The sequence below is a fragment of the Sminthopsis crassicaudata genome, chromosome 3, assembly GCF_048593235.1.
Source record: "Sminthopsis crassicaudata isolate SCR6 chromosome 3, ASM4859323v1, whole genome shotgun sequence".
Lineage (NCBI taxonomy): Eukaryota > Metazoa > Chordata > Mammalia > Dasyuromorphia > Dasyuridae > Sminthopsis > Sminthopsis crassicaudata.
The window spans coordinates 620,479,672-620,551,760 of NC_133619.1; positions in this window are offsets into that span (position 1 = coordinate 620,479,672).

Here is a 72,089-nt window from a genome sequence, read left to right on the forward strand (position 1 = left end):
ATTTAAGACTGCAGAGGTGAAACAGATAAGAGAGGCTGAAGAGGTGAAATAGACAAGGGAGGCTGCAGAGGTGAAATAGACAAGGGAGGCTGCAGAGGTGAAATAGACAAGGGAGGCTGCAGAGGTGAAACAGACTAGTTAAGACTGCAGAGGTGAAACAGACAGAGGCTGCAGAGGTGAAATAGACAAGGGAGGCTGCAGAAGTGAAATAGACAAGGGAGGCTGCAGAAGTGAAATAGACAAGAGAGGCTGCAGAGGTGAAACTAACAAATCTTGGCAACAGCTTGGATAGGAGGAGTAGAGAGAGTGAGAAGTCCAGGATGACTCCTTGGTTGGGATCCTGAGGGAGGAGGAGGAGGATGGTGTTGTCCTTTATTGTAATAAGAAAAATAGGAGCGGGGAAGGGTTTAGAGGAAAAGATAATGAATTCCATTTTGGGCATATTGACTTTAAGACGTCTATTGGATACCCAATTTGAGAGTCTGAAAGAGTTGGAAATGGAAGGTCAGCTGAGAGTTTGGGGCAGGAAAGGTAAATTTGAGAATCATCAGCGTAGAGATGGTAATTAAATCCATGAGCTGATGAGAACACTGAGCATAATAATATAGAGGGAGAAGAAAACCTCCCTCACCTTCTCAACCCAAAATGTGCTTTCTTCTTAGGAAGAAAGAATGCTGCTCCAGGTGTCAAAAGAGTGCACTGAGATTCTGCAAAGTGAGCTCTGGGTCAGTCCCTGTGTGACCTTGAGTGATTTTCTTCATCTCTCCGGGCCTCAGTTTTCTGATCTGTAAAAGGAACTAAAACTACCCACTATCCCCCCACCATAGGGGTATGGTAAAGATTATACTTTGGGCGCAGAAGTGTTTTGAAAAGCACAAAGCATTCATACCAGTCGCTGTTAATTCTTAGCCTAATGCCAGGAGCTGCAGGGCACACAGATACATAAGAACAGTCCATATATTTGGGATATTTTGTTAGGGAGACACTAACACAGACAAGCCAAACAGAAAACAAATAGAAAATGGTTTATACATCCAGACTACATTTCATGGCGTAGATTCTGAGACTGGGAATGGGAGTAATCAGAAGAGGGCTAGAGAAGTTCGACTTTCTGGAGAAGCTGGGCCCGGGAAGAGGGTGGTGCAGCAGTTTGGACGGGTATAATCCAGTCGGGTCCTCCTTGAGCTCCTTGGGTCCTCAGCCCTCCGGATGAAGCTCTCTCAATACACACTAGTTAGTGCCTTTGTGGGGAAACTTCCCAGGCCCATATTCCCAGTGGGTCAGGGGAAAGTGTTTTTTCTCTGCTTTGGGGTGAGGACCCAGAGCTGGAAACCTGGAATAAGAAGATGTCATGGAGTCAGAAATCTCACATTTCTGATGTGACCCAAATCTCAGTTTCCTCATCCATAACATGTAGAAAATAATAATTCCTGTCACTTCTAGCTCATGAGGTTGTTGTGAGATTCAAAAAAAAAAAAAAGATAATGTGTATAAATGTTTAAAATACTAAGTCGATGTCAATTACTTTTCCTTTAGAGAAATAAAGTATAACGATTTGGACACAATAGAAGGCATTGAGCCCAAACCGGCCAAGGTTCCCTCTCCTGCACCTCCTATCATACGGTCATTTTGAAGACTTATTGTTGGGGAGAGGGAATTCACTGCTTCCCAAAGTAGCTGATTCCTGATGAGACACGGAACAAAGCAGTTGAATAAGTGGATGGATACATGGATGAGGGAATGAATGAAAAAACATGGGACTTAAAGCCAGAAGGTTTGATTTTATGTACTGGCTCCTCTCTTTACCACCCAGACATCTTTGAACAATGAGAGACAGAGTTGTGGAAAGGGAAGGCTTTGGAATTCAAGATCTGCTGGTTCTGCTACTAATGAATTGCACGATGATGGACAAATTACTTAATTTCTCTGGGTTTCAGTTTCATCATTTGTAAAATGGAGAATTGTACAAGATTTCCAAGATCCACTCCAAAACCAAATCGGACGCTCCTAAAGTCCCTCCACCTTTCTGAGCTCCCATTTCCTCATCTGTAAAAGGGGAATTACTGGCCCCCAGGATTGTTTAGAGGTTCGGGAAATAACCATGTTGGTGAGCCCGCTCTGTAACTTCAGGGCACACTACGAATGTAAGTTATTATTATTATCAGTTGGGGTGAGAGAAGGAGAACCCGGAGCCCTTTGGGGCCGCATTGGTGAGAGTCATAGGCCCAGCTCTTCCACTCTCCCTGAAGGTCACAGTCTCCCTCCCACCTCTGATTGTCCCTCCCGCAGAGGATAAACAGTATCCCCGTCTGCCTGTGTTCTCAATCCCTCACGCTTCACCAGAATTAAATTCATCATTCATTTTTTATGGTTTATACATTGTGTAATTTATGTTTTCAAATATATCGAGGTCACACTTTCGCAGAAAAAAAAAGTATTTCACATTGAAATTGGAGGCATGTTCTGTCCATTAAATGGAGATGTTTGGGATAATTTTAAAAGGCTAAAAGTAGTAGAAAGTAACATTAAAATAAAATTTGAGAGATGTAATTACCCCTAATCGGACCATAAAATAATCAATACCGCATTCCATTATTTCTGACTTCCCCAGTTATAGCTTTTTTTGTTAAGCTTTTGAATATTGATGAGGTGAAAGGGTCGCTGTCTTCCTGCGGAGGTCTGATGGAGGTGGAATTAAGGTGGTGTCTTCTCCGATTATTCCCGCGGAGAGGGTGAACGGGGCTCTTTTCTCAGTCTGATGTCTAACCACATCTGGGGCCAAGGGGGAGACTCAAGGCCGGGCTCCCTCTACATCATAGCCGGGAGGAGGCTGGCAGGAACTCCTGCCTGCAGAAAGCCCGCTCCTATGGGGTGGGATGACTCCGGGGTTTATGTTCCTCTGGGCCTAAACAGCTGGACCCAAGCAAGGAGGAAGAGGGTAAAGGGAAGGGCAAAGTGGCTGTCCCAGTCTAAGCCCCAGAGCAAGGTGGGGGCAGAGCCAACTCAGAAACTGTCCTCCCAAATCTGGAAGCCCGAGCATTGGCTCCAAAGGCAAAACAAAGATTATTTCCCTTGGGAAAAAGTAGTGGCAGGGAGTATGTGTATGCTAGGGGGGCAGTAGTAGCAGGACAGTCAAAAATACAATTAGGGGACGTCCCCTTGGGTGCCACAAAGCTAGGAGGGAGGGCAGTCAGTTCTTTACCTCTAAGAGTTGGGGGGAAGCTTGGATAGAGACAATAAAGCAATGAGATCCTTGGGCAAAGGAACCCCGACTGTTAGAAATTAGGTGCAAAGATGATGATTGAACTCTGCCTCTCTGCAGAGAAACTGGGTTCCCCCACCCCAGAATCACCCTGGAGCACAGTCCTATTGGCCCCAAGCTAGTTTCAACTCTGAGTTGACTCATAGAATTATAAAGATCTTAGAAATCACCCAATCTGACTCCCTCCTTTTATAGAGACCCAGGGATCAAGGAGGGACTTGCCCACAGAGGGAGGTGTGAAAGGGTGAGAGATTAAATACTTTGGGAGAAGGGCTAGTAAGCGAATAAGAAATGGGCTGCACCTGCTGCTTCTCCATCCCTTGTCCAATAACCTGCGACCTCAGACAAGGTTAACTCATCTCTCGGGGTCTTGGGGATTTCTAAGGTTCTCCCCAGGGCTGATTCTCCGAGCTCTGATACTCTCTGTTCTAGGTCCCTCCATCTCTATTCTCCGTGTTCTAGGCTGACTGAGTTGGGAAGACCAGTTCTGACGTTCCAGATCGGATAGTTCTCTTCTGCTTTTGACATCTGATGTTCTAAGTCTCCTCCCAAATTCTGTGCTTTTCAGATCAACTTAGGAGAGAGAAGTTGTTAGAGGAGGGTGATTGACTCCTGAAAAAGGGCTGAGTTACACCGGCCTTCCTATCCGCAGTGTTCTGTGCGTGAGGCCCCTGACTGATGGAGGTGTAGAATTATGCCTTCTGACCCCCCTTGGCCCCCATCACCGTGCCCCAGGCCCCCCACTGGGGGGATGCAGGCTTGCCGAGAGCTTCAGACAGGCATTTTTTCTCAGGCTCGTGACCCTGGGAGGGCCAGGCCCAGGCCTGGTGGGCGCCCCCCCCCTCTCCTCTCACAGATGTGCACAGTCTTAATATAGATCCTGCTCCCAGAGTACACAGCACCACGGTGGGCCCCCAGCGTTTACTCAGCATCAGCATATTACCCTGCTTAGAACAAAAGAGAGCTAATGAGCCCCGGCACTGTGTCATTACCATTAATAATAAAAAACAATATAATGTATTTTTAAGACTTTGCTTAATGGAAATTCAGAAACATTGAAATTCCCACATCTCCCCCCAAAGAAGCCAGTGGGGAGCAGAGGCTCTGGGCCTCAAAGACTGGGCTCCTGGAGGACTCTCCGACCACTGCCCACAGCTCTGCTCCCTCCTCCCCCACCCAACACACACACAAATATACACTCAGATACACACACAGCACCAGTGGCAAGGATAGCACAGCAGAGTGGGCCCTCTCTGACCGGCTCTTGCCTTTGCCAAGGGTCCCTAAGAGTCTCCCAGTGTCCCTAATGATCCAGGCTCTGGTTGTACCTGAAAGGGAGGTGATGGAAGATGGGGGATGGTTGTCCCCAAATCCCACAAAGAAGAATCACAGACTCTAGAACTCGAAGGAAACTCAGGAGCCACATAGTCTAACCCCCTCATGGGGAAACTGAGGTCACCCAAGGAGACAGTATAGAGGAAGAGAAGAGAGGCCGGGATCGAGCCTTGGGGTGCACTCCCCGTAAGTGGGCGTGGCACAGGTAAGGATGGAGAGGAAGCAGAGACACCTAATGTATACGGCTTTCTCAAGGAGTTTATCCATGAAGGGATGAAGAGATAATGGACGACAGAGAGGGGTGAGAGTTTTTTAAGGATGGGGAAACCTTTGTAAGCAGCAAAGATGGAGCCAATCGACAGGGACAGAATATTTTGAAGAATTTAGGGATGATAATGGGGGCTTCTGCTGCAGAAGACAGGAGGGATTTGTATATAACATGATTATTATGGAAATATTTAAAAATCATTGTGCATGTATAACTTATCAGCTTGCTGGCTGTCTTGAGGAGGGGGAGAGAGAAGAAATTTGAAACTCAAAATCTTACAAAAATGAACATTGAGAAGTATATTTAAATGTAATTTAGCTGAGGGGGGAAAAGACAGAGGGAATAGGATCCAGGAGGGGCCTAGGGGGCTTGGTTTTGGTGAGGGGAAGAGCCAGGGAGGGAGCAAGAGTTAAAAGAGGAAGATATTGGAGTGATAGGAGATGAGGAAGAGCAGAGAAGACAGAACATTTCACAAACGGTCTCAGTGTTTTTCCGTGAAGTTTGAAGAAGACGAGGGAAATGATGCCATTGAAGTATTGAAAAAAGAATAAAAGGCTCATAACAGCTACTGGGGATTAAGTAATGTAGCCCAGATCACACACACACGGTAAACAGCAGAGCTGGGATTTTAACCCAGGACCTCGCGCTCCGACGTGACAGGGGGAGGGTTCCACTTGTTATACGAGCCCACTTCTTGTCAATTAATGGAACAGAAATGTCCAAATGAGACAGGCACTTTGAGGAGGAATGAACTCATTTCTGGTGGCCAGAGAATCACAAGCTGTGGACAGGGGCTGACACAGAGGGGATTCTGGTCTGGACACGATGCTCCCAAGGCCTCCGAGGTTCTGTGGTCTTGGAGGGTTATGTGACCTGGCATAAGGACAGAACAATCATGGTTCTAAGATGTCTGGAACAACTTTGGAGAAGGGAAATGCATGTTCTGGAGCTTTCCAACTCTTCTCTAAAAGTCAGGCCATTTTCTTGAACTTCTAATGGTCTCATACCTAGGACTCTTGGGGAGCTGGCTCTCCGTATTCCACCAAGCCAGTGTCTGTATTCCCTAACCTTACCCTGCCATGGGCAACAGGAAAGCTTCCTCCCCCCTTAATTCCCCAGAGACACAACCTAGTGCAAAATAAAATGGCCTGGGTAATTAAGGCAAATAATAATCAGGCTAAAGACATCATAAAGCTATGGGGGACAAATTTCTATAAGCATCTTTCTTTTTATTCTCTCTGACCCTGACTGATAGCTGAGGGCCAAACCCTCCCCCTTCCGAACATCCTTAAACCGCAGCCTTAGTTTGTCCTGAACACTCGGGGCTGTGTCAGGTTTGCCACATTCTGGCTGTGGATGAAGAAGGCAACTAGCTTTTCTGCTCCTGAGGGACCTATACAATAGCTTTCCCCCTATTCTGTGTTCTAAGATTCCTCCCAGCTCTGACACCCTGGGTTCTAAGGGCCCTCTCAGCACTGACATCCCAGGTTCTAAGGGCCCTCCCAGCTCTGACCTCCTGGGTTCTAAGGGCCCTCCCAGCTCTGACCTCCTGGGTTCTAAGGGCCCTCCCAGCTCTGACCTCCTGGGTTCTAAGGGCCCTCCCACCTCTGACCTCCTGGGTTCTAAGGGCCCTCCCAGCTCTGACCTCCTGGGTTCTAAGGGCCCTCCCAGCTCTGACCTCCTGGGTTCTAAGGGCCCTCCCAGCTCTGACCTCCTGGGTTCTAAGGGCCCTCCCACCTCTGACCTCCTGGGTTCTAAGGGCCCTCCCAGCTCTGACCTCCTGTGTTCTAAGGGCTCTCCCAGCTCTGACCTCCTGGGTTCTAAGGGCCCTCCCGGCTCTGACCTCCTGGGTTCTAAGGGCCCTCCCAGCCCTGACCTCCTGGGTTCTAAGGGTCCTCCCAGCTCTGACATTCAGTGTTCTAAATTCCCTCTGAGCTTCGGCCTTCTGTGCACCAGGAGCCACTTAATTTCGGCTATTTTGTGAATCTCCCTCTCTGCCTGAGAATGTAATGGCTGAGAACCACACCTCATTTATATGCTTCTGGTCTAAGAAACAACCTCCTCCCTTTCTCTCTAAGTGGGCTTTGACACATCAAACAGCCTGGCAGAACACCTGTGGGGTTGTCTACCTTTGAGGGGAAGAGGGAGGAGAAATTAGAGTAAAGGAGAAAAACACTGAGTTGGTTTGGCACTTGAATCACTTGATCCAGCCTTGTAGAGACCTCTTACCCCTTTCCCTCTTCTCCACCTGGACTGGAACTGCTTTAGTTCTGAAAGTGTCAGAAAAGGTTTCATTTTAAGTCTTGGTTTCCTCGTCTATAAAATAAAGGGACAGGTGCCCACCACCATTAAAGCTTCCGTGGGTCTCTGGGTCTCTCACTGGAGTTTCTTTCTCAGCTTTTCCCCACCACTGCACTCCCCATGCTCCCTAATAGAGCCTTGCAGAAAACCACAGGCCCAGGCCAGTAAATAATTACTCTGGAAGGAGGAGACTAATGTCTACAGGGTGGCATTGGGAGCTTTAGGAGGAGGGGGAGGCTGGTCCATTAAGAACAGCAGCCTCATGCCCCAGTTCCTTAGCATTCACCATTTTACCATGCCCAGCTCCCCCCATCCTTGATTAAGAAATCATGCCCTCTTGGTTCTTCCCCAGGAGCCAAGCACCTGCTTCTAAAACGCTGGTGTACTTAGGAGAACGTGCCCAAGCCCATTCTCTGATTAGATTTAATTTGTTTCGATTGACTAACGTAAGGAGAAGGTTCTTTCTGGAAACTTCAGAAATGGAAGCGAGACCATTAGGACGTTTACATTTGCAAATACGATATTTAATTAACAATATTAATAAATTAATAGAAGAATCTTGCTGAGGTACCAGGTTCATAAAATATCTGACTGTGACGTGCTAGCGAGCGTAGCCAGCCCCAGCTGGGCTGGAGGATGCTGCAGTGAGCTAGTCTCCTAGGCAAGGGCGAGTCGGAACAATTACCAGGGATCGGAGCTGTAGAAGCTTCAGGGGTTCTGGATCTTGGTGAAAGGGAAGCCCTTGTCCAGGTATCCCATGATATCAGGTACCTAGCATCCTAGAATTAAAACTGGAAGGATTCCCAGAAGCCCCCTACTCCAATTTTGTCTGCTCTGCTCTTGCCTTTGCCAAGGGTCCCTGAGAGTCCCTTGATGCTCCTAATGAGTTGGGCTCTGGTTGTACCTAAAAGGTAAGTGATGGAAGGTAAAAGACGGTTCTCCCCACAGGTCATAAAGAAGGATCACAGACTCTAGAGCTGGAAGGACACTCAGAAGCCACACAGTTTGGTGGGGAATTGAGACGTGGATAAATGGACAGATTTGTCCGGGTTAACCACATTTACAGCAGTGGAATTCGATGCTTCTTTGAACCTCGATGAGATTGTGCTCGGAGAAGTGACTTTGTTCGGAAACTCCCAGAGCCCTAATCTGGGGTATGTGGGAGGGAGCTGGGGTTGGAGGAGAGGTATAAAAGCATAGCCTGATGCTACCAAGTTTCTTCTCCTGCCCACACAAGAGCCACATTATAGCCATTTCCCAGAACCAAGAGAGCATGATTTCTTAATCAAAGATGGAGGGGGATGGCAGAATGGAGAATGCTAAGGGATTGGGGCACAGGCTAGTGTTATTAATGGACCAATAATAATAATGGATCCTCCTCCGAAAGCACCCAATTCTACCCTGTAGCCATTAGTCTCCTCCTTTCAGAATAATTAAGGGGAAGAGGGAAGAGGAAGGAGAAATAAGAGTAAAGGAGAAAAACTTTTAAGTTGTTTTTGGAGCCTGGGCCTGTGGATTTCTGCAAGGTTCTATTAGAGACCATGGAGAATGCAGTGATGGGGAGAAGCTGAGAAGGAAAATCCAGTGAGAAATGCAGAGATTCGTGGGAGCTTTAATGGTGGTGGGCCCAAGATTTCCCAAAGACTTTGGTCAACAATGAACAATGTGGGTGCTTATCTAGTTGTACACGGACTGAACTGTCCCATTATTGACAGGGACAAAATAAGGGCGGTCCAAAGGCAGAGTTGCAAGTCTTTCCTTTGAAGATCTTGGACAAGTCCTTTCTCCAATTCTTAGGTTTTCTTATCAGTAAAAGAAAGAAGAGACTAGATTATCTCCACATTCCCCCCAGTTGTAAATCTCATGATCTCAGTTACTCAATTGATTCCATTTATTATAATAAACATTTATTAAGCACCTACTATGTACCAACCATTGGACCAAATGCTGGGAATCCAAGAGCCAAGATACTTATATCCTTATTGGGGAGAGAGCGGGCTGACATTCTAAACACGGGCCCAAGACTTTCCTTGCTAGTCTATCTTGGGTGCTTAGAAATGGACAGTTCCTAAGAGCAGAAAAGAGAGTTTCCCCCAATCCTTTAGTCCTGGCACACTTCACCCTCCCTGCATGTAGTATGTGTCTCATCTGAACTTAGAACCTTCTTCCTCCCCACCCTGCTCCCATCACCCTTCCTCCAACTGTAACCTCAGCAGTCTGCATTCAATAGGTACCTAACGAATAGCTCCTGAATTAAATGGAAGGACAGTTCACCCTCTGCTTGCTCAGTTCTCCTCTCTTAGCTGCGGACTTCCCAGCAAGGAGACAGAAATCCCAACGGCAGACTTTGGGCCAATACCCATGGTACCTTTGTGGGTTCTCACCTAGCTGGCACATCCATGTGGCTCAGCCCGATTGAGTTTCTGGATGGTGATGGGCAGACAAGACTTGGCACTGCCATGCTTTGAGACTTGTTTTCACTTCTGACCCAGGGAAAGTAGCCAGTAAAGAGACAAGATAATTCAAGTGACTGCCAACTAGGAGCCCAACTGCCTTCAGCATTCTCATCTTCATTGTCAGCATCCTCTTTGGCTAGTGGGTCAGTGACTAACATAATCCACTGAGTATTTATTAATCACCTATTGCATGTAGGATACTGGGGGTACAAAGGAAAAATTGAAATAGTTCTTGACTTCTAGGAACTGCAGGAAGAATACAAAATATTCACAGATAAGAAAGAAAGAGAGCCCCTGCCCTTGGAGTCAGGAAGCTCTCGAATGGTATTCCCCGTCAGATAAGGTGTGACTGTGGGCAAACACTTAATATCTCAGCCTCAGTTTCCCTAGCTGGAGTTAGAGTCAAAAATCCTCCCTTCTAACTCAAATCTATGATCCTATAAGTCACTTAAACTTTCTGGGCCTCAGTTTCCTTATCAGTAAAATGAGAGGATTGCTCAAAATCTTTTATTCTATGCCATTTTTCTAAGTAAATATGGAGCATTCTGGGGTAGGAGAGAGAGAGAGAGAGAGAGAGAGAGAGAGAGAGAGAGAGAGAGAGAGAGAGAGAGAGAGAGAGACAGAGAGAGAGATCCTGTGACTAGGGGAAATCAGTCTGGGCTTGGCAAATGATACAGCCGTTGGGATTTTAAGAGCCGGTGAAGGTTAAATGAAAGAACAACACCTGTTCAAAAGTGACCATGCCATCTTTATTAAGGATGATCCCCTTTGAACAAGGGACAGTCTAGGGGCCACAATGTAAGGGTGCCTCAAATAATGTACCTTCAGTAATAGCTGATGCTTCTAGATTGCTTTAAAGTTAAAGAATTCTACCCACTGGAGCTTCACAACAACCCTGTGTGGTAGGTACAATATCCCCATCTTACCAGTGAGAAAACTGGGCTGAAAGTACTTTTCCATGGTCACAAGCTAACAAGTATCAAAGGTGGGATTTGAACCCAGGGCTTCTCTTGGTCATGGCTGGCCCACTATTTAGCACACTCTCCACTCTGCTTCCCAATGCAGTTATGGATTTTAAGACATAAATGTTTGCTTTACTTGGCACTTGTCTAGAACTGAATGCCCGCTTTTCTCAGGGTTATTTTACTTGGCACTTGTCTAGAACTGAATGCCCTCTTTTCTCAGGGTTATTTTTCTCTTTAATTGTCAGAGAGGGAACATCAAAGCCTGGAACTGCTATATATGCACTATGTGATCTTGGATAAGTCATTTCCTCTCATCCATACAATGAGGAAGGAAGCTAGACTAGATTAGCTTTCAGGTCTCCCTAAGGTACTGTGCTATCCCTGCTGGGTGCTTCATTTTAGAAAGGCCATATCTAGGTGACCAGGACCGTGAAAGGCCTTGGATTCTTACATGGGAAGATTCCTTGAAAGGACTGGGCTTGTTTATGGGAAGAAGAAGGCTTAGAGGCTACATGCTAGCTTTCCTCTCCAGGCTTCACTCCTGACTCTCCAGCTTCTGTCTCCCAGGCCACAGAAACATCCTGACCCTGGCAGGTCCCTTTTCTCCCCCTCCTCTCCCTCTTTTTACCTTCTTCTTATGTGTTATTTTCACCTATTAGAATATAAGCTCCTTGATTCTTTTAGTTCACATTTGTATTCCCAGCTCTTAGCACAGTGCCTGGAACGTAACAAGCAAATCCATGCTTGCTGACGTGACTTGCTAGCCTTCTTCAAATATTTGAAAGGACATTCTGATGAAAAGGAATTGGACTTGTCCTGTTTGACCCCAGGGGCAGAGAAAGGACAAATGGGTAAAAGATCTTGACTTGATAGCAGGAAATATTTTTGCACTACCTGAGCCTTTCCAAAGTGGAATAAGTTTTCTCAGGAACAAGAGGACACCCTCTTCCTTTCTAGAGCTCTCTGAGCTGAGGCGGATGATCGTCGGTCAGAAATGGGGTCACGTCGGAGTCTATTGTTCGGGTTGAAGCCTGTTGGATGGTCTCTGAGATGCCATCTACCTTGGATATTGTGTGAAATCAATTCCCCTGACGAGACCGAGTCCTTAGCTGACAACAGGATTGTTTCTTTTTGAAAAATGCTTTGAGAAAATTAGGTGAAAGGCAGCTTTTTCCAAGAGAGTCCCTAAGGTTCACTTCCCAAGAGGAAGCTCATGTTTCTTCCAATGGTTCCTTCAGTGTGTGAAGTACAAGGAAACACAATAATTAAAGCAGACTCAATTACATTTCCAAAATCTGAGCTACGTATATGAATGAATGGAAAGGTTTGGGGTTTGCTCTCAGGAAGAGCAGGGAGAGACAGGAAGAACTCGGAAAGCACAAGGAGACACATCAGGATCACTGGCAGGTGACAGGCAGAATAGGGAGCCACTTAGGGGGGGCACAGGAAAACCAGAAGAACTGGAAAATGACCGAGGGAGGCAAACAGGAGGCAGTGACCCATAAACCCAAGGAAAAGTCAGTAAGGAGTAAAGTTGCTCATGCAGCTTTATGCAGGGTGACTTAAGTGAGTAGAGAGAAAAAGAGGATGGATGACCTTACACTGGCCCATCCAAATCTAAACTTATGACCTGCTTCCATCTTACCTAACCCTGACCTGAGTCTACACCAGGGGTTCTCAAACTATGGCCCACAGGCCAGATGCGGCCGCTGAGGACGTCGCCGGGTTATGGCAAATGGGCTGAGGGGCGGAGACAGAGTGTGAGCTCTTGTTTTTTCTACAATCCGGCCCTCCCACAGTCTGAGGGACAGGGAACTGGCCCCTATTTAAAAAGTTTGAGGACCACTGGTCTACACGGTAGCCTTCTAGTTCTTGTAACTAGGCCAGACCATTTCCCAAGGGCATGTAGAGAGGCTAGACCTGATTCATAGCTCGGGTCCCTAGCTTTTGGGGGATATCCCTTGGAGGGCGGAGCATCTCTGTTGGAGAAGAACCCAGGAAACTAGGTCTCTTTCAGAAAATAAGAGAGTGTGGCAGCCTGAATTTCTCATTGAATTATGGACCAGAAGACCTGGATTTGAATCTTGTCACTTGTCCATGGATATTAGTTCCCACCCCCCTTCAATAAAATGTGATCACAGATAAGAGGGTATCTAAGGCCAGGACGTCCAGTGGTCCAATATGGCTCAGGGCAACGTGCCCAAGACCTCTGAGAGACGGCACAGTGTTGTGGATATTGGACTGGACTAGAGATTCCACCCCACTGTGGCACCCTGATAAGTCATTTAAGAGTTTCCTCATCTGTAAAATTAGAGGGTTGGGCTCAATGGCTCTAAGATCTCTTTCAGTTCTTAAACCATGATGCTCTTCTCCTTCAGGGAAAGCCGTACCTGGGGGCCATGATCCAGCCAAGGCCCTTGTTTGTCCTTCATTCTCCAAGAAGACCATGACATCAGGGAGGGGATGCCAGGACATGAAAATGAATTGGATTTGAGGGAGGGAGGGCTGGGCAAGGTCACCAGCTTCACTTTCCCCTCCAGTGCTACCTGGGTCCAGTGGCGAAATATAGATCGAGATGACTGGCCAATGAGTCTAGCAAAAGGACTGAAAGCTGTCACCCCCCAAATAGCCCCACTGGTCAAGGTAGGAAGAGGGTTTGGTCTCCAGCCAACATCCCTATTACCCTTGACTGCCTTTATCCCTAAGGGAGCATAAGTGCTCTCCACTCATTTTCTTCCCCATGCCCATATGGTTCCCACCCTGACATATTTCCTAGGCTTCCTGGCTCTCCTCCCTTCCCCCCCAGCTCTCCCCATCCCACCTCCCCCAACTCCTGTAGGGCTGTCATTCATTAGCCAGGCCAGCCTGAGAAGGCGTTGGGAGGGGGAAGGAGGGCTTAAGAAGGGGAGTGAAGGAGGACAGTGGAAATGAGGCTGGGGGAGGGGAGACGTGTCATTAGAAGCTGTTATCAATGAGGAGAGGCTGCCCCGGCTGAGAGCCTGCATCCCTAGAGGCCAGCATGATTGGGAGCTGAGGCAGCCGCTGGAAAGCTTAGCCCGAGACCTCTGCCCGCCTCTTTATTACCTGCTTGTTAGACGGAGGCAGCGAGACCCAGAGGACAGGAGTTCATGAGGCTTCCCTGAGATCACAGCAGCTAGTGGGGGGATGTGTGTGCGAGGATGGGGAGTAGGAATGAAGCTAATTGACTCAGAAGGCTGGGGGGGGGAGTCAGGGAGTTCTCTGTCCCCCAGGAGAGGCTTTCTTCTGTCCTTCCCCTCCCAGTCCCACAGCTGACAGGTGCATCATCAATTTCATCATTATCACCTTCGTCATCATCCTCATCCTCATTCAAACAGTTAAAAGTACCTACTATGTGCCAAGCATTATGTCAAGTGCTGGGAATATTAGGGGGGAAATCACTGGGCCTTGCCCTCAAGTAGCTTATATTCTAGGGGGAGAGTAGAATATAAAAGCATGCAGAGACAATGGCTTAGTAGATGGGGCACTGGATGTAGAGCCAGGCCAAGCTGGGTTCAATTTCTGCCTCAAACCAACTCAAAACTGCCCGGTCAAATCTCTTAATCTTTTTAAGCCTCAGTTTCCTGATCTGTAAAAGGAGGGATTTTGATTGAATGACCTCTAAGATCCCACTTGGCTCTGGCTCTAAATGTATGATTCTACGATACAAAAAAAATATTTCAAGGTACAGATCAGGAGAGACAGTGATTTTCCCCTCTAATATTCCCAGCACTTGACATAACGCTTTTCACATAGTGGGTACTTTTAACTGTTTGAATAATGAGGATGAGGATGATGAAGGTGATAATAATGAAACTGATGATGCACCTGTCAGCTGCAGAGAGACAAGGTCTTCCTGTAAAAGCGGTCATCTAAGCCAGGCAGGCTCTGCTGAGACGAAGGATCCTACCTGGGGGAGGCAAGCACTGGGAATTGTACATGCCCTACATGAGGGCAAGATAATGGTCTCGACCATTGTAGACTCGGGTCTGGAAAGGGCTATCTGATCCAATCGCCTCATTTTACAGATTGGGAAACTGAGGTCCAGAAAAGGTCCAAGGTCACACAGCTGAAATTAGGTGGCAAAAGTGGGGTTTGAGCCCAGACCTCTGGTTCTAAATCTAATGCTTTTTCTATGGGATAACCCTGACAACAAGAATAATAATAGCAATATAAACGTACATTTACATTGTGAGAAACAGTGCAGCGGCACTCTAAAGGAAACAACTTTTTAAAAAATAATCTTCTTTTTTCAATTTTGCTTTATTTATTTAATTTTGGGTGAGGGGCTTGCCTAGGACCACAAGTGTCTGAGACCACATTTGGACTTTCCAGCCCTTTCCAGCTCTAATAGTCTATAATTGCATGCCCATATTTTGGCCTTCTTCTTTGGGTTTCCACTTCAAATCTCTGGCCTTTTTCTTCCGGGTTCTTTTGAGAAGAGGGCATGATTTCTTCCGGTTGACACCAGAAAGATCCAGATCTGCTTGTTGTTTCCTGGCAAGACCTGAGTTGAAATGTCACCTCAGAATCTCTGGCTTCACCCCATTTTGGCTTCCTTATCCATAAAAGGAGGGCGGTGGGCTAGTTGCCCACTGAGGCCGTTTCTGGTGTATAACATCACAAAAGGAAGAAGATGGTCCCCAACGATGGCCCGCAGCTGCTTCTCGTGAAGGCCGAGGTCAAGAATGGCCCCGTTCCTTCTCTTCCTTCTCTTCCCTGCTCGAGCCCCTAATTGTTGCCCACTTCGTCCCACCCCAACAACACCCTCCTCCATCATCCCCTCCGTGTTGGGAAGGACTCTTCCTGGGCTCTTGGTAGAATTATCATCCCCCAGAGCAGAGAGGGCCGGGACGCTGTCTCTACTTCCGCTCATCCCAAACCTTGACTTGCCTCCTGGGGAAGGAAACGCTGGGAGGATGCCCCAGCTAGTGTGCCCCTCTCCTGCCCTGGAGGAGGGGGGCGGTGGGGACAGGGACGTTTCCGGAGAGGGGGACCAGAGCCCGTGGAATCTCGGGAAGGCACCGGCGACGGCCAGAAGGGGGCGCCTTGGTCATGCATTATTCATCGGCTGCGCCAGCCTCCTCCCTCCTCCATCCCCCTCAGCCGCCCGCCTCCCCTGCCTGCCTGCGGGGCTGCCTCCCTGCCTGCCTGCCTGCCTGCCTGCCTGCCTGCCAAGCAAAGCGGGTACGAAGAGCAGTCACAATATTGTGGCAGCTCCACCGAGTGACAGTTTAAGTGAACACAGAGGGTGGTTAACCATTTGTGGGGCAGACGCTGAGCCAGGGCTGGAGAGCGGGCAGGGGGAGCGGGGCCCGAGTGCCCCTCGTGTCCCGGTGCTGATCCCACAGGCCAGGGGTCGGACGGCAGGAAGGGGGGCGCACCTCCAGAACTGCTGCGCCCTGAAAGGGGCCTGAGCAACCACCCAGACCAACCCTTCATTTTTACCTGCGGGGAAACCGAGGCCCAGGGAAGATCAAGAGCTGGGCTAAGGCCCTGCGGGCCATAAGCATCAGAAGAATGAGTGTGACCCTGGATCACTGTGATACGTCCCACTTCCCGACGCCTCTGTCACAGACTCATAGATTGAGAAGTTACATTTAACCCTTCATTTTACAGAAGAGGAAACTGAGGCACACGGACAGAAACAATGTTTTTCTCCCCAGGATCACACAGCTAGTAAGTACTTGAGGCAGAATTCGAACCCAGTTTCCACTTTAGGTCTCACCCTGGTGTTTCCAAGCCTCTCCTGCTCTAGAGCTGGCCTCCATCTTCCCAGTCCCAGCCCACCTTGCAGGGGAGCCCGCTTGGCTCCTCTCCCCCCATCATTGCTTAGTTCATTCAGGGCCCCGGGCCTTGCCAAAAAAGCACCAGTGGCCTTGGGGTTCCAGGCTGGACCCAACCAGAAGAGGAAAACGATGCTGTGCTAGGGAAAGGCGAAGCTCCTTCCTGTGGCCTGAGGGAGTGGACAGGCCCTGGCCCAGAATCGGGAACCTTCTGGAACAAGTCACCGTGTGAGCGCTCGCCGGTTATTTTCTCTCCGGGCCTCCGTAAAATGGGGTAGTAACATTCGGCCTCTTGCGGAGGGTTGCTGTGAGGGTCCAGGGGTGAGAATTTGAGCTTGGGAAGAAGTTGAGCCTCTCCTCGCACAGAACATGAGGAATGAGGGGAACCAAGGTCCCACACGCACAGGAGATTAGAAAGCACAGATAACTCGATGGTCAGGATGGGTGGAGGGAAAGGTCCGCACTGGGAGTCCCCTGCTTCTGTAACCAGAACTTTTTTAAAACCACAAATTCCTTGAAATGTGCAAAGCACCTTAGGAACATGGGAAGCTTCACGCAGCGCAGGGAGAGTTCTGCTGTTGTCAGCAAGGTCACACACACACAGAGGGAAGCTCCTCTTCCAAACCTCAGTCCCCTGGTCCCCCTCCTCACTTGCTGCCCTCTTCTCAGCTGGTGGCTGTCCCTCCCCCTGGTGCTGCTGCTGTGTCTGTGTGTGTCCGAGGGCTGCCAGAGTGAGGGGGCTCTGGTTCCTTCTCCCCCGTCATCCTCCCCTCTCCAAAGCTCCCTGGGCACCCTTGGTCTCCCAAACTCAGTCAGGGAAACCCAGAAGCAAGCCCTCTCAGGGCCTTGAAGATCCAAGACACGCAGGCTCCCAGATGCCTCACTTTCCCTCCCCTGCGTATGTAGGGGAAGGGACCGAGGGAGGGGGCGCCCCGAGGGGCGGCCGGCCGATGTGTTGGGCTCAGGGTCACCACCAGCCTCGGATTACGTTTCACTTGTACAAAGACTCGTTGACGCCTGAACACATCAATATCCTTAATGACATCGAGAGGACCTGGGCTCGCAGACAGCCAGCCTCTCTCTCCTTCCCTTATCTTCCCCTTCTCTCTCTCCTCTCCCCTCCTCCCGCTTCTCTTTTCTTCTTACCTTTTTTCTCTTCCCTCCATTTCCTTTGTCCTCTCTTCTCCTTCTCTCCTCCCCTTCTCTCCTTTCCCTTTCTTTTTTCTCTTCTTCTCTCCTCTTTTCCCTTTTCTCCTCACATCTTTTTTCCCTCTTCTGCCTCTTCTCCCCATTCTTCACCTTCTCTCTCCTTCTTTCTCCTCCTTTCCCTTCTCTTTCTCTCTTCTCTCTCTCTCTGTATCTGTATCTCTGTATCCCCATTTTCCTCTCTTCTCTCTCTGTCTCGCCCCACTCTCTCCTCTCATCCTCTTCTTTCTCTCTCTCCCTCTCTCCTTCCCCTCTTCCCTTTCTCTCTCTCTCTCTCTCTCTCTCTCTCTCTTCCTCTCTCTCTCTCTCTCTCTCTCTCTCTCTCTCTCTCTCTCTCCTCTCTCTCTCTCTCTCTCCTCTCTCTCTCTCTCTCTCTCTCTCTCTCTCTCTCTCTCTCTCTCTCTCTCTTCTCTCTCTCTCTCTTCCTTTCTCTCCCCCTCTCTCCCTCTTTCTCTTTTCTTCTTTCTCTTCCTCTGGTCTCTTTCTCTCTTCCCTTTTCCTTTTCCCCCTCTCTTTTCTGTCTCCCTGGACACTACATTTTAATAGAGAGAGAGAGAGAGAGAGAATGCTGGCCCATCGCCTCCAGCAAAATGGACACCTCCCCCCACACATACTGGTACCCACCAGGGGCTGGGGGCTGCTGTTCCAGAAGCTCAGAGAGCTTTCCCTCCTAGGGAGGCCCTATTTCCCCTCCAGAGAGATGAACGGGGTTTCATTCCCTACTTGAATTAGAAGGGCTTGGCAAGTGCTACACTGAGAAATTCAAATCTCATGTTTGGGGATGGGGGTGGCCAAGATTTCCTTAGATTTTTGTTGTGTATTTTTTTTACATATCTATCTTTCTATCTATATAATTTTGCATTTCTCCCCTTCCCCTTTCGCGTCTTTGGCTCCCAGATGTGTCCCACATTGAAGAATTATCTCTCCTCCCCAGAGTAAAATAAATGCAATCAATATGAGTATTGCTCTCAGGGCCTTGAAATATTACATTAATGTTCCATGTGGTGACATTTTAGCTGGAATTTCAAATACATTATGATGGTTCAAATTAATATTTATCAGATCAGCTTTTATATTTTGCAAAAGAGAGGGAGAGAGAGAGAGAGAGAGAGAGAGAGAGAGAGAGAGAGAGAGAGAGAGAGAGAGAAGGAAAGACAGAGAGGGAGAAGAGAGCATTATTAAAATACAGAATGCAGATCAAGTCTAAAATCGATGGTCCATTTTCCCAGCACTTTTAAGGGGCTGTGTTCAGCTTTCTGGGTTTGGTTGGAAATTTATTGGTGTTCTAGGCAAATCTATCCGTTTCCCTCTGTCCCTTTCTCTCCTTCTCCCCTCCTTGCTCCCTTTCTCCCCAACCCAGGCCCCGGGTTCCCCTTGGCTTCCCCCCCACCCCCATTCTTTCTCTCTTTATTATCCTGAAATGTAAATTACGACATTAGCCTGGTCCTTATTTTTTTTCAAACTCTCCCATGATTAAATCTGCTGCGCGCCATCCTTGTCCTTTCTATAAATTAAATCATCTTTGCTTTCCACCTTTAGCCACTGCCAGCCACCAGCCTCTGATTGCCAGCAATAAAAGCCCCCTGCCGGATGAGCTTCCTGTCCTCTGCCTGAGCCCCCCAGCCCCTGGGCCGGACCCTCCCTCAGTGACTGAGAGTTGGGAGGCTTTGTGAGCAGCCTGGGAGGGGAAGGGAGGAGGGAGGGGGAGGGAAGAGAGGGGGAAGGGGGGGCAGGGCTTGCCTCCTGTTTTCACTGTTTCTCTATAAACAAGGAATTTGCAGAAGGGGGGGCTGGGGGTTGGCAATCTTACATTCCACTTTGTGTCAGTCATTTCCAAACAGATTACTCTGTGAAGTGGAAAATCCAGCCAGGCAGATAATGTTTAATACAGCTTTCTTTCTTTCTTTCTTTTTTCTTTCTTTCTTTGATCTTTTTCTTTCTTTCTTTCTTTCTTTCCTTTCTTTCTTTCTTTCTTTCTTTCTTTCTTTCTTTCTTTCTTTCTTTCTTTCTTTCTTTCTTTCTTTTTCTTTCTTTCCTTTTTCTTTTTCTTTCTTTCTTTCTTTCTTTCTTCTTTCTTTCTTTCTTTCTTTCTTTCTTTCTTTCTTTCTTTCTTTCTTTCTTTCTTTCTTCTCTGTCTTTTTCTTTCTTTCTTTTTTCTTTCTTTCATTCTGTTTCAGTCTCCTTCTCTTTTACATTCTTTCCTCTCTTTGCCTTTTTTTCTTTCCTAAGTCACTTCCCCTCTTGCAGTCTCAATTTCTTTCTTTGTAAAATGAGGGAATTGGATTAGATTGAATTAGAGGATCTTTAAGGTTATTTCCATCTTTAGCTTTTCTGACATTCTGGGTTTCTAAAGTCCTTCCTGCTCTGACATCCTATCTTCAAGTCCTTCCCTGCTCTGACATCCTATCATCTGAGGTACATTCTGTGTTCTAATTCCCTTTTTCAGATCTCACATTCTAGTGTCCCTTCCTGCTCTGATGTTCCATGTTCTGAGGTTTGTTTTTTTTTTTAATTCTGACATTGTCTCTTTTAAATTTCTTCTTAATTCTGATATTCTGTTTTCTATGATTTTTGTTTCCAAGCCACCTCTCCCTCCATCACCAAACTCTCTCCCTCCTGTCTCTCTCTCTCTCTCTCTCTCTCTCTCTCTCTCTCTCTCTCTCTCTCTCTCTCTCTCTCTCTGCTCTCTCTCTCTCTCCTCTCTCTCTCTCTCCTGTCTCTCTCTCTCTCTCCTGTCTCTTCTCTCTGTCTCTCTCTCTTTCTCTCTCTCTCTCTGTCCTCTCTCTCTTTCTCTCTCTCTCTATGTCTCTCTCTCTCTGTCTCTCTCTGTCTCTCTCTGTCTCTGTCTCTCTCTGTCTCTCTCTCTGTCTCTCTCTCCCTCTGTCTCTCTCTGTCTCTCTCTCTGTCTCTCTGTCTCTGTCCTCTGTCTCTGTCTCTGTCCTCTCTCTCTCTGTCTCTGTCTCTCTGTCTCTCTCTCCTCTCTCTCTCTCTCTCTCTCTCTCTCTCTCTCTCTCTCTCTGTCTCTGTCCTCTGTCTCTGTCTCTGTCTCTCTCTGTCTCTCTCTCCTGTCTCTCTCTCTCTCTCTCTCTCTCTCTCTCTCTCTCTCTCTCTCTCTCTCTCTGCCTGTCTCTCTCTGTCTCTGTCTCTCTCTGTCTCTCTCTCTCTGTCTCTGTTTCTCTCTCTCTCTCCCTGTCTCTCTCTCTCTCTGTCTCTGTCTCTCTCTCTCTGTCTCTCTCTCTCTGTCTCTGTCTCTCTGTCTCTGTCTCTGTCTTCTCTCGTCTGTCTCTCTCTGTCTCTCTCTCTGTCTCTGTTTCTCTCTCTCTCTCCCTGTCTCTCTGTCTCTGTCTCTGTCTCTCTCTGTCTGTCTCTGTCTGTCTCTCTCTCTCTGTCTCTCTGTCCTCTCTTCTCTCTCTCTGTCTCTCCTCTCTCTCTGTCTCTCTCTGTCTCTCTCTCTCTCTCTCTCTCCTCTCTCTCTCTCTCTCTCTCTCTCTCTCTCTCTCTCTCTCTCTCTGTCTGCCTGTCTCTCTCTCTTTCTGTGTTGGGGTATTCCTAGCGCACAGAACTTCCCCCAAGGTTTTCTGGCAGGGACTCGGGTGCCTCCCTCTGTCGTCCTCCTCCCTCTCCTCCCAGTCCCATCCCACACCACCTGCCCCTCCGCCTCCCCTCCCCCATAATTCTCCTTGACCCTCCCTCCCTTCTCCCACAAAGCCCTTGAAGGGTTAATTATGCCTGTCTCGGGCTCTGAAACTTTCGCCTCCTTTTTTTTCTCCTTTTCTCCCACTCCCCTCTTCAGTGCAGGAGAAGGTGCTGTCATTGTTAGGGGCCAGACTGTCCCTTCTCCCGGACATACATGAACACATGCACCCAGGCTCCCGGGAGCACACACACACACACACACACACACACTGGGGGGATCTACATAAAGCAAACTGCCCTCGGCTGCTGATCTGGGCAAAAGAACGACAGGAAACTTAAAAAAGAAAAGGAGGAGGGATCGATTATTCGACCTGTACTTGAACCCGACTGAAAGAGATAAAGCAGAATTTTCAATAGGTCCCCTGCCCTTTTCACCAGGAGGGAAAGAGGAGAAGAAAAACAAGAGATATTTATATGACAGCAGCTGCTGAAAATAGCATTTCAGAGCCATAAAAAAAAAAAAAGGCAAAAGAAATTCAATGGCAGAAAAGCCAAGAAACTCCTTTCGCCTGCTCCCCAACCGGCCGGGCTGCCAGGCTCCGCCTGAAATGCATGCATGCGTCCTATAGATCTGTTAGAAATTATAGTTGTCATTGAGAGGGAATTTATGCTCCTATTGATCTGCAAAAGGAAAATATTAAATGGTTCGGTTTTGATCTCTCGGTGACCCCAAGGTCAAGGGTAGTCTCAGATTAGTATTCATGGAATTCATCACTAACTTGTATCCTGCGTCTAGTTTATGCAAACATGGTGAACACAAGTGCCTCGGCTAGCACAAAGGCAAACTGCCCCCCCCCCCGCCCCACCCCTCCCGGAGACACACACAGATGTGCACACAACACACGTACACACCGACAGCCGCGCGACAGCCCAGGGGAAGGACGGACACCCGGACGGACAAACGGAGCTCCCAAAGAGGAGATCCACAGGTGCCCCCCTCGCGCCCCCCTCCCCATGCCCCCGGAACTCAGAAGGAGAGCCCAGTGGTACCCTGCACTCAGTAGGTGTCTTATGAACCTCCGCCGAACGGATTTGAACAATACAAAAAGAAAATAAAAGGACCAGTGAAACAGACAGATGAAACACACAAGCACTCACCAAAGGGACGGTCGGTGGAAGAATTGCTCAGGCGGAGATCTTAGGCTTCCCTTCTGAGCCCAGGTAGAGCATCCCTCGCCGGGAGGGCTTCCCTGAGCCGCCAGAGCCATCTTGCCCTCCCATTACCTTCTGTGTAGGTGCTTCTTTCCCAAATATTTGCAAATACCTACACATGGAGGCAATGTGCCTGCACCATGGTGTCAGGGTGTGTTTACAAATGTTTGCCAGTGACACACAGATACACGCATATATGTTGTCACTGATGGAAATATTTGCAGAGGACATATATAGACAACATGTATTATACATGCATATCAAACACACCTACAAATATAAGAATAATAAATATTTATAAAAGCCATTAGGGAGAGTATTCGCACATGCATGTTGTTTATGTGTGTTCACATATATTTACACAAGACAACATGTTGTCTCTACATGTATGCATTTACAAATATTAGAAATTATATCTATGTATGTTGTGTATATCTACAAAGAATTGCAAAATAAATACATATATGCTCATACATATCAGCAATACATGTGTGTATATGTATGGATTTATTTGTACATCTTTATATGTATATGTTTACAAATATTTGCAAAATAAATACACATATACTCATGCATATAAGCAGTTCACATGTGTATTTGTATGTATGTGTTTATTCATACACCTGTATATTTACAAATATTTGCAAAATAAATACACATATACACATGCATATAAGCAATATACATGTGTATATGCATGTATGTATGTGTTTATTTGTACATCTTTATATGTATATATTTACAAATATTTACAAAATAAATACACATATACACATGCATATAAGCAGTACACATGTGTATCTGTATGTATATGTTTATTCAGACATCTGTATATTTACAAATATTTGCAAAATAAATACACACATATATACATGCATATAAGCAATGCCCTGTGCGTGTTTATTCATACATCTGTATGTGTATATTTGCAAATATTTGCAAAAGAAATGCATATACACACATGCATATATGCAATATATGTGGGTATATGTATGTATCTGTTCATACATCTGTATATGTATATATTTACAAATATTTGCAAAAGAAATACACCTATACACATGCATATAAGCAATGCACTGTGCATATGTATGTATGTGTTTATTCTTACAACTGTCTAGGTATATATTTGCAAAAGAAATATATATTGCAAAATCATATATAGCTGTATATCTGTCTATCCATCCGTCCATGTGTTGTCTCCCCCAAGAGAACGTCACTTACTGTTCTCATCTTTTTATTCCCAGGGCCTGGCACATAGTGGATACTAAGTAAGTGCTCAGTGATTGAGGACCAGAAATCCGTGGCACTCACCAGAGGAAGAACAGACAGATGGGGAGGCAGCTAGAGCTCCACACAGGAAAAACTCGCCATTGATCAGGAGAGAAGGGGCAGGAACAGGCTGACAGTGCTTAGCCCAGTGCACACAGTGGGTGCTTAACAAATGCACGCTGGCTCAGTTGGACAAAGGAAGGGCATTGCAACTACAAGAAAGGACAGGGCGGCCCTGGCAGGAGAGGGAGCTCCAGCAGCCAGATGGAAGCTGGGGCACTCTAGGCCCAGAGAAGGCTGCTTCCCCACCCTCAGCAAATGCACTCTGTGGAAGCACATGGGAGAGACAGCTGGGCAGCAGCAGGGAGAACGCCGGATTTGGTGTTCCAAGATCTGGATTTGAGTCCTGATTCTGCCACAACTACCCCTGTGGGCAAGCAGTCTGGGCTATCTGGGCCTCAGTTTCCTCATCTGTAAAATGAGGCAGTTGAATAACATCCTCTCTAGGGCTTCTAAGGAAGAGACTGGTACCCTATCCCTTACCCCAAGGGGAGTGGGGGGTGTACAGAGTAGAAGGAAGACCCTAACACAAAGGGATGGTTTTCCCAGGGAATGGCCAGCTTGGGCGGCCCCCTCCTCCCACCCCCAGGAACACGTAGGTGATCCTGTCTCAGGGGATGCTCAAGGGTCCCAAAGGCAGCCTCCTTTTGGGAGGAAAGTGAGAATTGGCTCATTAAGCCCTCCTGAACCCACATGCTCCCCTCTCTTCCTCCCACTCGACTTCATCTCTCCCCCTCCCCCAACCTTTCCACTCCTCCACTACTCCCAGCAATCACTGGAGCCATATTCAAATGTGTGTGCAAAAGGGCACGCCAGCGGGCACCTAGAGACGCGCTCCAAACACACCCTCCCAGCTCAGCATTCAGCACACAAGTGCGCTCTTAGCTGAGCTTGTCCCCAATGGTGGGAACGTTGGTCTGGTAGCAGTCACTTGCCAACAGGCTAAAAATAACTGTCAGTGTGTGTGACGGTGCAATGGCAAGAATGCTGGTCCTTTGCTGAGCCGGCGGCTCGGGGAGTGGGGAATCTGGGCTCCTGAATTAGGGGGCCCACATGGGGAGCCCAGAGGAAGGAGGGAGGATCTGAACCTGTGCGAGAGCTGGTGGAGACCCCAGCCTCCCAGTCTCAGGGGGCTGCCCGAGGCAGGGTCCAGAGCTGGTGAGGGGGCAGATGGAGCTGGAGGGGAGAAAGAAAAAAGAAAAAATTGGCCGAAGCCAGCCAGAGCCCGAGAAGCCAGGCCTGCTAACTAAGCCCGGTGTTCGGCCTATTAATCATGTTTCATTTATATTAGTTTGACTCGATCTACTGTATATTTGAAATGGATTTAATTTTAGATCATGCAATATGGACTGAGGCCAGTTTGGGGTATAAGGTACATTATGCATATTTTCCATAAGCAGGATATACATTATCCAGGGACAGATATATGAGACCAGGCAGGAGCTCCTGGCAGGGCTGCCCAGGGACAGGAGCTGCTGTTTCTCTCCCTTCCTTTCTCTCTGGCTCTCTCCCTCCTTCCTCTAAAAGGGGGTCCAGTCCTTGGGGGAGATGTGCTGCCCGCACCCCAGAGAAGGGGGATAACCTTCTCTCCATTCCACGAACCCCAATAGATCATTGCTTCGCCGTGGGCTGAGATGAGGGGGGTGTAGAGAAAAAAAAAGAATCGAGGGGAAGGGAAGAGGCTGACCCCATTTTAGGTGATGGGACTTGGGGGGGAAACTTGCAGATTTGTGCCCCCAATAGTGAGACAGTCTCTAGAAAAGCAGATGGAAAAGGAGAGAATTTCACAGAATCAAAGAATCTGGGAGTTGAAAAGACACCCCAGTAGCTAAAAAGCAATCCCCCACCAAGAACACCCCAAACTCATGGTTGTCCAATCTCTGGGGGAAATCTTCCAGTGAGGAATTCATCACTTCTGAGAGGATCCATTCTACTTTGGGATGCCTTTAATGCTTAGGAAGTTCACCCTCCCATCAATTTTCCTCTTGAAAATTCCCCTTTATTGTTCCAGGTTCCAAACAAATCAAAACAAATCAATCAAAACAAATCAAGTGATGGATCAGGAATTGCTTGAAAACATGCTTCAGGTTCTCTTCCTAACTAAGGCTAAACACTCCCAGTCTTTGAGCTGATCCTCAGATAATTTACTTAACCACTCTTCCCCATCCTGCCTGGTGTCCTTATTAGAAATAAACACAAAACTCCAGGACAGGACTCACACCTTCTTATTCCTGAAAGTTATGCTTCTCTTAAAGCAGCCCAAGAAGATGGCAGAATAAAAGGAATGTACCCAACCTCTCCCAAAAAATGCTCCAAATTCCTTTTTAATTTTAATTTTTTTATTTTTACAAAAATTTTATGCATTGATAATTTTCCAGCATTGGCAATTGCAAAACCTTTTGTTTCAATTTTTCCTCCTTCCTCCCACCCCTTTCCCCAGATGGCAGGTTAACCAATACATGTTAAATATGTTAAAGTATAAGTTAAATACAATATACGTATACATGTCCAAACAGTTATTTTGCTGTACAAAAAGAATCAGACTTTGAAATAGTGTACAATTAGCCTGTGAAGGAAGTAAAAAATGTAGGCAGACAAAAATAGAGGGACTGGGAATTCATGGTCAACTCCCAGAGTTCTTTCACTGGGTGTAGCTGGTTCAGTTCATTACTGCTCTATTGGAACTGATCAAATTCCATTAAATAATGACTTTAAAGCAGCCCAAACTCACAGTGGCTTTTGGAGTTGACCTATCCTATTGCTGACTCATACTGAGTTTTCCCTCCGTGATTTTTTACACAATCCAACCATACCTCTGCCATCTTGTACCTGAGACATTGATTTTTTTGAACCCAAGTGTAAGACTTTATATTCACCCCTGTTAAATGTCAACTTATTTGATTTAGTCCATTGTTTGAACACAGAAAGATCTTTGGAGATTCTGACTGTCGTCCAATGTGTAAACCATTCCTCCAAACTGGTGATATTTGGAAAACAAAGTGTTTAGCTAGGTAATCAATGAATCAGCAATCAGTGAATAAACAATGGTTAGAGGCCTGTTAGTGTTTCTAAGATCCTGATGTTGGGATAGATTGAAGGCAAAAAGAAAAGAGAAGGACAGAGGATGGATGGATAACGTCATGGAACCAAGGAACATAATTTTGGACAGAGTTCCAGAGATAGCAAAGGATAGAAGGGGCCTGGCATGTTATGGTCCATGGGATCACCAAGGGATGGACATGACTGAACAATAAAATTCTGCATGGGTTTAGGGAGAGATGCTTCCTATTTTAAGGGAGGTTACAGTCAAGGTAAGAAGTCTCTGGCTGGATCTGTAGCTTCCTCAAGCAGCAGGACTCAAGTCAGCTTGACCATCTCAGCTCAATGGCCTTTGGAAAGAGCCCTAGATTTGGGGCCCAAAGACCTGGTATGGAATCCTTGCTCCACTGCTTATATGCTCTATGAATTTGAGCGGATTAATTAACCTCTTTTATTCTCAGCTGTCTTCCTCTGTAATGTTTATTCCACAAGGTAGGGAGGCAGCAAATAATTAGTAATAGTACCAGGCCTTCTGGAAGCAGAAAGACCCACGTTCAAAAATTCTTTCTGACATGGGCAAATAACATCAGTGCACAAAGGCAACTATCCAGACTAAAAGTGGTGGATATGCTTTAGAAGAAGGGATTCCCACCCAGGGAATTCTTAACAGTAATGAAATAATAGATTTGGGAAAAAAAAGAAAGGAAAGAAGGAAGGAAGGAAGGAAGGAAGGGAAGAAAGAGGGAAGGAAAGAAAAGGGGAAGAAAGAAGCAAGGAACTACAGAGAAGGAAGAAACAAGAAAGAAAAAAGAGAGAAGAAAGAGAAAAAGAAAGAGAGAAGACAGAGGAAAGAAAGAGAAAGAAAGGAAAGGAAAGAAAGAAAGGGAAAAGGATTTAGATGCTCACAAAGGTATTTTCCTTATCATAGACAGCATCCAGCCTCCAGCCTCCAGCCTGAAAGGCATTTCTGTCCTTAACTTTGTGCAAGGAATTTGGGATGCTTTATTGACCTCCTCCCTATATTCCACACACCCCCTCTCCCCAGCTTCCTAGAAATCATTATGGGATTTTAGATCTGGAAGAGGTTCTATAGAGTCTAATCTGTCATTGGGCAAAGGAGGAAACTGATGTCTCAGGTCATCCCAATCATCTCACAGTGACAGAACTAGAACCAGAAAACCCTGAGGGCCCCTTGACTCCAGGGAGGCTCTTTCCACAAAAAACGATGTCTTATTGGACAAAACAGAAAGACTGAGAAAATGTTTGGGAGGATTTGAACTGATTGATTTCCAATCTTCAATTCTTCATTCTTCAATTCTTCATTTCTAATTCTAATTCTTCAATTCTAATGTGTGTTCAAAAAGCCCTCCCAGCCCTGACATTTTGGGTTCTAAGGGCCCTCCCAGCCCTGACATTCCCTGTTCTAAGGGCCCTCCTAGTTTTGACATTCTATATTCTAAGAACCCTCCCAGCTCTGACATTCTATGTTTTAAGGGTCCATCTACCTCTGTTATTCTATGTTCTAAGGTTCTTTACAGCTCTGACATTATGTTCTAAGGTTTCTTTTAGGTCTGACATTTTATATTTTAAATCCTTACTAGTGCTGTTATTCTGTCTTTTTTGATCTCTCCTAGATTTGACAGTGTTCTAAAATCTTTTCCAGCTCTGACATTCTATGCTCCAATGTTCCAACTCTAACAACTTATGGTCTGTGCAGTCAGAGGGAGGTACAAGGAGGACCCAGAAAGAGGTCCTAGGGATCACTGAAAAAACAAAATTGTATAGGAAACTGGGACTGCCTATTATATACATTTGATTTTTAAAAGAAGTATATATTAAATTTAACACGGTAGCAACAGCATTGCTTTATTTGTTCCCTTCTGAATTTCCTTCTCTTCTCTTCTGTATATTTTTTTTAAAAATATTTCACAGATGATCTTTTCTATCTTCTCTTTTTTTGAGGGTATCATTAATCCTTTCTTCTCCTCATTGCTTCTTGTAACTACTCCCCCCCAGAAAGCTTTAGCTTGTAAGTAAAAGCAAGCAGAAGAAATCCACACAGTGCTCATAAAGAGCCTGTGCTCTACTAGAGAATTGGTCCTCAAGAGATAAATCTTTTTTTTTTAACACAGCAACTTATAGACTTAAAGCAGGTACCTCCATTAACGAAACAGCTGCCAGACCAGTGAAGTAATAAGGATAGTAATGATGATGATGATGAAGAAAAAAAGCAGAAGAGGAGGAGGAGGAAAAAGAAGAGAAGAAGAAAAGCTAGCATTTATATGGTGCTTTTTTACATATATTATTACATTTGATCCTTGGGATTTCTTCTTAAAGATTGGTAACTCACAGATGATGTCCCTCTAATTCCAATCCAATAAGCATTTATTAAATGCCTACTGTGTTCCAGGTGCTACACTGGATGCTAAGGATATAAAGACAAAAATGAAAGTCTCTGGTCCCAGGGAGCTTACATTCTATTGGGGAAGACACAAGTCTGTGTATATAGTATATACAAAGCCATAGCTTCTAGGGATGGAATATTCTCAAAAGGCATGGAGAAGATGATGGTACTTTGCTGGAAACCATGGAGTCTCAGAGGTAGGTGGTGAGCAGGAAATGGGGAGAGCAGTTGTAAAGATTTGCCCATAGAAGATGGTTTGTGATGGAAGAGGAAGTGCAGGTGGCTTGTTTGATTGGAACTGAGTCTCTGAAGAGGAATAAAGTGAAATAAAATAGGTGGAAGTCAGATGGTGGATGACTTTAAGGACAAGAATTTCCTGAGATCACATATCCAGGCTCCAACATGAAAATGGTGCACCATGCTGCTTCCTTGTCCCTTTTCCCCTTTTCTTCCTCCACATCCTCTTTCCTAAAAGTTTTAGAATCTTAGAAATATGTAGTAGAAAGAGCTTTTGGTTGGAATCAAAGAGGCTGAGTTCAAATGCTGAGCTCTGTTAGTTACTACTGTACTTTGCCATCTTGGGCCTGTGTCCTTTGCAAAATGAGGAGGTGGGGCTAGATGACCTCCAATGCTTCCTTTAAATCTTCTCATCTAGTCCAACTCTCTGCCCCACTTCTGTCCCTCCCTCTCCCCAGAACTTTTGTGTCTCTGTCTCTGACTCTTATCTAGCAGTGAAAGAAACGGAAACTCATGGAAAAGTAAAAATTACCCAAAGTGGAAGGAGTAGTAATCGAGAGAGCTCAACATTCAAAGAGCTTGATCCAAATCCAATCCAGTCCCAAACTATTACAGATTTATGAAACACCTGCTATGTACAAGGTCATTCAGTAAAATCAGGAAGTCATGAGTTCAAATCCAGCCTCAGACACTTACTAGGTATGTTTCTCTAGGCAAATCATTTAGCCCAGTCTTCTTCAGCTTTTTTTTTTTTTTTAATCTGTAAAATGGACTAGAGAATGAAATGGCAAACCATTTCAGTTTCTCTGCCAAGAAAACCCTAAATAGAATCATGAAGACTTGGACATGACTGGAAAAAAAAAAAGATTAAGCAACAATGTGCTAGGCTCTGTGGGAAGCATCAGAGATACAAAGAGAAAATTTTTCAAATTCCTGCCCACTAATTCAATTCAAAAATATTTATTAATACCTACTCTCTAAGAGATCAAAAACAAAACAAAATCCAAAAGTCCCTGCATTCAAAGACCTTACATTCTTATTTTAAAATACTTTGTATTGATGTTTTTTGGGTTTTTTTTTGCATTACCACACTTTCCTTACTATCTTCCCTAACCATTTCCCAGAGAGCCATCTCTGGGAAATTATATTTTTAATAATTAGGATAAATAGAACAAATTATATTTTTAAAGTTTTCATCTGTTTATTAATATGACTATGAAGAAAATTTCTAATTCAAGTTCATTATGAAATGAGAATAATTATGGAAAGCAAAATTTTAAAAAAATTCTTAATACCATATCTAAGGATAAATATATACTAATAATATCACAAAACATCATTATTATAATTTAAAACATTTTAGCATTATAGATTGAACTTTCTTCTCTTTCTTTAAATCTTCATATCTGAACAGATTGGTAGATGCAGAAAGCTTTATCCTCATCTTGATGAATTTGAAAGCTCACATTCTTTCACAATGAGGTAAGTATAATTGGATGGCCTGAGACACTATCTAAAATCAGTAACAAACAATATTTTCTTTTTTTTTCCTCAATAGTATTTTCTTTTTGAAATTACGTGTAAAGATAGTTTTCAACATTCATTTTTTTTCTTAAGATTTTGAGTTCCACAGAAGATCGCTGTACACTTCAACAACGATACTGTATGAAGATGTATTCTGATGGAAGTGGAAATCTTCAACAAGAGAAGATCCAACTCACTTCCAGTTGATCAATGATGGACAGAAACAACTACACCCAGAGAAGGAACCTGGGAAGTGAATGTAAATTGTTAGCACTACTGTCTATCTACCCAGGTTACTTACACCTTCGGAATCTAATACTTAATGTGCAACAAGAAAATGGTATTTACACACATATATTGTATCTAGGTTATATTGTAACACATGTAAAATGTATGGGATTGTCTGTCATCAAGGGGAGGGAGTAGAGGGAGGGAAGGGATAATTTGGAAAAATGAATACAAGGGATAATATTATAAAAAATTACTCATGCATATATACTATGAAAAAAATTATAAATAAAAAAAATAAAAATGGAAAAAAAAAAAGAAATTTTTTTTCTCTCTCTTTCTTACCCCCCCCCCCAAAAGAGCTAGCAATATGATATAGGTTAATACACATACAATCATTATTTTTTTATTTTTAAAATTTAAAAAGTTTTTTTTCTGGTTATACATGTATATTAACTTTTTGAATACATATTTCTTTATAAATCACATTGAAAAAGAAAAACCAAAACAAAAGGGAAAAACCATAAGAGAGAAGGAAAAAAAAAAACAGAAAAAAGAAGTGAACATAGCATGTGTTGATTTACATTAAGTCTCCTTAGTTCTTTTTCTGGATGCAGATGGCATTTTCTGTCCAAAGTCTATTGAGATTGTTTTGGATCATGAACTACTAAGAAGAGCCAAGTCTTTCATATGATAATTGTACATTCTTGCTGCTATTGCATACAATGTATTCCTGGGTCTGCTTGTTTTATTCTGTATCAGTATATGTAAATCTTTCCAGACCTTTCTAAAATCAACTTGCTTATCATTTTTTATAGAACAATAATATTCACCTAGGATATACTATAAGATATTTAATATGTATGGGAATGCCTGCCATCTAGGGGAGGGGGTGGAGGGAAGGTGGGGAAAAACTCGGAACAGAAGGGAGTACAAGGGATAATGTTGTAAAAAAAAAATTACCTATGCATATGTACTGTCAAAGAAAATGTTATAATTATAAAAATTAATAAAAAAAATAGTTAAAAAAAGAACAATAATATTTCATTACCTTCATATACCACAGCTTATCCAGCCATTCTTAGTCGGGACTTATGGGCATCTATTCATTTTCCAATTCTTTGTTTCCACAAAATGAGCAGCTACAAACATTTTTGCACATGTGGATCCTTTCCCCTCCTTTATGATTTCCTTGGGATACAGACCCAGTAGTGGCACTGCTGGGTCAAAGCTATGCACAGTTTGAGAGATCTTTGGCCATAGTTCCAGATTGCTTTCCAGAAAGGTTGGATCATTTCACAGCTCCACTAACAATGAATTAGTGCCCAATTTTCCCACATCCCCTCCAACATTTATCATTCTCTTTTCCTATCATCTTAGCCAATCTGAAAGGTAGGAAGCAGTACTTCTGAGTTGTTTTAATTTGCATTTTTCTAATTAATAGTGATTTAAAGCATTTTTTTCATATGACTATAAATCACTTTAATTTCTTCATTTGAAAATTATCTGTTTATATTCACTGACCATTTATCAATCGGGGAATTACTTGAATTCTTACAAATTTGACTCTGTTTTCTGTATATTTTTTAAAATAAGGCCTTTATCAGAAACACTGACTCTAAAAAATATTTCCCAGCTTTTTTCTTCTCTTTTCATCTTTGCTGCATTGGTTTTGTTTGTGCAAAAACCTTTTAATTTAATTATTAGAATTATCCATTTTGCATATAGTAATGTTTTCTAGTTTCTTTAGTTTAAAAAAAATCCACCTTTCTCCAAAGATCTGAGAAATAAACTATCTCTTCTCTCCTAATTTTCTTATAGTATCACCTTTTATGTCTAAATCATGAACCCATTTTGTCCTTATCTTGGTATAGGGTATGAGAGGTTGTTCTATGCCTACTTTCTGCCATACTGTTTTCCAGTTTTCCCAACAATTTTTACCAAATGGTGAATTCTTATCTCAATCTTTGGATTTATCAAACAGTAGATTATTGTAGTCATTGACTTTTGTATCCTGTGTAATTAATCTATTCTGCTGATGTACTTCTTTGTTTCTTAAACCAGTACCAAATGGCTTTAAAATACAGTTTTAGGTCTGATTCAACTAGGCCATTGTCCTTTACATTTTTTTCATTAATTTCCTTGATATTCTTGGCTTTTTGTTCTTCCAGATGAATTTTGTTATTATTTTCTCTAGTTCTATAAAATAAATTTTATGTAGTTTGGTTGGTATGGCACTGAATAAGTAGATTAATTGAGGTAGAATTGTCATTTTTATTATATTAGCTCAGCCTACTCATGAGCAAATTTTTCCAAATGTTTAGATCTAACTTTATTTATGTGAAATGTGTTTTACAGTTGTGTTCATATAGTTCTTGGGTTTATCTTGGCAGGTAGACTCCTAAATATTTTATATTGTCTACAGTTATTTTAAATGAGATTTCTCTTTCTATCTCTTGCTGCTAGGCTTTGTTGATAATATATAGAACAAATAATATTTTCAAAAAGAGAAAAAAATCAGCATAACTCATAAATACATAAAAATTATGAAAATATATGCAACATGTGACATTTGTGGCCCTCCCACCTCTGTGAAGGGATAGAGTAGGGGATTTCTTCTTCTCTTTCTTCTTTGGAGTCATGTACATAGTTCTTGATAATTTGGCAAGACATGGAGTTATTTTTTTGAGGGGGTTCTTTCCATTTCCATTGTGTAGTCATTGTGTATATTATTTTCTTGGCTCTGCTTACTCCACTCTGCATTAGTTCATGTAGCTTTTTCCATGCTTCTCTGTAATGGTCAATTCATCATTTCTTACAGCAGAATCATATTCCATTATATTCACGTATCAGAATTTGTTTAGCTATTCCTTAATTGATGGACATCTACTTTGTTTCTAATTCTTTGCTCACATTCATGCACACACACACATACACAATGCTGCTCTGATATATGTGTGTATGTATACACAGAAAGACACACGTATGATTATGAACTTTCTTTTATCGATGGCTCCTTTGGGATATAAACCTAGTACTGGAATTTTGGGTCAAAGGGCAAGGGATATATTTAGTCACTTTGCATAATTCCAAGCTACTTTCTAAAATGCTGATTCATAGCTCCACCAATAGTACTCCAATAGACTTTTTTTTTAACCACATTTCCTCCAACATGGATTATTCCCATCTTTTATCCTATTATTTTATGCAGGATATTTGCAGGTCTAACTGAGTGTATGCCCATCAGTTGGGGAATGGATGAATAAGTTATAGTATATAAATGTTCTGTAAGAAACAATCAGGAGGAAGATTTCAGAAAGGCCTAGAAAGACTTACATGAACTGATGTTGAGTGAAGTGAGCAGAACCAAGAGAACACTGTACATAGCAACAATAGCATGGGATGATCGATTCTGATAGATGTAGCTCTTTTCAACAATGAGATGATTCAGGCTAGTTTCAATGGTCTTGTGATGGAAAAAACCATCTGCTCCAGAAAGGACTGTGGGAATTGAGTGTGAATCACAACATATTTTAATTTTTTTGGTTATTGTTTGCTTGCATTTTGTTTTCTTTCTCATTTTTCCTCTTTTTTATCTGACTTTTCTTGTGCGCCATGATAATTGTGGAAATATATATAGAAGAATTGCACATGTTTAACATATTGGATTTCTTGCCATGTAGGGGAGGGAGTCAGGGGAAGGAAAGGAGAAAAAGTTTTGGAACACCAGGTTTTACAAGGGTGAATGTTGAAAACTATCTATGAATGTGTTTTTTTTCAATCTATCAACAATTTTTTTTAGTTAAAGCTTTTTATTTTTAAAATATATGCATGGATAATTTTCAACATTCACCTTTGCAAAACTTTTCCCTCCCTCTCTACACTCCCTTTCTTAGACAGCAAGTCATCCAATACATATTAAATATGTACAATTCTTCTATACAAAATTCCACAAATATCATTATGCATGTGTTTTGAAAATAAAAAATTTATTAAAATTAAATTTAAAAATCTCCCCTACTGCTTCCCACCCTTCAGGAGGAGCAGGACATTGATCTCTACCAACAAGGGGAGAGCCCCAAATCAATGGAGGGACTGGAGTTACATTCTTATTTGCATTCTTCTTATTCTTAGTCATTGGGGCAGTCTTTCATGTGGTTGTTAATAGTTTGCAATTCTTTTGAGAACTTCCTGTTCATATCTTTTGACGTCTTATCTTCAGAAGAATGGCCTTTGGCCTTATATTTATGCTTACATTCTCATAAATATACTCTTTATGCTACTCAACATATAATGTTGATATAATGGAAACCGCAACGGCTTTCAAGTCAGAGAAGCTGGGTTCAAATTCAGATTTAATTGTTTAATGTCTATGAATTTCAGTTTCCCCATCTCTAAATGGCTCATGAGCTAGGTCTCTTCTAAATCTAGGTTCCCAGTTTCAGATTGCTATTTTTCTCTTTTGGGGTCCCTGTGGGAATGTGGTTGCTGTTTCCAGGTGGATTTTTTCATGCTGCTCATTGAAAGAGCTGAGTGCTTGGCATCCAAAATCATCTCCTGTGCCCTTGCTGGCTGCATGCCCCAGGCTGCCAACTCTTGATTCACAGATACAGTGCAATGCACATTTCATTAACATCCTATAGGAAGCAGCTCCATCATTTGCTCTGCAGCACCTACACCACACAATCACAAGTGTCCCCAAAGGGAAATATTAAGGCCATGCTCCATCATGGGGCTGTCCCATTCCTGTTCCAAAGGGAGGGATGAAATAGAAACTTTGACCCTTGGTGTATACATATGTACTTAAGATGTCTGTTAATGACCATCGAGACATTGTTCACAGGCCGTTAGAGCTGGGAGGGACTTTAGAATATAGAATATCAGAATGGCTATTCAGAATGAAAAGGGCCTTAAAATATAAGATGGTAGAGCTGATGGACCTGAGAACATAGATTGTTAAACTGGGAGGGGGAGTCTTAGAAAATAGAATGTTAGAATAACTTAGCATGTAGAATATTTAGACTTCAAAGGGCTCTTAGAACATAATAAATTAGAAGATAGACTCTCAGAACTGGTAGAGACTTTGGAACCCAGAATTTTAGAAATGGAAGAGCCTTAAAACATAGACTTGTCTATCATAGAATTTTGGAACTTGAAAGGATCTCAGAACATAGGAGATTCAAATATAAAATATCAGAACTGGAAGAGACCTTAGGAAACAGTTTCAAAGATGAAAGGAATCTTATTATACTGAAGAATGTCAGAGCTGGGAGGATCGTTAGAACATAAAATATTAGAAAATGAGAAGGTCTTAGAATGTAAAATATTAAAACAAAGATTATTATAATTGTAAGGGATCATAGAACACAGGTTGTCAAAGCTGGGAAGGGACTTAGGACACAGGATGTCAGAGCTGAGAGGGGCTTTAGAGATCACCTAGTCCAATGGTTTCAAACTCAAATAGACATTTTGTTCAGTCATGTCTGTCTCTTTATGACCCCATTTGGGGTTTTCTGGGCAGAGATACTGCAGTGATTTGCCATTTTCTTTTCCAGCTCATTTTACAGATGCAGAAACTGAGGCAGACACGGTGAAATGACTTACCGAGGGTCATGCAGCTAGGAAGTGCCTCTATTGGGGGGTCCACTGCAGCTCAGAACTCGAGCCCAAGGTATCCTCCAGCTTCAGTGTCCCCAGTAGTAGGAATTATGGCAATGGGCCACAACTCTGGACCACAGCTTAAAATTTTATTGAATTTCTCAGAGGAGTGCAGGATCACAGAGTTACTCAGAAGTACAATTTCTACCTAAGTCCTCCTCCTGTTAAGACCAGACCTCAACCCATTGTGCTGTGCAGACTGCAAAGCTATTATTAGCACTGAACTTATCTTAGAGTGAATAAATGGAAACTTCTTCCCCCACAGTCCTCCTGTGATGATGATGGCTCATCAGGAAGAGGAGCTGTCTCGGGGTTCTTAAGGTGCAGGAACAATATGTCACATCAAACGTTCCACAATTGAGTTCAAATCCCAGATCTGACACTTATTTTGTAGCCATCTCTCTTCCCGACCCTCAATTTTCTCTACTGTGAAATGGGGATAATAATATCTATTTACCTCCTAGGGCTTCTTGAGAAGATCATTCTCTGTAACCTTTAAAGTGGTTTACAAATGTGCATTATTAGTCTAGATGGCCGTGCCTTAAGAACACAACATCCTTCGACAAAATAAACCATCTCCAGCCTAGTTGATTCTCACTAATAAGTCCCATTGGGAGCCATTCTAGTTGAGGGGCTCTTACCCTGAGTATCCCAATTTTTTTTTGTTTGTTTGTTTTTTTTTAAACATTGGGTCTCCTTTTATTCCCCAGATTGGAAAACAATGCAGGAGTCAAGGGAATTTTGATCTGCATTATTTCTGACCCGGCTCATTTATTCCTTTGTGCCCATCCCCTCCTTGTTTTCTTGTAGACCACTATATTATATTGAGGCAGCTAGCTTGCAAGTGGTTAGGGTTACTGGACTGGAGTCAGAAAAATCTGAATTACAATCTGGCCTCAAATATTTCCTAGCTGCCCGACCCTTAACCTCTCCTAAATTTAGTTTTCTTATATGTAAAATGGGAATGATAACAACACCCATATTCCAGGGCAGTTGTGAGGGTCAAATAAGATAATTGTGAAGTGTTTGGCACATGCCCCAAACACAGTAAGTGCCTAATAAATGAGACAACTGAGTAATGCAGTGGATAGTGCTGGGCCAGGAGTCAGGGAGACTTATCATCACTTGAACTTTATTTGAACTGAATTCAGATCTGGTCTCAGACACTAACTGTATGACCTTGGGCAAACCACTTTATCATTCTTACCTCAGTTTCCTCATCTGTAAAGTGAGCTGGAGAAGGAAATGGCAAACCACTCAAGTATATTTGTCAGGAAAACCCCAAATAGTGTGATAGTCAGACATGACTGAGAAATCACTAAACAAAAATATTTGCTGATTGATACCAGTATTATTATTATTATATTAATGTCTAGATCCTCTATTGGTTTAGCTCACTATGCTAAGCTCAAGAGATTCACCATCCTTAGTCTCCCTCCCCAGAGTCTGGGATTCCAAGAGTGTGCCATCATGCTTGGCTGAAATTTTTTTTAATATTTGATCAAAGAGAACTTTGTGCACAGCAACAAGATTATATGATGATCAATTCTGATGGATGTGGCTCTTTTCAACAGCGAGGTGATTCAGGCCAGTTCCAATGATCTGTGGGGATTGAGCATGGATCACAACATACTATTTTTACTTTTTTGTTGTTATTTGCATTTTGTTTTATCATTTTTTTCTTTTTCTGCTCTGATTTTTTTGATCTGATTTTTCTTGTGCAGCATGATAATTGTGGAAATATGTGTAGAAGAATCGCACATGTTTAACATATATTGAATTACTTGATATCTAGGAGAGTGGGGAAGGGAAAGGAGGGAGAAAAAATTTTGGAACGCGAGGATTTTCAAGGGCAAATGTTGAAAACTATGCATATGTTTTGAAAATAAAAAGCTTTAAAAATTAAAATTAAAAAATATTTGGTTAACAGTCCATATAATACTGTGTGGGCTATAGTCATCACTTCCACCCTGTGGGAATTAGAGGCACAATGTCCCCACAATCTGGAAAATTTATGTAAAAATTTTTGGTCTTACCTTGGTACCAGAGAAGTCTGAATTATCATGGTATTAAAAGATAAAATCTGATGACATTATACAATATTATATGTGTTTTTATGCATTTCTAAGTTTCTAGATCTTTTTCTATATCATCTACAGACTTTCATGTGTTGTTTAAGGCTTCTGCAAAATTCCCCCAAAATTCCCATTGAATTTCTCATGCCAACACACAACATATTGAAACCATGATGGGGAAAGTCATGATGTGGAAGGAATTACCATACTTTATTCATCTAAAAACACTACTTAGAAGAGAGGGCTCATAGACTGTAACACAGTGGCTACCAAAGGGATCCAGGACATAAAAAGGTTAAGTATTCTGTGTCTAGTGGGTAGATTGTAGTATCAGGAGTTAGAAAGATCTGGCTTCCAATTCCATCTTTGAGATTTATTAACCACACCATCCTATCAAATTCCTTGTTTCCCTGAGTCCCAGTATCACTATCTGAAAATAATCTTAGAAGGTTGTTGTGAGGTTTAAGTGAGGTTATGTATTTAAAGTTTTTTGAAAATCTTAAAGCATTACATATCACTATTATTTAAAAATTTTATTCATGTCTTATTTTCACATCATCTTTATTTCTCTACCCAACAAATTTTTTCTTGCACCAAAGAATTTTAAAAGAAAGAAAAAAAATCAGTAAAATTAGCCAACCAATCAGCTAAGTCAGTCCTGTATGCCCTATTCTACAGCCATAGTCCTCCACCTTTGTAAAAATGGAAAGCTAACCATTATTTAATCCTTTTTAAAATGGATGCTCAGCACAAAAAGATGCTATTAATGTTATCAATAAATCACAATTATTTGGCATTTATGTTTACCAAGAGCTTTTATAGCCAGGATTTCATTTGATTCTCATGGGAACACTGTGAGGTCAGTTATTAAAGTATCATCCCCATTTTGCAGATGAGAGAACTTAGGCTACAACATGTAACTTGCCTCAAAGTCGCACAAATAGTAAGACAGCAAACTGGGACTTGATCCCAGAGCCCTCCTGATTTCAAGCCAGGAGAAAGGTGAGCTTGCACACATAGGGTTGGGTACCTATGGCAACGATAGTGATACAGAAGGAATCTCAGTTCCTCCTCTCCCTAAAGCCTTAGATCTGGAGCAGCTCAGCAGTTAGTGGCCATCTAGAAACCACAGTGCTCACGTGGCTTCCTCAAGACTGAGTCAAGGCCACACTAATCTTTTTTGGGACAGGATTACTGCCCGGCAGGTGAAGGAATTCTGCCGATAGAGTAACCTGCATATTAGCAAGGGATTTGACCACATATCTCAAACTCTTAAAATGGAAAAGATGAAGGGATGTGGGCTAGATTATAGTGCAGAAGAACTGTGTGAATTTGTATATGGGTATGCATGCACATGGGTGTACATGTGTGCATATGTATGTGTTTGTGTATATATACATGTGTTTCATATATATATATGCATGTCCACATGTATATTGGGCATGTGTCTGTGCACATATGCACACATTGCATTGTTTATATGTATATTGTGTTGTACATGTATTTACTTCGATGTGTCCATGTGTGTTGTGTTGCTGTTATTTGTGTATGTATACTGTTGTGATGCATGTGCAAGTATGTGTACACTTGTAAATTCTTATGTGTTATATATGCATGCATTGTGTGTGCATTGTACATGTGTGTATGCGCATATGTGTAGGTATGTGTTTGTGTGTTGTATATTGGGCAAGTGTGCATGTATGTGTACACAATTTTGTGTTTTTCTATGCAGCATATACATGTGTGAATATATCATGTGTGCTTGCACATGTTTATTGTGCCTCTGTGTGTGTATGTATTCTATAGATATATATGTGATATATAGATATATATTTGTATATATAATATATATGAAATATAGATAATTATATAGATATATTTGATATATTATATAGATATAATGTGTGTAGGTATATTGTGGGTGTGTATATATATATATTTGTGTGTGTGTGTGTGTGTGTGTGTGTATAAGGACAGAAGAAGAGTGGAAGTATCAGCTGAAGAGCAACTTTTAGTGCCGGAGAACTCTGTGGGCCGATCCCTCACTGTTTCCAGGAGTGACAAGCAGAAATTCGGCTCCTCTTAAAAATTCTTTGCAATGAGCTTGAGGGAGAAAATAGATATGACGTGAGGAATATGCCTCACATTTCATGGAAGAGGTGATCTGGGAAGAAAACTGAGCATATGTTTGTGTGCCTGAGGTTGGTTGTGGGGGGGGGGGGAAGCACATGGCAGAGGGAGACCAAGACTTGAGACAGACTGAAAGAAACAGAGACAGAGGCTGAAACAGATGAGAGACAAACTGATTCAGAGATAGAGACCTGGGGGGGGGAGACAACAAATCAGGAAAGGTAGTCACTGACAGAGACACACAGAGAGACAAAGAGATAGGAGAGAGACAGAGAGACAGACAGGAAAGATGGAGACAGACTGGGACACAGAGACACAAAGAGACACAGAGAGAGAGACAGGAGAGATGGAGACAGACAGAGACAGATTGAAAGAGACACAGAGACACAAAGAGACAGAGAGAAACAGGAGAGATGGAGACAGAGACAGAGAAAGAGGAGATAGACAGGAAAGATAGAGAGACAGACAGGAAAGATGGAGACAGACTGAGACACAGAGACACAAAGAGACACAGAGAGAGACAGGAGAGATAGAGATAGACTGAGACACAGAGACACAAAGAGACACAGAGAGAGATACAGGAGAGATGGAGACAGACAGAGACAGAGAAAGACAGGAGATAGACATGAGAGATAGAGAGACAGAGACAGAGAGAGATGGACAAAGAGAGAGAGGAATGTCATTTTGGTACCTCGCCCCGGGTCACCCAATTCTCAGGAAAGGTGTCCCTTTGCATTGAAAACTAAAGTAGGGGTGTTCTATATGAACATGAGTCTTCGTGTGTATAGGAGTACTTCTCAGTGCCCACCCCAGTGCACCGTGCAAGTGGGAGTGGGAGTGGGAGTGTGTTGTAGGATGAGGTCATTCTTTCCTTGCGGGACTTCTCGGTGGACCCCAAGGGCTGCCCACAGGGACTGAGAAGAAGGCCGGGGCTCCGAGCAGGTCAGCCGGAGAGAGGGAGCTGCAAATTGCCCACTTTGAGCCGCTGGTTCATTTGACACTTGCTCACGCCGAGACCACCTGTTCTGCTATCAGTCACCAGAGGAAAATAGAGCTTTCCTGAAATGGGGATTTCAACAGCGAGATGGTGGGTGGGGGGCGGGGGAAGGCTCCCGGCTCGCTGCTGCCTTCCAGACCCCCTCCCCTCCCCGCAGAGTGCCCCTCCCGAGAGAAGGGGGGCAGTCTCTAGTGGGAGTGCTCCCCCAGCCTCATAACGGAAGGACGCCATAATCCAGGACACACTCGATGGAAATTCGGGGGAGCAGTTCCCGAGGGGAGCTTGGGGGACAGTTGAAGCTCTTGGGGTGCCAGCAGAAGGGCACGAAGAGGCCCCACCCACCAGGGGGAGCACTGCGGCAACAGCCCCTTCCACGCGGGGGGCGAGGTGTGGGAGGGGTGCTCCGGGCTGAGGCGCCTGGGCTGGGGGCAGGGCGCTGGCAGCGGGCAGGGCCGAAGCCTTGGCGAGGGCGGCCGGCGCCTGGGGCGGGCCGTGCCATCCCTGGCCGTGCCCGCCTCGGGCTTGTTAATTTCCTCGTTTTGCCCCGTTATGGCTCCCCCAGTTGCCACAGCTTTCATAAACAAGCATTTCGGTGACCTTCACCTTGCGGACAGCGGCCGCTCAGCCCTGCAGGAATCCCGAGCTCCGAACGTTTATAAATAAGCCTTCTATCAAGTTCCACAACAGGTGTGCCTCCCTCCCCCTGCCCCCTCCCCGGCCTGTCCTAAAACCCAACAGTTTCATCAAGCAAAGAGAGGCCGCCTGCCGCCCGCCCCCGGCTGCCTTAAAGGGGTCGCCTGCGGGCCAGGGCTCCCTGCGCCTGTCCGCCTGGAGGGCTGCCACTGGACGCGGCTCCACCTCCGCCTCCTCCCTCTGCCTCCCTGCACCGAGGCCACGGGGCCCTGAGGAGGATTACCCCGAAACCCCTTTCCCCAAGGCCTTGCCCTCCAGAGGCTCGGAGCCAGGAGAGGGGAGAGGAAGCTGTCAGCCAACCCCCTCCCTGTCCGCCCCCCGCAGCCCAGCCTCGGGAGCCCTCCCCCCATCTCCCCCCAGCACCCAATCCTGTTCTGCAAACCAACTCACTGACCCTCAATATTCTTTCAATAAATATAGACAATTGCATCTTAATGTTGGGCCTGGAGGAGACCTCAAGGCCGTCAGGTCTAACCTTATTCCCAGGAGGGATTGTTTCATTCTTTGTATTTGCACCTCCGGCACTTGGCACACAGTGGGCACTTAATAAATGCCTGTAGATTGGTTGGTCCATGGAGTCCAGGCTTATTTTACAGTCAAAGTAAGTAAAGGATAGAAAAGTGAAATTATTCCACTCCCAGAATCACATGGCTGACTGATGGAGGCTGTCACCTAGGGTGGGTCCAAGCGGGTCTATGGATTCAGCCAGTAAGTTAGGTGCCTACTATGTGCAATCAACCAACCAAGCATTTATTATGAGCCTGCTTGGGATAATTAATGGATTACTCTACAAAGGTGCTCCTCCTACCTGTCTGACTGCTCTTTCTCATTCTCCTTTGCTGGATCTTCCTAGGCTCCATGAATAGGGGATGCTCCCCGAGAGTCTGTCCTGAGCTCTCTTCCCTTCTCCCTGAATACTATTCTCTCTTGGTGATTTTATCAGTTTCTATGGAGCCTGTGATCCTCTCTGTGCAAATGATTCCCAGATCTAAGAACCCTTTCTTCCGCCTGAGCTACAGTTAACAATTGTCTTTTAGATACCACAAATGATATCTTGTGCTGGTGGTGATGATTGGTGAGTTGTTTCAGTCACATGGCCCCATTTGGGATTTTCTTATGAAAAATACTGGAGGGATTTGCCATTTCCTTCAACTCGTTTTGCAGATGAGGAAACTGAGTCAGTGTTAAGTGACTTGCCCAGAGTCATGAAATTGGTAAGTGTCTGATACTGGATTTGAACTCAATTCCCCCTAACTCCAGAGCCTTTGTTCTATATACTATGGCACTGGCCCAGGAGCCAGGAGCAACTGAATTCACCTATCCTACAAGACATCACAAATTAACATGTCCCATACAGACCTCATTACTCTTCCTCCCAACCTTCCCCTTCCCCAACTTTCTTATTCTCTTTACTCTTCCTCCCAACCTTCCCCTTCCCCAACTTTCTTATTCTCTTTACTCTTCCTCCCAACCTTCCCCTTCCCCAACTTTCTTACTCTCTTTACTCTTTCTCCCAACCTTCCCCTTCCCCAACTTTCTTACTCTCTTTACTCTTTCTCCCAACCTTCCCCTTCCCAACTTTCTTATTCTCTTTACTCTTCCTCCCAACCTTCCCCTTCCCCAACTTTCTTACTCTCTTTACTCTTTCTCCCAACCTTCCCCTTCCCCAACTTTCTTACTCTCTTTACTCTTTCTCCCAACCTTCCCCTTCCCAACTTTCTTATTCTCTTTACTTTTCCTCCCAACCTTCCCCTTCCCAACTTTTTTATTCTCTTTACTCTTCCTCCCAACCTTCCCCTTCCCCAACTTTCTTATTCTCCTTGAGGGAGGGCACCATCACTCTCTCCCAGTCATTCAGGCTCACGGATTCCATGTTATTTTCAACTCATCTCTAGCAGTTACCTTATCTATCCAATTGATTGTCAGGCCTTGTCATTTCCATGCTCCCAGCATCTCCTATCTATTCCTCCGCCACCATCACTCTGGGGCAGATCCACATCACCCATCACTGGGCTGCTGTAATAGCTTGTTGGTTGGCTCTCCAGATAGATTGGTGCTAGTGACACAAAGAAACACATTTGGTGCAAATTAAGACAACTCTGAGGTATCATTACACACCTGTCAGATTGGCTAAGATGACAGGAACAAATAAAGATGAATGTTGGAGGGGCTGTGGGAAAACTGGGACACTGATGCATTGTTGGTGGAGTTGTGAAAGAATCCAGCCATTCTGGAGAGCAATCTGGAATTATGCCCAAAAAGTTATCAAAATGTGCATACCCTTTGACCCAGCCATACTACTACTGGGCTTATACCCCAAGGAACTACTAAAGAAGGGAAAGGGACCTGTATGTGCCAAAATGTTTGTGGCAGCCCTTTTCATAGTGGCTAGAAGCTGGAAGATGAAAGGATGTCCATCAATTGGAGAATGGTTGGGTAAACTATGGTATATGAATGTTATGGAATATTATTGTTCTATAAGAAATGACCAACAGGAGAAATACAGAGAGGCTTGGAGAGACTTACATCAACTGATGCTAAGTGAAACGAGCAGAACCAGAAGATCATTATACACTTCAACAATGATACTGTATGAGGATGTATGCTGATGGAAGTGGATTTCTTCAACATAGAGAAGAGCTAATCCAATTCCAATTGATTAATGATGGACAGAACCAGCTACATCCAGAAAAGGAACACTGGGAAATGAATGTAAACTGTTATTTTTACCTTCTGAATCCAATTCTTCCTGTGCAACAAAAAATTCGGGTCTACACACATATATTGTATCTAGAATATACTGTAATATATTTAACATATATAAGACTGCTTGCCATCAGGGGGAGGGGGTTGGGGGAGGAAGGGAAAAAATCTGAATAGAAGTAAGTGCAAGGGATAATGTTGTAAAAAATTACCCATGCATATGTACTGTCAAAAAAATTTTATAATTATAAAATGAAATAAAAATTTAAAAAAAAAAAAAAAAGAAACACATTTGGGATGGGGAAGAGAAACCATCCCTGACCTCAGGGAATTTACATTCTAATGGAGGAGAGTTCATCATATATAACATATACAAGATCTCCTAAAGAGGAGAGAGTAGAACTTTGACTTATAAAGTATGGTCTTTGGCACTGAATTCTAAGCAAGTCATTTAGCACTCCTAGCTCTCCTAACTTTCTGTCATAGAAACTCTTTCATCCTGGAAGCTCACTCCAGTCCCATGACCCTTCTCTCAGACAGCCTGTTTCCTCTCCAAATCTCCATTTTAAGGAAGATCCAGGGCCAGCCAAGTCTTCATTCTTTCCAGGTTGCATTCTTTCCCAAGACTCCACGTTGAACACCTTTATCTCTTCCCATAACCCCCATTCTTTGGCTTTTTTAATGTTGTCTTTTCCTTTTAGAATGTAAGCTCCTTGAGGGCAGAGACTGTCTTTCTGCTTGTATTGTACTCAATGCTTAGCACAGTGCTTGACTTATAGCAATACTTGACCAATGCTTCGCCCCCCCCAGGCTGGGGTTAAGTGACTTGCCCAGGGTCACATACCTAGGAAGTGTTAAGTGTCTGAGACCAAATTTGAACTGAGGTCCTCCTAAATTTAGGGCTGGTGCTCTATCCACTTCGCCACCTTGCTGCCTCCTATAGCAATACTTAATAATAAAAATTTTGTTGGCTCAACTCAATATCCTTCCCCATATCCAATCTGTTGCTAAGCTTGTTGATTTTACCTGCTGCAGCATCTCTTGTATACTCCCTTCTCTCCTCTGACTTTGCCCCCAGCCCTCATTACTCCATTACTATAGTAACCCACTGGTGGCTTTCCCCTTTCCAGGCCATCCTCAACTCAACTGTCAAAGGGATCTTTTTAAAATGGCAAATAAAGCCATGTCATTCTCTTAGTCAATAAATTTCAATAAATAATCTCCTTGCTCAATCACCTCCAGGGTCTGGACATTTTTACTGGCTATTTCCTAGGCCTGAAAGGTTCCCCTTCCTTGTTTCCTCCTGACTTCTCAAATCTCAGCTAAAATTCCATCTTCTACAAAAAAGCTTTCCTGTTCCCCTTTCATCCTAGTGCTTTCCCTCCCTTAATTATTTCAATTTTCCCTCCATAGACCTTGATTACAGCAGAAGCACCTCGATTGCTTTTTATCTTTCTTTGTGACTATGTCTCTAGCATCATGCTTTATAAGCATTAGATGCTCAATAAATGCTTGTTGACTGATTTGACTTGACTCAACCCACAATATCCAAAGCATTCCAAATTTATTGATTACAGAGAGTCATTGAGCTACAATTTTCATGTTGAACGTTTCCTACATTGCTTAATATCCCTGCTCTCCAAAAAAAAAAGAAAATAAACAAAGGGGTTGGATACCCTCAAAAGGAAGGGAACATATCTTTGCAATCTGATCAGCTTAATGCCCAATCCTAACCTAAATCTGTAGAAATGCAAGTATCCTTGACGGGACTGAGGGGAGGTGATAATGGCGGTGGAGGAAGATGATGCTATTGGTAATGACAGTGAACATACCTACCACAGGGAAAGAGAGTCTAGGCTAGGTCTTGTGAAAGACGCAAAGGCAGGTACAATCTGATCCTAGTAAAGTCAAGTCAATAAGCATTTATTAAACACCTACTATGTGCCAGATGCTATGTCTAAAAAAAAAAGTCAGTCCCTGCTCTCCAAGAATTCATAATCTGATGAGGGAAGATAACATACAAACAATTATATTCAAACAAGATATAGATGGAAGATATTGAGGGAATTAAAATTGAGATTAAGAAAGACTTCTTGGAAAAGATTGAGAGTTAGCATGGTGTACTTCCTAGTGTGGGATGGAGAGCCTTGCTACTACTGAATATCTGGGCAACCTTGGGCCAGCTAGTTACTCCTCTGGTCTCAGTCACCTTTTCTGTGGAGGGCCAAGTCTAACCTAATTTCTTTTCAATTCTAAATTCTATCAACATGGGGATGTTATAATAGTATATCCATATATACTATACAAATTATTGTATATAATATATAAATAGTCCATAATTTGCTTTGAGATTTATCAATAACTTTTTTAATAATAGCCTCAGGAGACAGGTGGTGTAATCATTATTATACTCATTCTGCAGGGGAAACTGAGGCTCAGGTAGTGACACAGTCAGAGCTAATATCCAGATTCTTTGATTCTAAGACTGAAAGACTAGATTCTTGAATGTGCATCATGGGGCTTGTCATAACGGTGATAGGAATGATGATAGGAGATTGTATCTCATACAGTATCATATGAGAAGGAAACCAGGGCTGTCTGGTCAGCCCCATCAGTTAGGAAACTGAGGCTCAACATAATTAGGATGAGACAGAATGAGGATTTGGACCCAAGTTTTCTGAATTCAAAACCAGGGTTCTTTTCCGCATAACATATTGTCTAGGGGCAGTGAGGTGATACAGTACAGAGAATGTTTGACCTGCAGTCAGAAAGGCCTGAGTTCAAATTTGCCCTCATATACTCACTAGCTGAATGATCCTTGGTAAGTCACTGAATCCCATTTGCCTCAGTTTCCTCATCTGTAAAATAAGCTTGAGAGGAAATGGAAAACCACTCCAGGATTTTTGTCAAGAAAATCCCCAAAAGAGGTCATGAAGAGTCAGAAAAGCCTGAAAATGACTAGAACATACTGTCTAGGAAAGCAGGGAGTGATGAAGTCCAGGAGCTCTTTGTATCAGAGGGATCTAGGGATCTGGAAGAGGTGAGATGCATGAGGAGCCCTCTGGGATAGTGGATGGTGTGTGGACACCACAGAAAAGTTGAGCCCTAATGCAAGGCTTAGCAGAGAAATTCCAGAAATCCCAAAACCACATGCCAGGAAGCCTTCACCATTTTTGTCACAGACCCCTTTTGCAGCCCAGTGAAAAGTGGCCTCAGATTAATAGTCTGATATGCACAAAAATAAAGTATGTACGATTGCCAAGGAAATCAATTGTAATAAAGCACAATTTTCAAAATATATTTTTTTAATTCCAAGTTCATGAATCCTCTGAATTCTGTCCATGGATCTCAGGTTAAAAACCCTTGCCTTTTGAAGACATCAGGGAAAGAGACCAGGGGAGGAGTGGTAGGGAAGCCTGCAGATTCTCTACCTCAGTTCCTCAGGACCCCAGAGCAAAGCACCTTGACCAGTGACCCTTGATCCAGAGTTCCTACAGAACTGGTGCCGTAATACCCTTGACCCATTCCCCAGGTTGGCCAGGGACCAATTAGGCAAAGGCCAGTGGTCTCCCAGTTAGGTTGGTGATTACAACTGGGCCCAATTCTGACAATCAAACTAGGGAGAGGGCCTGGGAAAAACTGTTCAAACCCGAAGGGGGAAAGAGACGGGCACTGTCCCTCCTCCCCTGGGTCTCCAGTCCCATTTCTGCCTGCATTCTGGGAAGATTGGGGTCTGAGAACATCACCAGTCTTGTTGCCCTGTGGAAAACAATAACAGCTTTTTGGCTTCTGGTGAGCGGCGTCCCTTTTTAATGCATTTGTCGTCCCTGGGGGCTGTGTCTAATTACTCACTGGGCATGATGCAGCAGGCCAAACCATAAAGAAGCCAAGCTCCAGGGGGATCAGGATGTCAGGGTGGGGGAGGAGGGGAAGAGGGGCGATCTGTACTTTGCTGCATGGGAGGAGTCTCTGCAGGGGCCCAGCCCTTGGCCTTCTGGAACCAGAGGTGAGAGTTGATGGACATCAGAATTATCAGGGCAGGGATCATAGGAACCAGAACCAAAAGATGCTATAAATTCTAGTCCAAACCTCAGTTAATGGAGGAGCTAATTGTAGTCTGTGAAAAGGAAAGTTATTCATGTAAAGTCAAGATAGCACTAAGTGCCTATGCAGGGATCAAATCTGAGTCCTGGACACATAGATGGAGAATTGGAAGTAACTCTGCCATTTTACAGATGAGAAAACTGAGGCCCAGAGAAATTAAATGATTTGCCCAGATTCACATTGGTAAAAAGAGTCAGAGTCAAGATTTGAACTGCCCTCTTATTTGCAAAGTCAGTCTTCTTTCCCGGGCCCTACAGTCTCCCCACTTCCTTCTGGCCATTTAGCTGCTGAAATTAATGGCCACCCCAAGGTGGGACCCTTCTGGTTGATCTTGGACAAACCAATTACCTCCATGATTCTCAGTCTTTCCGTCTGCAAAATGGCAATCCTATTAAAAACCCTGCCCCCTGCGTGTCTCACCTGGGTGTTTGCAGAACAAATGAGAACATTGCCATGAAAGCACTTTAAGGTCTTTAAGGAAAGCTTTGTAAATATGAGTAATAATTACTGCCATCATCACCCACATCAGCATCATCCTCATTACTCGGGGAGTTTCTTAGATGCTCCCTCCCTTCTGACTGGCTTTTCTGTTAGTCTTTCTGCCTGAAGGAAGAAGATACAAGAACTCTGTAGGATTTTAGACCTCTTCACATGGGAACAATGTCCTTCCTGGAGCTGGCCAAGACGATTCATTGTCCCTCAGAGTCACACCGCAGGCCGGTGTGCCGGCTGTCAACTCCCTGCCGGCCTCTTCCCTTCCCAATGGTTCACAGAACAAAGCCCCTCCCTGAGCCCTCCAGAAATAGACCCACTGCCCAGGAGGAGAGAGCCCACTCCCCCCAAATCCCCAGTCCTATAGACCCCCCATTTTAGACCAAATCTGTGATTTCATTTATGCAGCACACGCCCAATGAGAAGCTATGCCTTTGGAGAGTGAAATCTTAGAGGGGGGCATGAGAAGATGCTCGAGAAAAAAGGAGAAAAGAGAAAAGTATTTAACCCCATTTTTTGCCTGCTTCTGGGAAGACTGAGGTCTGAGAACATTTTCCTGGAGAGAGGGACTTGCAATCAGTTGATCTATGCCTGTGTCTCTATCAGTCTCCATCTATGTCCATCTACATCGAGGCAACTATAGTATATCTTCATTTACATTTCTGTCTATTTCTATGCCTACGTTTATTTCTATCTTTATGTTTACATCTTTATGGCTACTTCTTATCTATGTCTATGTCTACATTTATATCTAAATCAATAACTACATCTACACCTATGCCTGTCATTGATGTTTATGTCTGCAACTATGTCTCTGACTACATCTACATCAATATCTGTGTCTATATCTTTTTCTACATTTATGTTTGTATCTATATTTCTATGTCTTTTTCTGTCTTTCTACTTCTCTATGTCTACATTTATGTCTAAATCAATATCTACACCTATGCCTATGTCTTCATCTACATTGATGTTTATATATATATATATGTAAATTTTTATCTATATTTATGTTTATGTCTACTTTTGTTATGTCTATGTCTATGTCTACTTCTATATCTATGTCTACATCTACATTTATGTCTGTCTATTTCTTTGTCTGTCTACTCCTTCACATCCACTTCTACATCTATGTCTATGTCTATAAGTCTAAATCTATATCTTCTTCTATGTCTATGTCTTCATCTACATTTATATCTACATCTATATCTTTGCTTCCATTTATGTCTATGTCTATGACTACATCTCCATCAATATCTGTTTTTATCTATATCTATTTCTACATTTATATCTATGTCTATGTCTACTTCTATACCTATGTCTCTATCTCTATCTACATTTATGTCTATGTTCATGTCTGCTTCTATGTCAGTAAATACATCTATATCTTGCCTATATTTATGTCTATGACTACATCTACATCTATATTTTTATTCACACCTATATTTATATCTACATCTACATTTATGTCTATTTCTGTGTCTACAGCTGGGTCTGTTTTCGTCTATCTCTTCCTGTCTACTTCTATATCTACATCTGTAAGATGTCCATGTGGATACATTTATATCTGGTTTTATGTCTACCTCTATATCTGTGACTGCCTACACAGAGATAGATAGGGCTAGGACGGTAGTTTATCTCTGCAGATATATGTGCATCTTTTTGGTCTGGACCTGTGATTTCACTGACCCAGGGAATTTCTAAAACTTACAGATTTTGAGAGTTGCCAGAGCACTGGGAGGTTAGGTGACTTGCACACCCATAGTCACACTGCAGGTACATAGTAGGGATAGGATTTGAACCTAGTCTTCCTAGATCTGTGCTGAGTGCTGGGGAATACCAACAGAAAAAGCAAGACAGTCTTTATTCTCAGGGACCTTATATTCTAACAGAGGGCGGTTAAATGATTTTCCCAGGATCCCACTCTAAGTTCACTATTATTTTTCCCCAACTCTGTTATCCTCTCACGAGCTCTTCCATGATCATCCTGCTCTCAAGAAATCCTCCAATTTAGCCACAACTCACATTTCTAGGGGCTGACGTTCCAGGGAAGGGGAAGCTTTATTGAGTGACTAATGGAGGCAGACAACCGGGGCCTTCCCCTACTAGTCCAAAGACCAGTGTCTCCCCTGCTCCCATCTACTAACATGGCCAATTGGCTTTCCATTAGTAGGTAAGCTCCTTGAGGACAGGGTATGTCTCTCATTTGTCTTTACATTTCTAGGCTTTAGCACAGATTTGTGCTAAATTTGGTACTTCATATATTTGGTACCTAATAAATGTTTGCTAGTCCATTGATTCTTTTTTAAAATAAATTTTATCAATGTTATTTTTACATCACCTAAATTTTTCCCCTTTAAAGAGAGCATTCCATATAAAATTATTTTTTTATAAAAAGCAAGAAATCTGGTTGGTTGATTTTTTTTCTTATTTGGAAGATTTAAAAGTTGAGAAGACTTCATTGTTACACACACACACACTTTCCTCCATTATACAGATAAATTAACCCCAGCTCCAGCCTCCCTCCTTTCTTTTCCTTCTGCTGACCTACTCTGTTGCTAGTGCAAGTGGTGTGAGACTGTCCTTGTCCAGACACTCAGGATCGTAAGGTCCAGAAGGAGGAACTAAGCAGGCCTCGTGACCCTGGAGGGCTTGGGATCTCCCTTGTCTCCCTTCTGGGGCTACTACTCCCTGCCCCAGGAGGCGTCTGTGCTTGGCCAATGTTGAGAAAGGAGGAGACCCAGGGCCTGCCAGAGTGAAGTGGAGTGAGGATCGAGGGTCAGGAGGGCAGATGACACCCACAGAACTTTAAGAAGAAAACCAAAAAGCCAAACCCAACAATCCTGTCCCAGAAGCAGATTAAAATGATACCATTTTTGACAAAGTAGCTGAAATATAATAAGTCACTGTTGAAAAATGCCCCCATTCAAAGCATTGCCGGGCAGATTAGTTGGCATTCCTTCCCCTCCATTGAGTGGAGTCGCGAGCTAATAAATATTTCAGAATTGCCTACATTCAATCCAGCCCTTGTCCCGGTTGACGTCTGTTCTCTCAGCTTTCAGAAGGAGACAGGTGCAGAAGGATGAAAAGGGATTTAATTACTAAACATCCCCAACTCCTGATATCCAAACACATGCCGTACTGTACACACACCTAGTGCACACTGTCACGCACACACTGTACACACACATACACACACACACACACACAGACTCACACCTCCTAAGGGGCACACATAACACCCATGACCCAATAGAAGTGGGGGAGGGTGCCTGACTCGGGAACTGTATGTACCCTGTGCACATACAGTGGGGATTGTGCTGCCAAACTAGACACAGCTGATAGTCCCATAAGTCCTGGGTTCAAACTGGAGTAGATAATCTCCAGAGTCCGATGCTCCTTCATCTATCACTATGTTCAATCAGTTGATTTTTTTTGAATCCCACTCTTCATGACTCCATTTACTATTGTCTTGGCCAAGATACCGGATTTCCTTTTCAGGCTTATTTTTAACAGATGGTGAAACTGAGGCAAACAGAGATTAAGTGACTTTCCCAGGTTCACAAACTAGGAAGTATCTTGAGGTCAGATTGAACTCACAAAGATAAGGGTTTGTTTTTTTTTTTTAATTCTAGACCTGGCCATCTATCCCCTTTGACACCTAGCTGCCCGTGGTCTATGACTTTGTTACCTCCAGCCAATCCCTTCTTATTTCTAGACCTCAATTTCCACATCTGTAAAAGTAATAGGGCTAGTTCAAGGACCTCTGAAGCAACTAAGTGTGCAGCAGATAAAGTTCCTGGAGTTAGGAAAACCTGAATTCAAGTCCAGCCTCTGATGTTTACTAGTTCTGAGATCCAGGGCAAATTACTTAATTTCTGTCTGTTTCCATTTCCAGCATCTCCTTGCAGGGCTATTGTAAGGATCAAAAGAGACAATATTTGTAAAATGCTTAGTACAGTGCTTGGCACATAATAGGTGCTTTATAAATGCTTATTCCTTCTTTCTAGCTCTGGAACTTATAATCATCTTACTTAGATACTTCTAGTCAGGTTTTGTTCACAACTTGTGAATATACCTCCCCATAACTTCACCGAACCATGGCCAATTTTTCTTACAGCAAGGTTAACTGGTTAATTCAATAATCATTTATTATATACCTACTGTATACCCGAAAGGAAAGTGATTAAAATGTCCATATCCTTTGACTCACAGATTCCACTGCTGGTCATATATTCAAAGATCAAAGATAAAAAGATTTACACCGAAGTAGCAGAATTTCCTGTGATAGTAAAGGATTAGACATATGGTTGATGTCCATCATTAGGAGGTGGCTAAACATATTATGGGTAATGGAATATTACTTTGCTGTAAAAGAAATGATGAATCTGAGAAATTTAGAGACATATGGGAAGACTTATATGAACTGACGCGACAGGAAATCAGAGAACCAAGTTGACAATATATGCAATGATAGCAAAAAACATCATTGAAAAGAACAAAACAATGAAATCGGATGCTAGGTGATAATGGTGATCAAATTATGTCACTAAGAGAAGTTGAGAAAATGCAGGAGAGGCGGGAGTCAATCAATCAATCAACATTTATTAGGTACCTTCTATGTATCAGGCTCTATGCTGTGTGCCAGAATATTGTAAATACTATCAGTCTTGGTCTTTACTAAATTGCTTTCTCTTCTTTCCCCCCTTTTAAAAAGGTCCATTAACTTGGTTTTTTGAAACTATTTCAATAACTATTTTAATATAATTGTTTTCCATTGTAATCCTATATATTATATTTTATGCATTTAAAAATATTCTGAGAGCAATTGTTTAGTAATAGTGATCTTTCTAAGGCACAGATCTAACCGTGTCACACATCCCTACTCAATAAATTTTAGCAGTTTTGTACTGCCCCCATGATCAAATATAAAATCCTCTCTTCAGCTTTTAAAGCCTCTCTTAGCCTTAGACTCTTTCCTCCATTCCCTTCTTCTTACACCTCACTCCCTTTCGGCTATTCCTTTCAGCAGACACTCCATCTCCTCACTGCTTCAATGCCCTGTGCCTGGAATTCTCTCGCTCCTCACCTCTGTCTTCTGGCTTGAATGCATTCCAGTGTAGTTAAATATCATTCCTTCTGCAAGAAGCTAAATACCGATGCCTTTCCTCAGATATGATATCCAATTATACTGTATATCTCTTATCTATACAAAGTTTTTGCATGTTCTTTCCCAGGGGATTGTGGGCTTCCTAGGGAGCAAAGATTGTTTATGCTTTTTCTTTGTAGTACAGGTAGGAGCTTCATAAATGTGCTTGATGACTTGACTTGAGTAGGAGTTCTTAAGTTTTCCCAGATCACCAAAGGCTTCCTCCACACATATAACAGGTTAAAAATCTCTGTTGTCTGGATGACTCACTGGGGGTGGAGAGGTAGTGTGCTTAGTCAGTCGGTCAGTCAACAAGTAATTATTAAGTGCTTACTATATGCTATCCAGTATGCTGGGAGTACAAAGGAGTACCCTCAAGGAGCTAACATTCTAATGGGAAGAAAACATGCAGATAACTAGGTACATATTGGGGACTGCACCTGGGAAGGTCTCCTGCAAAAGCTTCAGAATTGAACGTGATGGAAAAATAAAATCAATAAAAACAAATAACAATAATAAAGTATGGCAGTCTTAGAGAAAGAGGTTAGACTTGAAGTCTAGGATGTGGGCTTCACCCAATATCTGTGTGACTTTAAGCAAGTCTAGAATCTCTCAGACCCTCCTTCACACTGGTGATTCTCATAAATATGCCAATCCCTGAATAATCCTGGACAAGTTCCACAATTTCTTTGGGCCTCTGTTTCCTCATTCATAAAGGAGGAGTTTGGACTTCATGGCCTCTAAGATTCCTTCCTCTTCCTTGCATCATCACTTAGCACTTAGTAAAGGCTTGTTGGTTGAATGATGGATCTGTAAAATGGACATAATCTAGAAAGAGCTGTACCATCCATCTTGTAGTATCATTGTAAGGACAGTACTTTGAAAACCTGAAAGCAGTGTAGACTGTTTTGTGAGATTCTCCTACAAGGCATTTACTGAGGAACCAGAGGAGAGACATAGAATAAAAGGCATTTTCCCTCCCCTCAAAGAGCTAACATTTTCCTGGAGAAGATATAAAGTGCTCACAGAAAAGTAAATGTAAGTATATAGTATATATGAATAAAAATTGGCATAAATATCATATTAAAATATAAACATATTAACCTATTGAGATACATGTAAATTATATATTATGCAAATTATTTATATACATATGGGGTTTCCCAAAAATCTTAGTGTTGTTTAAAGTTATTTAAAGCTTTTAAATTATCAAGGTATAAAACTGAATTAAGACTTTTGGGACACCCAGGATACAGATATTTTTGACTAGACTCGTGATTTTATTGCAGTTGGAACTTTCTCTGAAGATCCCTCTACTAATGGCTGGCATCTTTTCTGCAGATTTTAGTTTAGTTTTAGTGAGTACCCAGCATCCCAAAGTTAGTATGTGTCAGAGGGAGGATGGGAACCTGAAGCTTCCTGCCTGTCAGGCCAGTTTCTATCCATTACATAATTCTGTCACAAATATGGGATGTGCATGTCTGTATATCTTTATATATTTGTGTATATGTGTGCACTCACATGTATATATACATATGTGTATAAGGTTGTATATACATATATGTGCATGCATAGACACACATGTATATATGAGCACATGTGTGTAACATAAATATACAGGTATGTGTGAACATGCAATGTATGTGTGTGCACAATATAATACATGGATGCATATACAGATAAACATGTGTGTCTGTGGGTATATGTGCACATGTGTGCATGCGTGTATATGCACATGGGTAAATAGCCAGGTAGCACTATGGCTAGAAAGCCTGGCTGGAATCAGGAAAAATCTGATTTCAAACCCAGCCTCAGACTGGCTGTACAATCCTGCTTGCCTCAGTTTCCTCAATCTGTAAAATGAGCTACAAAAGGAAATGGCAAACCACTACAGTAATGCTGCCAAGAAAACCCAAATGGGGTCACAAAAAAGTGGAAACACTGAAAAATGACCTAAGAACATCAGCTGCTCTTAGAAGGGGGCTTGGCACATAGTAGGCTCTTTCTAAATGCTTACTGATTAATTAGCCAAATGAGGGGGATGGGCTCTGTGGGTTCCAAGGATTCGTCCTGCTCTAAGGCTCCATGAGCCTTTGCACTCATCCTGCTTGTTTATCTTGATTTGTGTAGGTTTCTTATGCTCTTTGCTACCTAAAGGACAGCATTAAACTAGGTCTTATTCCATCTTTGTGTTTCCCAGAAACTAGTCCAGAGTCTTGTACATGGAACATTCAAATGTTCAGTCCAAGTCAACCAGCATGGGTTAAGCCCTCCCCCTTCTCCCCGTCTCCTCCATCTGTCCGGCACTTGCTAGGTGCTTGGGTTAAAAAGACAAAAATGAAGTCGTTCCTGCCCTCAGGGAGCTTTCATTCTTATGGGAGGAAACAATATCCACATGGATGAATAAATGTTAAGTAAAATCAGAGTAATTTCATGGGTGGATGGAGATGGTGAGGGCCGGACGCTAATAATTGGAAGCACCTTGAGCTGAACATGGAGTAAAAATCAAATTTTACTTAGTGAAAGGATTCTGACATCTTTGCAGAGATAGCTTAGAAGCTAAACCTTAGGGTGCTGGGGGCAGCTAGGTGGCACAGTGGATAGAGCACCAGCCCTGAATTCAGGAAGACTTGAGTTCAAATCTGGTCTCAGACACTTAACCCTTCCTAGCTGTGTGACCCTGAGCAAGTCACTTAACCCCAGCCTCAAAAAATAAATAAATTAATTAATTAATTAATTAACCTTAGGGTGCTGTCTAAGGCTCAGAGTTTGTGATTTGCCTCAGAAGTAAATATCAGAGATGAGATCTGAACCCAGAACTCTGGCTCGATGCACTGTTCCATTCTGCCTCTTACCTCTGGTAGACCTTATTATTAATAATAATAATCCTTTTAATATTAACCCCTAAATAGAGAGGTTGTATGTGTATTGTTTCTTGGGGTGAGTGGAGGTGAATGAGGGGGAGTTCTAGGATTCTCCAGTGGCAGATTTGGGTGCCAGCCAGCTCAAGGAGCTGCTCAAGCTTAAGGGTAAAGCAAAGGTCATCAGGGGAGGAGGCCAAACGGACACCCTTGATGTGCCACAGCTCAGGGCTGGCATCTTATGGGCAAATAAGACTGGTTCAAAGGCATCCCCCCCCAAGTACTGTGGAGCATCTGGGACAGGGCAGCTTCCAGGATAATATATCACTTAGGAACCGATAATTGTAGGGTAGAGAATTAGATAATGAGAGTGCCAGAAAAAAAGGGGATGCTCCCATTCCCAGGCAGACAGGCCTAGTGAATAGAAACAAGAGTTCTTGGGAGCATCCTTTTGTTCCCACTAATGAATCGGGAAGATGGGGGAAGGAGGCGAGCCAAGGAAGGAGGAGGCTGGTGGGAGGACAGGGAAAGGGAGGTTTACTGTAGCATCATCAGGAGACAGTCTCCCTCCCTTCTAGCTCATTCCTCTCTGCAGACAGATCTGCTGTAGACATCCTTGTTATTCTGGGCCCCAGAAATATATGTCTTGGGGATGTATCTATGTCGAGGTGACAGGAGTGAGGAAGCTGACTTCCCCAAGCAGCAGAGCTCAATGTAATTCAACCATACCCCTATGCGTATAGACCAACCAGCCAGTTCCTGCCTGCTTTCTAAATAACAAGTACACGGAGAAGTCCAGGTAAAGCACATGCAAAAGTATTTTGGTACCAAGAACACTCAACCATGCTCATTTCTCTCTCCATTTGAGTCAGTATTTGAAGACCCAGACTGGGTTTGAGGAGCCCCCAGCCTGGAATGCTAAGTCCCACTAGCCAGGCTCCCATCATCCTGGCTTTTTTACACCTTCAAGGGTACTCCTTCCTCCCTTTTCAACTCCCCTTATGGGTTGTTTTGTCTCACAAAAAATAAGCTTCTTTTAAGTGTTTTGTCTCACAATAAAATAAGCTCCTTTAGGGTAAGGTTTGTTTTGTATTTGTATTCCCACCACTTAGCACTTTTTGGTGTTGTTTGTGGCTGACTCTTTGTGGCCCCTTTGGGAGTTTTAATTGGCAGAGATAGCGGTATACTTTACAATTTCCCTATCCAGCTCATTTTACAGATGAGGAAACTGAGGCACACAGAGTGAAGTGACATATCCAGGGTCACACAGCTAGTAAGTTCCTGAGGTTGGATTTGAACACAGAACCTCCTGATTCCAGTCCTAAATACCCATTCTTAGAAATTGGAAAATGAGCAAATGTCCATCAGCTGGGGAATGGCTGAGCAAATGATGGTATATGAATATAATGGAATACTATTGTGCTACAAGAAATGATGAGCAGGTAGATTTCAGAAAAGTCTGAAAAGACTTACATAAACTGATGTTAACTGAAGTGAGCAGAACCAGGAAAACATGGTATACAATAACAGCAACATTGTACAATGATCAACTTTGTTAGACTTAGCTCTTCTCAGCAATAAAGTGATCCAAGACAATTCCAACAGAGTTGGATAGAAAATCCCATCTGCATCCAGGGAAAGAACTATGGAGATTGAATCTTTCTCGTGGTTTTCCCCCTTTGTTTTGATTTTTCTTTCACAGCATGACTAATATGGAAATATGTTTAAAAGGAGTGTACATATATAATCTATATCAGATTGCTTGCTGTGTTGAGGAGGGAGGAGGGAAAGAAAAAATATTGGAACTCAAAATCTTACAAAAGGGAATATTGGCGGAGTTATGAATTGATCCAGCCATTCTGGAGAACAATTTGGAAACTATGCCCAAAGGGTTATGTGTAAACCATCTGATCCAGCAGTGTCACTACTAAGTCTGGATCCCAGAGACCATAAAAAAAGAGGAAAGGACCCACTTGTAGCAGCTCTTTTTGTAGGGGCAAGAAACTGGAAACTGAGTGGATGCCCATCAGTTGGAGAATGGCTGACTGATATATGAATGATATGGAATATTATTGTTCTATAAGAAATGATGAACAGACTGATTTCAGAAAAGCCTGGAAAGTCATATATGAACTGATGCTGAGTGAAGTAAGCAGAACTAGGAACACAGCAACAGCAATACTGTATGATGGACCACCTGATTGACTTAACTCTTCTCAGCAATTCAGTAATCCAAGGCAATTCCAATAAACTTTGGATGGAAACTGCCATCTGCATCCAGAGAGAAAACTAAAGACTGATTGCAAATTGAAACATTATTTTCATTTTTTTCTTTTTTTTCTTTCTTATAGTTTTTCCCTTTTGTTCTTTTTTTCTTTCCCAATGTGATTCATACAGAAATACATTAAAATGAATTTATATGCATAACTTATATTAGATTGCTTGCTAGCATGGGAAGGAGGAAGGTAAGAAAAGGAGGAAGGAAAAAATTGAAATTCAAAATCTTATAAAAATAAAAACTGAAAACATCTTTACATGTCATTTGGAAAAATAATATATTATTAAAATAAAATTAAGGAAAAAAGAAAGTGAAAAGAGAAAAAACCAAAAGTGAATGTTGAAAACTATCTTTACATTGGAAAAAATAAAATACTATTAAGTGAAAAAAAAGTACTCTGTGCTTTTTAGAATATCAGTGAAGTAATTCTATTACCAGGTTGTCATTGCGTTAATTAATATTACAGATACTAACAATGCTCTTCCACATACAAGATATGAGGATACACTCACCAGAACAAATTTTGAGACTAGATTAAATGAATCCATCCTATCAAACATCTGTTCTCATAGCAACTGAAATCCATAAAGAAGTCCCCTTTTTATGGGAAACTGGGGCTCAGAGAAGTGAGTAAAGCCAAAAATTAGAGCAATTAGATCACCAAACCTAACTTCCAGAAATAGTGGGGGATAGAAGGGGCTGATACACTGTGTTCCATGGGTTCACAAAGAACCATACATGACTGAACAACAACAATCCTCTTAATTCTGTATATAAGAATCCCAGTTCTACAGAGCAGAACATCGTAAACTTTTTCTACTTTTGACCCCTTTTTGCCTGAGAAATTTTCAAGTGATGTATATTGTTACATAAAAGTATATTGTTTTAGAATATAAAAATATAAAATATAGAGATTTTTACACAACATACATAGGTATATAAAATTTTTGGAATATAAAATATTAAATATAGAAATTCTATACAACTTATATAGGTATATAAAATTTCAGAATATAGAAATTTTATGCAACATATATAATTATATAAAAATCTTATAATATAGAAATATATTAGAATATAGACATTTTAATGCAATATATAGTTATATAACATTTTTAGAATATAGAAATGTATTAGAATATAGACTTTTTTTTTATTCTTGATAGTTTTTGTTCACTTTTCTTTTTTTTTTTTCCCCCCTGAGGCTGGGGTTAAGTGACTTGCCCAGGGTCACACAGCTAGGAAATGTTAAGTGTCTGAGACCAGATTTGAACTGACATTTTAATGCACTATATAGTTATGTAACATTTTTAGAATTTGGAAATATATTATATATTAGAATTTAGAAAGTTTTACTCAATGTATATAGACACTTAAAATAGTATATGAAGCAAACATTTACTGATAATAAATCATAATTTGGTGACCACATTCAGTTATGAAGCTCCATCCTGGGTCATGACCCATAGTTTAAGAAACTTTGATATAGAACAGGGATCAGCAAGCTACAGCCTGCCAGAGATTTGGTCCATCACCTGCTTTTATAAAGCCTGTGAGCTAAAAAAGGTTTTTACATTTTTGTTGGCTATACAAAAACAGACAGTGGGTTAGATTTGGCCCACGGGCTGTAGTTCACTTAACCCTGCTATTAAATGATGGAGAAAAGGTTGGGAAGCTAAGTCTTCTTTATCCCAATCTGGAGTTTTTTTCCCACCAGAAACTCATCTAAATCTATAGAAAAAGAAAACAGAACAGGCTTCCTTTAAAATTGGGAAAACATCCTCTAGATCTTTTCTCCATACAAGGAAATGAGGATTTATTTAAGGGAAGAGACAAGTGAAAATATTCTCACAAAATGTGAAATTTTGAATGATTCAAGTTGGTACTTGGATATGGGACTAGCCCTTCTTGGATCCCTGTATGATCTCCTCTTGGTTGCTGAAGCTCCAGAATTTGGCAATTACACTTCTGGGAGAGTAAACTTGAGCCTCCTCTTGTCAGTATTCCCTGGATTCTATCAGTTTGGATTTTCTTATTTTTAATTTCTAAGAATGTTTCTTTTGTGATTTCCCAAATTATTGTATTAAAACTTTTTGTTACTCTCCACTACTTCTACCTCTTATAGAATTTAAGTTCCTGAATGGCAGTACCATTTTGTTATAGTTTTTGTATCTCAGTGCCTAACATGGTATCTCACATATTTTGTTATGGTCCTTGTATCCTAGTGCCTAACACAGTATTTCTCATATAGTAATTACTTAATAAATGTACATTGAATTGAATTTCCTTACAATTAGTAGAATGTGCATGTTATTGTCACTGCCTTTTCTCCACTAACATCTTCCTTTAACATCTCATTATATAGTCTGAGAGATGACTCTGAATTTTCTTTTTTTTTTTTTAATTTTTTTTATTATATATATATATATATATTTTTATAATATTATCCCTTGTATTCATTTTTCCAAATTACCCCCCCTCCCTCTATTCCCTCCCCCCGATGACAGGCAATCCCATACATTTTACATGTGTTACAATATAGTCTAGGTACAATACATGTGTGTGAATATCATTTTCTTGTTGCACAATAAACATTAGAATCCGAAGGTACATGCAACCTGGGCAGACAGATATTAGTGCTAACAATTTACATTCACTTCCCAGGGTTTCTTCTCTGGGTGTAGCTACCTCTGTCCATCATTGATCAACTGGAAGTGAGTTGGATCTTCTTTATGTTGAAGATTTCCACTTCCATCAGAATACATCCTCATACAGTATTGTTGTTGAAGTGTACAGTGATCTTCTGGTTCTGCTCATTTCACTCAGCATCAGTTGATTTAAGTCTCTCCAAGCCTCTCTGTATTCCTCCTGCTGGTCATTTCTTACAGAGCAATAATATTCCATAACCTTCATATACCACAATTTACCCAACCATTCTCCAACTGATGGACATCTATTCATCTTCCAGTTTCTAGCTACTACAAAAAGAGCTGCCACAAACATTTTGGCACATACAGGTCCCTTTCCGCTCTTTAGTATTTCTTTGGGATATAATGATGACTCTGAATTTTCAAAGACTATGTCAACTGAATATAGACACTAGAAGATTCTACCATACTAGAAAGGCTTTTTGAGTATGGACCTTACAATAGATTATGTATCTGCTGTCCAAGCACTAACTTAACTGAGGTCAGAGAGTCCCATCACCAGGCTGACCAGAGGGTAATGAGTTTTTCTTTTTAATCTACAATTCTTTAATACTATATCAAAGGGGAATTGTGATCACCATTAGTGAAAGTAAAACTCACTAATAAAATAAAAGATCCTTAAAGTATTTAAAAACAGAATGATATAGTAGAAAAAAAGTGCTTGGCCTGGCATCAAAAGAAATCTGGATTAAAATACTGTCTCAGAAATTTACTATATGAACACAAGTTAATTAACTTCATAGCTTCTATTTGTATTTATTTTATACTTAAATTTATTTATACTTATACTAAAAAGGAGATAATATTACCTAAAGTATCTACCACCCAGGGATGTTGTTGTTTTTTTAAATGGCAATACTACCCATGGCTGTTTTAAGGATATACACACACAAATATGTACACACATACATATATATGTATATATATATATATATATATATATGCACACATACACAAATTTAGTGCTTTCTAAAGTTTAAATCACTATATAAATGTCAGTTTCTGAAAGATAAAAATGGCACTGCAAATAATACGCTGAGCTTAGGGTAAGGAAAACAGATAATGCTTCAAAGTTAGCAATACATTTCACAAATATTTTTATTTAATCCTCACAACAATCTTGAGGAGTAGATGCTATTATTATCCCCATCTTATAGTTGAGGAAACTGAGGCAGAGAGATGAATGACTTGCCCTACCATAGCTAGTTAATGTCTAAGGCCATATTTAAACTTATTCTTCTTGATGTCAGGTCCAATATTCTCTCCACTATGTCACCCCCAGCCTTTAGAAAGAAAATCTAATTTTAAATCCTGCCTTTGAAGCTTACTGGTCATGTGACTGGACAATCCCTCTTGATTCTCAGCTTCCTCATCTGAAAAATGGGGATAAAAATATTGGATAACTTTGCTTCCCAGGATCATTATGAGGTTCGAGTGAGATAACATATGCAAAGTCTTTCATTCTTTTTATGGAACTATATAAATTATCTTTTTAGACCAAAAGCTCCTTGAGGGTAGAGGCTATCTGTTCCTCCCAGTACCTGGCACATAGTAGGGACTTAATGTTTATTGATTAACTACTTGAGTTATTATTTTAGAGAATTTCAAGATCCAGCTGGTACTTTGTATATATTTTATATTTATTTTTCTCTGAATATGTTGTTTTTCTCCTCAACAGAGAGCATGGAAGAGTTTGTCTCTCAGGACTACACTGTGGCTGGCACATAGTAGGCTTTAAAAGGTTGTTGTTGTTTTTCTTGTCCTATCAAACTGAAAAGGCTTTCAGTAATCCCTTGACCCCTCTCCCCTTGATCCCTTATGTCTGAGGTCCAGATTAGCTAAATCCAGAGAAGCTTGCCCTCACAGAGCTATTTTTGACACTGAGATCAATGAAGCTCCTACTAAGGCACAGGGATTATTATTGGTACCTGAGGTAGAGGGAATATCCACACTAGTGAAATTCCACAAAGGTCTTACAAATGAATGAAGTCGTGAAAGAGCAAATGAAAAAGCATTGATTATGCACTTACCATGTGCCAGCCACCATGCTAAGCACTAGAGATACAAAAGGCAAGATAACCCCTGCCCGCATAGAGCTTATATTCTAATAGGGGAAGACACATAAAGGGGGACTTTGATCAAAGAAGTCCCTGTATTACTAAGTAGAGCTACAGGACAATTAATGTGACTTTTTCATTCACAAAGGAAGGCAGCCATAGTACAAAGAGAGCCTGACCTGGATTCAGGAGTACTCATCTTTGGGAGCTGTCTGAACCTGGACCAAGTCACTTCACCCTGTTTGCCTCAGTTTCCTGATCTGTAAAATGGGCTAGAGTGTCTCTGCCAAGAAAATCCCAAGTGGGGGTCACAAAGAATCAAACAATTCCGTTTCAGATTCCTGTTCTCAAATATATAGGTGGAAGGGAGGGAAAGAGAGAGGTAGGACACATGCCTTAACCTGTTTGCTTCATTTGCTTCATCTGTAAAATGGGAATAATACTAGCACCTACATGACAAAGTTATTGGGAGGATCAAATGGGATGATAATTATCAAGTGCTTAGCACAGCGTTTATCATGGAGTAAGCACTGTGCAAATGTTAATTATTAAGATTGAAAGAGATGTAAGATAGGTAAAATCTCAGTTTCCTCATCTGTAAAATGGGGCTAGTAATAGCACCTATTTGACAGAGTTGTTATGAAGGTCAAAAGAGATGATATATGTGATTTGTAAACCTTGTAAATGAGAGTATTGCATGAAGGTGAGTGGAAAAGTTCTGTCATGGATCCTGGTTGACTGAGTTTTCACCAATCAGAAATCCAGTGTCCCAGGATGGAAGATGGAAAGCTGGGTTGGGGATAGAGGCTGGAATACGACAAGACAATGATGGCCAGAAAGCAGTGCTGTGGGTCTTGGTTAGAAGATGACAGGGTTTTTTTTTTTTGTTTGTTTGTTTGTTTTTGTTTTGTTTTGTTTTGTTTTTTTAAATCAATGCAGCACTGAACCAGAAAAACTTTTTGAAAGAGTTTGCTTGGCCCAGGTCATCAGCATTTTAAGCACTCAGCTGGGTGAGGGGTCAGATGTAAAATATTCAGTGGTTCCAGTCTATTGTTGTCTATTCCAGATAAAGTAGATAAAGTGGAGACAGAGTACGATCTGAAGTCAGAGCTGTTGGAAAATACCAGAAGTGTCTCTGAAGCTGGGAAGAAAAGTCCTTTTTTGGGCAGGGGCTCTCTTTTGGGTTTCATGGTGGCCAGTCAGCTAGACTAGGTGCAAGAGCAATGCTAACTTAAGGGCAGGCTAGTAAGAACAAAAGAAACATTTATTTATTCAACAAACATTTGACAACAAGCACAATGTATTTATTTTGTGTGGATCATTGTGCTGGGATTTGGGGAAGATACAAAGTTTATAGGACTTGAGTTCAAATTCCACCTCAGACATTTTTGTGACGTTGAACAAGTCACTTCAGTTTCCTCATTTGTAAAATGGGGGAAAAATTAGGATTATTGTAGGGATCAAATGAAACAATAGATGTAAAGTACTTTGTAAAACCTAGATCACTATGTAAATGCTAGCTTGCTAACTGGTGAGCTAGCTAAAGATAGTAGTAAAAATAGTAGTTGGAGTAGCAGTAATAGTAGTAGTAGTAATGCTAGAATAATAATAATAGTAGAATAGTAGTAGCAATAATACTAGTAATGGTAGAGTAGTAGTAGCAATTATAATAGTACTAGCAGTAGTAACAATAGTAGTAGTAGCAACAGTAGTTGCAAAAATGGGTGTGGTAGCAACAATAGTAGAACTATTAATAGTAATCATAATACTGGTAGTAATAGTAGCAGTAACAATAATAGTAGTCACAATTATAGTAGTAGAAGTATCTGCTGCTGAAGGATAAGACACAAAAACAGATAACCAAAATATGGTGTACCATATGATCAATGTATTAATGATAATGGCATTTGTTATTATTTATATTATTTATTATAAAGTTTGAAAAGTATTTTACCTACATTATTCCATTTGAGACTCTCAGTCACTCTCTGAGTTAGGTACTACAGTATTATCATGCTCATTTTAAATAATCATATGATTTTTGTTAATTTAGTTATTGGGTATAGTCAATTATGTTAATAGTTTTCCTAATATTGAACAAGCCCTTCATTCCTGGTATAAATCCTACTTGATCATGGTGTATTACTCTGGGGATAACTTGCCGTAACCTCTTTCCTAATATTTTGCTCAAGATTTTTGCACCAATATTCATTAGGGAAATTGGTCTATAATTTTCTTTCTCTGTTTTGGCCCTTCTTGGTTTAGGTATCAGCACTGTATCTGTGTCATAAAAGGAATGATAGGACTCTCTTTCTCTCATACTCATTTTAGAGATGAGGCAACTGTGATTTGCAATCTTTAAAGAATTTGTCCAGGGTCACAGCCAGTGCCAGAAGTGGGATATGAGCCATTCTGATCATCCTGATTTTACCTCTATCACTCTAGTTACTCTGCCTATTACTTCTTCAAGACAAGATTATCTGACAAATTCTTTTTTTCCAAAATAAATACTTTTCCAGAATTTCATGAGTCTTGGAAATTCCTTCCATCTTAGGTTTGATAAATCCTAGAGACTTGGCTGCTTGTTTCTCAGGATCTCAGAATCAAAAATTTCAAATTGAAAGAGGCCTTGGAAGCCATTGAATCCAATGTCTTCATTTACAGGTGGGGAAACTGAGGCAGAGAGAAGGGATCACATAAATTGCAAATGGCAGAGGTGGGATCTGAACCCAGTTCTTGACTCTGAATCCAGTGCACCACTCAGTGTACATAAAATCTCAGAACACAGAACAAAGTGCTGGGGCCAAGAGGAGTAGAATAAAGCAGGGAAGCCTTCCTGGAGGAGACAGCAAGGACAGATTGGAATTTAAAAAGCAAATACAGGGAGGGAAAATAGCTCATAAAACAGAAACGGTGGGAGCAAATGTTTGGATGTGAGAGAACACCAGGTGTATTTGGGGGATAGCAGGATCAATTTCCTCACAGGTAGGGCTATCCAGAGGTCATAGTAGGTGACTTCTAGAGTCCCTCTAGCTCCAGATCAAATCCTTGTTCAGATGCTACATTCTATATGAGGTCTTTCTGGATCTACTTACCCAGTGTCTCTCCCCACCCCTCACCACATCACTCAGTCAGCATGAATTATTAAGCACCTACTATGTGCCAGGCACTTGTGCTAAGTGCTGGAGATGCAGTTAAAAATACGGTCCCTGCCTTCAAGGAGCCTTCAAGGAACCAATCTTCTAAGATAAAGGCAGTGTAAATGTGTTCTCAGGGGGAAGGCACTGATGGTAGTGGAGGACCAAGAAAACCCTCTTATCTTTAGGATTGGAGTTACATCATGAAAGAAGCCAGTAAGTAGGAGAGAGTCCCCAATAAAGGGCTAATAATACCTTTTATTTGTTTTGCATATTCTTTTTCCCATATATGGCTTTTCCTAGAATAAACTATAAGCTGCTTGAGATCAGGAACTGTTTCTTTAATCCATATGGTAGCACAATGGGGTCAGACTCGAGGTCCCTTCTAGATAGAGCCTTAACTAATTTTTTTTCCACCCGAGTCAAAAACTATTTTATTTTCCACCCAATCAAAAATGGTGTGTGCAGCTTGTGGGGGCATTTCAAGGATGATATAATTCCCAGGAAAATTTCACTCAGGGATGGGAGAGCAATCAGTTCAGGGGATTAGTGACCGCCTTCCTTTGTCCCAAGGGAAGAGGACCTGGAAAGGAGCCCCAGAATGGTAGGACCCTAGGAATGAGATAATTGTTCTGTTAGCTGTGGGATCGAGGCAGGTGGAACGGAAGGCGGTGGTTCAGGGAGAAAACCCCTTCCCCTCAAATTTCAGCGCCCTGGGACAGTGCTCTCTCAGCCTCTTGCCACTGACATCTTGGCTTCTAGTTTTAACTATTTAGTTTTTAAATTTAATTTAACGATTAGTTTTAACTAATAGTTTTAGCTTCTAGAACTCTGACATATCCCTCCACACAAATACTTTCCTCTCTTTTATCCCCATGGCTTACACATGTATGTACCCCCTTCTTCCTTGGACTCTGCAGTCTGGGCCAGCCCTGAGTAAAGGGCCAGGCGAGTACTTAGGCCGGAACCTGCTGACAGTAGGACACACCCGGTCCTCAGAACTTCTCCCTCCATTATGATCTTCCTGCCCATTTGTGGATATCTTTGTGCTGCCTTCTATTCCTGAAGTGCCTTGCACTTTATACCCATTATGGGCCATCTGCCCAACCCTGTTACATGGATGGAGCCATTGAGGCCCCAGAATGGACAGGCCCATAGCCAAAGGCCCAAACACAGCTGTTTCACAGAATTACAGAACGTGGTGCTAGAAGGGACCGCTCTTTCCCAGGCGTCCAATTCATGCTTCAAAAAGAATCCCCCTCATAGACAGTGTCATCCACCCGTCAATTCGGAATCCTCAGCTTTTCTATGTCTCTCCTTATTAGAATGTAATCTCTGAGAGCAGGGCCTGCTTTTTTGTTTTGTTTTGTTTGTTTTGTTTGTTTTTTTGTTTTGTTTTGCCTAGTCCCAGTGCTTAGCGCAGTGTCTGGAACATAGGAGATGATAACTAAGTGCCTCTCGATTTGACAAGACTCAGTTTACCTATTTGAAACTTGTACCCATTGCTCTTTTGTTCTACAGCCAAGTAGATCCAGCCTAATCCCTCTTCCATGTGACAGAATTCAAAAGAATTAAATTCCCCAGATGGTAATCAAGGAGACTAACATGATAGCCTCAGATTCCGAAAGAACTGACTTCAGATTCTGCCTCAGTGTCCTAGGAAACGACGGTCACAAACTGGTTGTTCCTTCTGTAATGAGATCACAGGTTCAACGACAAACCTGGGACCCCAAGGTCGAGAGAGCACAGTCTGCTCTGGAGGCCCCCTCCTTTCTGAATTTCCTGACTGACCTCCTGTTTGTAGAGCATTTGGTACAGTGTTTAGCACATATTAGGGGCTCTGTAAATGCTAGCTATCATTATTATCATTTTATCTTTAAAGCATGTTGGAGGTAGGTGATATTATTTCCCCCATCGTACAGATGAGGAAACTGAGGCAGGCTCAGGTGTAATAACAGGATCACAAACCGGTAAATATCTGAGGTTGGTCGCACCCTATCCACTGCACTACCTGGCTGCCTCTTTACCTTGAAAGTGGGAATTACTTAATACTGGTGTCTTTTATTTATCATCTCCAATTTATCCTCTCAATGTCTTGTTTGCACATAGTCGTTCTCTTGCTGTTTCCTCCACTAGACTAAACTCCTGGAGGGCAGGAGCTGATTTTTGCCTTTCTCCGTGTCTCAAGCTCAGCGCGCCCAGCAGAACTGTTGTGGTTGAGTTGTTTCGACTGCGTCCCTCTCCTGGGGTTTTCTTGGCAAAGACAGTAGGCTGCTAACTCCTTCTCCAGCGCACTTTACAGATGAAGAAGTGACTTGCCCAAGTCTCCCAGCTGTAAGTGTCTGAGGCTAGATTGGAGCTTGTCTTTCTGCCTCCGGGCCTTTGCTCTCTCCCTTCCTAGCCTTCCTAGCAGGCACCTAGTCGGCACTAGATAAATGTCTATGGATTGACATTGGAGGTGAGAAAGTAGTTCAGAGGGTTGATAGAATTACCTAGAGTCACGGAGCAGTCACGGAGCATCTCAGAGTGGGAGTTCCTTAAGGGTAGAAGCTATTTTTGCCTTTCTTTGTGGTTCCTGACACTCAGCACAGTGCCTGGCACACAGTAGGTGCTTAATAAGTGCTTGTTAATTGACTGCTGACTTTCAATGTCAAAGGAGGGATGTGAACCCCTAGTCTGGGCTCTCTCTATGCCCTGGGCTCTCTTTAACCTATATTGAACCTGAGTTCAAATATATTGAGCATCCAGCACAATGCCTGATGCATAGTAGGCACTCTACAAATGTCCATTCCCCCTCCATCCCCTTTCCTCCTACTATAACAACTCATCTTTGAGCCTTATGGGTCACCCTTACCAACAACAATCGCCGGCCCCCTCTCCCAGCGCCCCCACACCCTTAGCTGTTTTTTGCTTTCATGTGATTATCAGAAGATGATGATAAGTGCTGAAAGAGCTCTGAGGTCGGTGATGGGCTCCTCAGGCTGTCACTTAGTGACCCTAAGATAGAGAACCAGTCATTTTTGGTCCTCATCTATACAATTAGAGGGTGGGACTGGAAGCTCTGAGAGCTTGGTCCTTTAGCCCCATGACCCAAAGGAGAGATGATCAGATCTGGGCAGGGCAGGCGGGCTGCCCCCCCAAGCTGGCAGGGAGGAGGCTGTTCCAATGGGATGCTCCCACCTGAGGATGCAGGGCCCTGGGCCGAGCTGGGGGGGGAAGGGAAGGGCCAGTCCTGCCCCCATTTCTTCCATCTTTCCTAGGACTCCCTGGAAAAGCTAAAGAAACCAGACACCCTCCCCAAGCATATGTTCCTCCACTTGGCCACTCCCCTGCCCCTCGCTGCCTCCCTTTCTCTCCTGCTGCCTTTCAGTGATTGTTCTGAGGCTGAATGGTGTTGGAGGGAGGGTCTGATGCCCGCACCAGGTGCACCATTGTAGTACCGTCCGGGAGACCCTGGCCTAGGACACCTGGCCCTGAGAGAGGTGGGACCAGGCCCTGCTTGGATTCCCTCCCCCACCCCCTGGGCTACTCAGTCTTAGGAGCCATAGACACAGGTCTCCCTCAGTTCAATCCAATTCCTTCTCAGGTCCTGGCATCCCCTCCCTGGTGCCATAGTTCTCCGAGAACAAGGACAGACATCGACGATAACAGATACAGAACTACTGGAAAAGGGCCGACCTTCCTTAAAACATATCCCAAGGGCAGCCGGGTGGTGCAGTGGAGAGGGCCCCAGCCCTGAATTCAGGAGGACCCGAGTTCAAATTTGACCTCAGACACTTAATTCTTCCTAGCTGTGTGACCCTGGGCAAGTCACTTAATCCCAATTGCCGCAGGAAGA